At 44.5% G+C, this 72,089-nt stretch overlaps 1 protein-coding gene across 2 annotated transcripts; it reads left to right on the top strand.

Moving 5' to 3' along the window:
* The first annotated feature begins 53,274 nt into the window (after positions 1 to 53,274).
* Positions 53,275 to 61,063, top strand: LOC119317008 (telomere length regulation protein TEL2 homolog). Of its 2 annotated transcripts, none has more exons than XM_037591391.1 (13): positions 53,275 to 53,628; positions 53,730 to 53,758; positions 54,360 to 54,462; positions 54,744 to 54,963; positions 55,992 to 56,180; positions 56,378 to 56,538; positions 57,098 to 57,374; positions 58,426 to 58,640; positions 58,726 to 58,824; positions 58,914 to 59,416; positions 59,500 to 60,251; positions 60,335 to 60,533; positions 60,823 to 61,063. In XM_037591391.1, the coding sequence occupies exons 1-13, from the start codon at positions 53,421 to 53,423 to the stop codon at positions 60,991 to 60,993; spliced, it is 3,126 nt and encodes a 1,041-aa protein (XP_037447288.1). In that variant the 5' UTR covers positions 53,275 to 53,420; the 3' UTR covers positions 60,994 to 61,063. The 2 variants fall into 2 exon arrangements, with proteins under 2 accessions (XP_037447288.1, XP_037447289.1); XM_037591392.1 differs by having other exon boundaries at positions 53,276 to 53,628; positions 54,792 to 54,963.
* Positions 61,064 to 72,089: the final 11,026 nt, after the last annotated feature.

Raw genomic sequence — 72,089 nt, 5'->3', positions numbered from 1 at the left:
GTTTGGTAGCACACAAAGTGTTCCTTCGGTATTTGGGAGTTGCATAATCTCATAGTCATAGGAACATGTATAAGTCATGAAGAAAGCAATAGCAATATACTAAACGATCAAATGCTAAGCTAACGGAATGGGTCAAGTCAATCACATCATTCTCTAATGATGTGATCCCGTTAATCAAATGATAACTCATGTCTATGGCTAGGAAACTTAACCATCTTTGATTCAACGAGCTAGTCAAGTAGAGGCATGCTAGTAACACTCTGTTTGTCTATGTATTCACACATCTACTAAGTTTCCAGTTAATACAATTCTAGCATGAATAATAAACATTTATCATGATATAAGGAAATATAAATAACAACTTTATTATTGTGTCTAGGTCATATTTCCTTCAGTATCCCACTTGCACTAGAGTCAATAATCTAGATTACACAGTAATGATTCTAACACCCATGGAGTCTTGGTGCTGATCATGTTTTGCTCGTGAGAGAGGCTTAGTCAACGGGTCTGCACCATTCATATCCGTATGTATCTTGCAAATCTCTATGTCTCCCTCCTTGACTTGGTCGATGATGGAATTGAAGCGTCTCTTGATGTGCTTGGTTCTCTTGTGAAATCTGGATTCCTTTGCCAAGGCAATTGCACCAGTATTGTCACAAAAGATTTTCATTGGACCCGATGCACTAGGTATGACACCTAGATCGGATATGAACTCCTTCATCCAGACTCCTTCATTTGCTGCTTCCGAAGCAGCTATGTACTCCGCTTCACACGTAGATCCCGCCACTACGCTTTGCTAAGAACATCACCAACTGGCAGCTCCACCATTCAATATAAATACGTATCCGGTTTGTGACTTAGAGTCATCCAGATCAGTGTCAAAGCTTGCATCAACATAACCATTTACGACGAGTTCTTTGTCACCTCCATAAACGAGAAACATATCCTTAATCCTTTTCAGGTATTTCAGGATGTTCTTGACTGCTATCCAATGATCCATTCCTGGATTACTTTGGTACCTCCCTGCTAAGCTAATATCAAGGCACACATCAGGTCTGGTACACAGCATTGCATACATGATAGAGCCTATGGCTGAAGCATAGGGAACATCTTTCATTTTCTCTCTATCTTCTGTAGTGGTCGGGCATTGAGTCTGACTCAACTTCACACCTTGTAACACAGGCAAGAACCCTTTCTTTGCTTGATCCATTTTGAACTTCTTCAAAACTTTATCAAGGTATGTGCTTTGTGAAAGTCCAATTAAGCGTCTTGGTCTATCTCTATAGATCTTGATGCCCAATATATAAGCAGCTTCACCGAGGTCTTTCATTGAAAAACTCTTATTCAAGTATCCTTTTATGCTATCCAGAAATTCTATATCATTTCCAATCAACAATATGTCATCCACATATAATATTAGAAATGCTACAGAGCTCCCACTCACTTTCTTGTAAATGCAGGCTTCTCCAAAAGTATGTATAAAACTATATGCTTTGATCACACTATCAAAACGTTTATTCCAACTCCGAGATGCTTGCACCAATCCATAGATGGATCGCTGGAGCTTGCATACTTTGTTAGCATCCTTTGGATCGATAAAACCTTCAGGTTGCATCATATACAACTCTTCTTCCAGAAATCCATTCAGGAATGCAGTCTTTACATCCATTTGCCAAATTTCATAATCATAAAATGCGGTAATTGCTAACATGATTTGGGCGGACTTAAGCATCGCTACGGGTGAGAAGGTCTCATCATAGTCAACTCCTTGAACTTGTCGAAAACCTTTTGCAACAAGTCGAGCTTTGTAGACAGTAACATTACCGTCAGCGTCAGTCTTCTTCTTGAAGATCTATTTATTCTCGATGGCTTGTCGATCAACGGGAAAGCCAACCAAAGTCCACACTTTGTTCTCATACATGGATCCTATCTCAGATTTCATGGCCTCAAGCCATTTTGCGGAATCTGGGCTGATCATCGCGTCCTCATAGTTCGTAGGTTCGTCATGGTCAAGTAACATGACTTCCAGAATAGGATTATCGTACCACTCTGGTGCGGATCTTACTCTGGTTGACCTACGAGGTTCGGTAGTAACTTGATCTGAAGTTACATGATCATCATCATTAGCTTCCTCACTAATTGGTGTAGGAGTCAGAGGAACAGATTTCTGTGATGAACTACTTTCCAATAAGGGAGCGGGTATAGTTACGTCATCAAGTTCTACTTTCCTCCCACTCACTTCTTTTGAGAGAAACTCCTTCTTTAGAAAGGATCCATTCTTAGCAATGAATGTCTTGCCTTCGGATTCGTGATAGAAGGTGTACCCAATAGTCTCCTTTGGGTATCCTATGAAGACACATTTCTCCGATTTGGGTTTGAGCTTATCAGGTTGAAGCTTTTTCACATAAGTATCGCAGCCCCAAACTTTAAGAAACGACAACTTTGGTTTCTTGCCAAACCACAGTTCTTAAGGTCGTCTCAACGGATTTAGATGGTGCCCTATTTAACGTGAATGCAACTGTCTCTAAAGTATAACCCCAAAATGATAGCGGTAAATCAGTAAGAGACATCATAGATCGCACCATATCTAGTAAAGTACGATTACGACATTCGGACACACCATTACGTTGTGGTGTTCCAGGTGGCATGAGTTGTGAAACTATTCCGCATTGTTTCAAATGAAGACCAAACTCGTAACTCAAATATTCTCCTCCATGATCTGATCGTAGAAACTTTATTTTCTTGTTACGATGATTTTCCACTTCACTCTGAAATTCTTTGAACTTTTCAAATGTTTCAGACTTATGTTTCATTAAGTAGATATACCCATATCTGCTCAAATCATATGTGAAGGTGAGAAAATAACGATACCCGCCGTGAACCTCAACATTCATTGGACCACATACATCAGTATGTATTATTTCCAATAAACCTGTTGCTCGCTCCATTGTTCCGGAGAACGGCGTTTTAGTCATCTTGCCCATGAGGCATGGTTCGCAAGTACCAAGTGATTCATAATCAAGTGATTCCAAAAGTCCATCAGAATGGAGTTTCTTCATGCGCTTTACACCAATATGACCTAAACGGCAGTGCCACAAATAAGTTGCACTATTAATATCAACTCTGCATCTTTTGGCTTCAATATTATGAATATGTGTATCACTACTATCGAGATTCAAAAAGAATAGACCACTCTTCAAGGGTGCATGACCATAGAAGATATTACTCATATAAATAGAACAACCATTATTCTCTGATTTAAATGTATAACCGTCTCGCATCAAACAAGATCCAAATATAATGTTCATGCTTAACGCTGGCACCAAATAACAATTATTCAGGTCTAAAACTAATCCAAAGGTAGATGTAGAGGTAGTGTGCCGACCGCGATCACATCGACTTTGGAACCATTTCCCACGCGCATCGTCACCTCGTCCTTAGCCAATCTTCGCTTAATCTGTAGTCCCTGTTTCGAGTTGCAAATATTAGCAACAGAACCAATATCAAATACCCAGGCACTACTACAAGCATTTGTAAGGTACACATCAATAACATGTATATCACATATACCTTTGTTCACCTTGCCATCCTTCTTATCCGCCAAATACTTGGGGCAGTTCCGTTTCCAGTGACCAGTCCCTTTGCAGTAGAAGCACTCAGTCTCAGGCTTAGGTCCAGACTTGGGCTTCTTCACTTGAGCAACAACTTGCTTGTCGTTCTTCTTGAAGTTCCCCTTCTTCCCTTTACCCTTTTTCTTGAAACTGGTGGTCTTGTTGACCATCAACACTTGATGCTCCTTCTTGATTTCTACATTCGCAGCCTTTAGCATTGCGAAGAGCTCGGGAATTGTCTTATCCATCCCTTGCATGTTATAGTTCATCACGAAGCTCTTGTAGCTTGGTGGCAGTGATTGAAGAATTCTGTCAATGACACTATCATCTGGAAGATTAACTCCTAGTTGAATCAAGTGATTGTTATACCCAGACATTTTGAATATATGTTCACTAACAGAACTATTCTCCTCCATCTTGCAGCTATAGAACTTATTGGAGACTTCATATCTCTCAATCGAGGCATTTGCTTGAAATATTAACTTCAACTCCTGGAACATCTCATATGCTCCATGATGTTCAAAACGTCGTTGAAGTCCCGGTTCTAAGCCGTAAAGCATGGCACACTAAACTATCGAGTAGTCATCAGCTTTGCTCTGCCAGACGTTCATAACATCTGGTGTTGCTCCTGCAGCGGGTTTGGCACCTAGCGGTGCTTCCACGACGTAATTCTTCTGTGCAACAATGAGGATAATCCTCAAGTTACGGACCCAGTCCATAGTTGCTACGATCATCTTTCTACTTAGCTTTCTCAAGGAACGTATTAAAATTCAACGGAACAATAGCACGGGCCATCTATCTACAACAACATAGACATGCAAAATACTATCAGGTACTAAGTTCATGATAAATTAAAGTTCAATTAATCAAATTACTTAAGAACTTCCACTTAGATAGACATCCCTCTAATAATCTAAGTGATCACGTGATCCATATCAACTAAACCATGTGCAATCATCACGTGAGATGGAGTAGTTTTCAATGGTGAACATCACTATGTTGATCATATCTTCTATATGATTCACGCTCGACCTTTCGGTATCAGTGTTCCGAGGCCATATCTGCATATGCTAGGCTCGTCAAGTTTAACCCGAGTATTTTGCGTGTGCAAAACTGGCTTGCACCTGTTGTATGTGAACGTAGAGCTTATCACACCCAATCATCACTTGGTGTCTCGGCACGACGAACTTTCACAACGGTGCATACTCAGGGAGAACACTTATACCTTGAAATTTAGTGAGAGATCATCTTATAATGCTACCGTCGATCTAAGCAAAATAAGATGCATAAAAGATAAACATCACCTGCAATCAATATAAGTGATATGATATGGCCATCATCATCATGTGCCTTTGATCTTCATCTCCAAAGCACCATCATGATCACCATCGTCACCGGCGCGACACCTTGATCTCCATCGTAGCATTGTTGTTGTCTCGCCAACTATTGCTTCTACGACTATCGCTACCGCTTAGTGATAAGGTAAAGCAATTACATGGCGATTGCATTTCATACAATAAAGCGACAATCATATGGCTCCTGCCATTTGCCGATAACTCGGTTACAAAACATGATCATCTCATACAATAAAATTTAGCATCATGTCTTGACCATATCACATCACAGCATGCCCTGCAAAAACAAGTTAGACGTCCTCTACTTTGTTGTTGCAAGTTTTACGTGGCTGCTATGGGCTGACAAGAACCGTTCTTACCTACACATCAAAACCACAACGATATTTCGTCAAGTATGTGATGTTTTAACCTTCACAAGGACCGGGCGAAGACACACTCGATTCAACTAAAGTTGGAGAAACTGACACCCGCCAGCCACCTGTGTGCGAAGCACGTCGGTAGAACCAGTCTCGCGTAAGCGTACGCGTAATGTCGGTCCGGGCCGCTTCATCCAACAATACCGCCGAATCAAAGTGTGACATGCTGGTAAGCAGTGTGACTAGTATCTCCCACGACTCAATTGTGTTCCACTCATGCATATAACATCTACGCATAAACCTGGCTCGGATGCCACTGTTGGGGAATGTAGTAATATCAAAAAAACATCCTACGCACACGCAAGATCATGGTGATGCATAGCAACGATAGGGGAGAGTGTGGTCTACATACCCTCATAGACCGTAAGCGGAAGAGTTATGACAACGCGGTGGATGTAGTCGTACGTCTTCACGATCCGACCGATCCAAGTACCGAACACACGACACCTCTGAGTTCAGCACATGTTCAACTCGGTGACGTCCCACGAACTCATGATCCAGCAGAGCTTCGAGGGAGAGTTCCATCAGCACGACGGTGTGATGACGGTGATGATGATGCTACCGACGCAGGGCTTCTCCTAAGCACCACTACGATATGACCGAGGTGGATTACGATGGAGGGGGGCATCGCACACGGCTAAAAAGATCAACTGATCAACTTGTGTGTCTTTGGGGTGCCCCCTGGCCACGTATATAAAAGAGTGGAGGAGGGGGGAGGGCCGGCCCTCTATGGCGCGCCCTGGAGGAGTTCTACTCCCACCAGGAGTAGGATTCCCCCCCCCCCTTCCCTAGTTGGACTAGGAGAGAAGGAAGGGGAAGAGAGGGAGGAAGGAAAGGGGGGCGCCGCCCCCCTCCTAGTCCAATTCGGACCAGAGGGAGAGGGAGCGCACAGCCTGCCCTGGTCTCCTCTCTCTCTCCACTATGGCCCAATAAGGCCCATACACATACCGGGGGGTTCCGGTAACCTCCCGGTACTCCGGTAAAATCCCGATTTCACCCGAAACTATTCCGATGTCCAAATATAGGCTTCCAATATATCGATCTTAATGTCTCGACCATTTTGAGACTACTCGTCATGTCCTTGATCATATCCGGGACTCCAAACTACCTTCGGTACATCAAAACACATAAACTCATAATACCGATCATCACCGAACATTAAGCGTGCGGACCCTACGGGTTCGAGAACTATGTAGACATGGCCGAGACACGTCTCCAGTCAATAAACAATAGCGGAACCTGGATGCTCATATTGGCTCCCACATATTCTATGAAGATTTTTATCGGTCAAACCGCATAACAACATACGTTGTTCCCTTTGTCATCGGTATGTTACTTGCCCGAGATTCGATCGTCAGTATCTCAATACCTAGTTCAATCTCGTTATTGGCAAGTCTCTTTACTTGTTCTATAATGCATCATCCCGCAACTAACTCATTAGTTGCATTGCTTGCAAGGCTTATGGTGATGTGCATTACCGAGAGGGCCCAAAGATACCTCTCCGACAATCGGAGTGACAAATCCTAATCTCGATCTATGCCAACTCAACAAGTACCATTGGAGACACCTATAGAGCATGTTTATAATCACCCAGTTACGTTGTGACGTTTGGTAGCACACAAAGTGTTCCTCTGGTATTCAGGAGTTGCATAATCTCATAGTCATAGGAACATGTATAAGTCATGAAGAAAGCAATAGCAATATACTAAATGATCAAATGCTAAGCTAACGGAATGGGTCAAGTCAATCACATCATTCTCTAATGATGTGATCCCGTTAATCAAATGACAACTTGTAAAGGCATATTTATCCCTTAAGTAGTTTTGGTGATTGTTGACAATACATTTGCGGACGAATCGTGTGCACTAAGTGTTTCAGGTGATCTAATATAAGGGCACTTTGCGATTGTTACCCCTCGAGGTCTTCTCTTTGGACGGATTATTTTCCTTCGTTTCTTTTCGGTGGAATTGAGTCGTAGGGATAACCGTACTATCAAGAGGGGATCCGTTTCGAAAGAGCTTTGGTGGAATCATCATGTACACATTTTCCTTGCACCCACGCTGTCTTCCTGCTTATTGGAGTTTCCGTGTTGTGCAAAACAAGGGGTGCCTTGTGCTAAGCGGTAGTACCGCGGCCAGGGCGGTAGTACCACCTATTGGCGGTAGTATCGCTTGTTAGTGCCGCTGGTACTACCGCTCTTGCTGTGGTCTTGAATTTTTTGTGTCGGGTTTTCGTATAGGAGCACGCATGGGGCGGTAGTAGGGACGGCAGTAAGGTGCAGTACTACCGCCCTGACCTACTTTCGCTCCATTGTCGCTCTGCTCGCTGCCCTCCCCTGTTTTCCAGCGGCTGTAGGAAGCGGCAGTACTGCCTATAGGCGGTAGTACCGCTCTCAGGGTGGTAGTATCGCCCTAGTGCGTGTACTTCTTCCTCCTAAGTCCTGTTTGCCCGTCTGCCTGCTTGCCACAGCGGTAGTGCCACCGTGGCAGCGGTACTACCGCTCCAGCAATGGTAGTACCGCCCAGATGCGGGTTGCGGGCTGCATAACGGTTGGATGTGTCCCCCACAATATAAAGGGGTCTTCTTCTCCAAGAAGATTCACCTCTTCCATCCCCAAACTCCATTGTTGCTCCAAGCTCCATTTTCGCCCGATCTCTCTCCCTAGCCAATCAAACTAGTTGATTTTCTAGGGATTGGTTGAGAAGGCCCGGATCTACACTTCCACCAAGAGAAATTTGATTCCCCTCACTAATCCCTTGCGGATCTTGTTACTCTTGGGTGTTTGAGCACCCTAGACGGTTGAGGTCACCTCGGATCCATAGTCCATTGTGGTGAAGCTTCATGGTGTCGTTGGGAGCCTCCAATTAAGTTGTGAAGATTGCCCCAACATTGTTGGTAAAGGTTCGGTCGCCGCCTCCAAGGGCACCAATAGTGGAATCATGGCATCTCGCATTGTGTGAGGGCGTGAGGAGAATACGATGGCCCTAGTGGCTTCTTGGGGAGCATTGTCCCTCCACACCGCTCCAACGGAGACGTACTTCCTCTTAAAGGGAAGGAACTTCGGTGACACACCCTCGTCTTCACCGGCTCCACTCTTGGTTACTTCTTACCTTTACTTGTGCAAGCTTATATTGTGTTGCATCTCTTGCTTGCTTGTGTGCTTGTTGTTGTTGCATCATATAGGTTGCTCACCTAGTTGCATATCTAGACAACCTACTTTGATGCAAAGTTTAATTTGAGAAAGAAAAGGCTAAAAATTGTTAGTTGCCTATTCACCCCCCCCCCTCTAGTCAACTATATCGATCCTTTCACAACTCATGTACATGGCTAGGAAACTTAACCATCTTTGATTCAACGAGCTAGTCAAGTAGAGGCATACTAGTGACACTCTGTTTGTCTATGCATTCACACATGTACTAAGTTTCCGGTTAATACAATTCTAGCATGAATAATAACATTTATCATGATATAAGGAAATATAAATAACAACTTTATTATTGCCTCTAGGGCATATTTCCTTCAGGCACAAGGGCTCAAACTTTCTCGTACATGGTTGTTGTTGATGAGTCGTTGTACTTGTCGTTGGATCTCCTTAGTTTCCTCAGGGTTGACGCGGTAGGGAGCCTTGTTAGGAAGGGGTGCGCCGGGGATGAGGTCGATTCGGTGCTCGATCCTCGTAGTGGTGGTAGACCTAGAGGTAGCTCGTCGGGGAATACGTCTTGGAATTCCTGCAATAGAGAAGATAAAACTAAACGTAGATTGTGAGAGGTGTTAGCTTTTGGTGCCTCGTCCTTGCACAAAAGTACATAATGCATGACACTTGATGGGTTCTCACACACTTCTCTCATCTTGCGTTTGGTGGCAAATAGGACTAAGTACTTCTTGTTGCTCATCGTGGAGGCACTCAATTTGGGCTTGTGGCGCTCACTCTCTTTTTGGTGGCTCACTCTCTCACTATTCTCTCCACGATGGGTGGCTTGCTTGTCGGCGATCACTTGGCTTGGAGACATAGGTCGTAGCACATACTCCTTTCCTTTCATCTTGAAGCCATAGTGGTTTGTACGCCCGTTGTCGATGACGCCTCGGTCAAATTGCCATGGTCGTCCAAGGAGGTGGAAAACAGACATCGGAACGACATCACACTCCAAGTTGTCTTCGTAAGCTCCGATCTTGAAGGAAACTTGTACCATATGATCGACTTGGATAGTGCTAGAGTCGCTTAGCCATTGAACTTTGTATGGGTGCAGGTGCTTCATCTTGACCAATTGGAGCTTGGAACATAGTTCTTCACTTGCTAGGTTATGGCAACTCCCTCCATCGACGATGACCTTTACGGACCTTCCATTGATGCCGGCCTTGGTGAGGAAGATATGGCATCTTTGGTCTTCTTCTTGTTGATGTTGAAGAGTCAAGACCTTGGAAACAATGAGAGTGGGGCTCGAATCTTCGTCACAAAAGACTTGATCATCTTCATCCTCGTTCACTTGCCGGTGCATGGCCACTTGCTCAAGGGCTTCCATTTCTCCTTCACTCATGGAGTCATAGGTTCCATTGTCATTGAGGATCATGGTGCGCTTGTTTGTACACTTGAAAGACTTGTGGCCTCGGTCACCGCATGTGAAGCATTTGAAGGAACTTGTCTTGATGGTCTCATCAGTTGGGGGTAGATGATGATGAAGCTTAAAAGTGCGTTATATCGACTAGAGGGCGGGTGAATAGGCGATTTTTATGGAAGTCTTCAAAACGTGGAAGTTATGAAGACAAATGATAGAAATAAACCTATTACCCTGCAGCGGAAGGTAGACTACACTAGGCAAGCCATAGTCAAGTATTCAATAGAGTGAAAGCACAATGACTAATAGCAGCAATGTAGTAAGGATCGGGTAGGAAGATATTGTGAAGCCACAGAGAACACGCAGTCACTCAATGAAGACAAAAGATAGTGCGAACATACAATGACTTCACAAGGAGTAACAGTAAGTAAAGGGAAGGGAAGATGAAACCAGTGACTCGCTGAAGACAATGATTTGTTGGACCAGTTCCAGTTGCTGTGACAACTGTATGTCTGGTTAGGGCGGCTAGGTATTTAAACCTTAGGACACACAGTCCCGGACACCCAGTCCTGAACACGCAGCTCAGGACACCCAGTCCTCACCGTATTCCCCTTGAGCTAAGGTCACACAGACCTCGCCCAATCACTCTGGTAAGTCTTCAAGGTAGACTCCCAAACCTTCACAGACTTCGTTCACCGGCAATCCACAATGTCTCTTGGATGCTCAGAACGCGACGCCTAACCGGCTGGAGGATGCACAGTCCTCAAGTGTAATAAGTCTTCAGATCACACAGACAAGAAGACTTAAGTGATGCCTAATTCTCTTTGGCTCTGGGTGGTTAGGGCTTTATCCTCGCAAGGAATTCTCTCTCAAAGGCTTCAAGGTGGGTTGCTCTCAAACGACAAAAGCCGTACTCTGAATCTGAGTAGCCAACCATTTATGGTTGTAGGGGGTGGGATATTTATAGCCACTTGGCAACCCGACCTGATTTGTCCGAAATGACCCTGGGTCACTAAGGAACTGACACGTGTTCCAACGGTCAGATTTCAAACTCACACGACAACTTTACTTGGGCTTCAAGCAAAGCTGACTTGCCCGACTCTGGACAAGATTCGCTCTCAAAGTCTTCATTCGAAGACATAGGTTTTGTTTAAGCATCACTTCAGTCATTCTGACTGGTTCACTTGGACCCCACTTAACAGTACGGTGGTTCCTATGACTCAACATAGAAGAAAAAGAACTACAAAAGATCTAAGTCTTCGAGCTCCATAGACTTCATGTGGTGCCTTCTCTTGTCATAGTCTTCAATGTGAATATCTTCATATACCACCTTTGACTTCAATGTCTTCATACAATTTTAGGGGTCATCTCTGGTAGGAAAACCGAATCAATGAGGGACTTCTACCTGTGTTATCCTGCAATTCCCACAAACACATTAGTCCCTCAACTAGGTTTGCCGTCAATACTCCAAAACCAGCTAGGGGTGGCACTAGATGCACTTACAATCTCCCCCTTTTTGGTGATTGATGAGAAACTAGTTGAAGTTTTCAACGGGGAATATAATCTGTGAAATTGTAAAGGATAAGGAATTGTCTTCATAAGTTGCAAGGGCTCCCCCTGAAGATGTGCATATAAGTAATTTGCTTTTGGAATGCAAATGCACATGGCAGGTTGTACTTGTGGAGATCCACTTCAACTTATGATGACAACCCACTATGCATGTGAAAGTATATGAAGATAATGACATGCATAATGGAAAATGGACGTCTGCAGAATGATCTAAGTGTGGATTTTATCGTCGCACATGCGGAATTTATCATCGCAACACAAGGTGGCAGATAAGTAGCAGACGACCATCGAGTTTAAGTGTTACAACTCAAAGAACCAAATGTAGCAAAACGAGAGTTGTAAGCACGAAGCAAAATATAAAGCACCCGCCCATATGGACCCGCTTAAAGACTATCAACCTCATATGCTTCTCCCCCTTTTGTCAGTAAGGACCAAAAAGGTTTGAATACATAGAGCATCTACTCGTTCCCATGAGGAGTAGGTGAAGCAGCAGGGTCGTTGGTGGTGTTTGGCGGTGCTGAAGAGCTTGGAGCAGAGTCGAAGCATGCTGAGAGAGGTGGCGGTGAAGTAGCATCGTCTTCATCCTAGATCACTCTGGCATTCACAGTTGCAGCAGAGGAAGAGAACTCAGAGTCTTCAAGGGATGGAGTTCGTCACAGCACTGCCCTTCGAGGAGGTGTGGAGTCAAACTTGAATCGCTCAGTGAAGCCATCCTCTTGAAGATCATCTTCAGAACACATCAGCGTTAGCCCTTTCCATGTGCGGCGAGAGGTTTCATGGGAAACAAAAGCATTCTTGGTGGCAAGATTGCGAATGCGATTAACATCCACCAAGAGGCTTTGCATCTAACACTTCAGCCAGTCATGATGCCTATCCTGTTTCTGATGAAGAGCCACAAGAAGCTCTCGGTCGTTGAGAACACGAGTGCGCTTCTTGAGTCGTGGAGCAGTTGTACTGTCAGTGGCTTCAGTGAGAGCAGGATGCGGTGCACGTGTAGTGCCAGCCAAAGGATACACACGAGTTTCGGCTTCCACGCCTTCAATGTTCTGAGTGAAACTTTGATGCTCTGCATTCTGAAGACTGAGAGGTTCCTTGGCAGGCTCAGGATAGATGGCTTCAATAGACATATCCACATTAGGCAAAAAGATCCGATGGTTGCGGGCCGAGGGCTGATATGAGATAGCGGAGTGAAGTTTGATCAGCCGCATCACCCAAGGGGCGTAGAACTTCAAACCAAACAGATCAGAGCCAGATGCAGCAAGTTGGCGAATGAAGAAATCTTGTGTATTGAAGCATTTTCCATGAAGAATGTAGAAGACCAAAGTCTTCATTGCACCTTCCAGCTTGGCATGGGGAGAATGTCCTTTGATTGGCCAGAGAGTTCGCCTTATGATGTGATAAATGGTTCTTGGCAGATACTCAAGGTCTTGAACGAAGAACTCCATGGGATAAGCAGCATCTTGGGGCAATGGCTTCATCATACTGAGCATCTGACTCATATTAGGTTCAGTCTTCTGAAAGATGCTCTCAATAGCTTCACTATGAAGCTGACAGCCATGCTCGTAGAGATCGCCAGGTGTGGGCAAACCAGTGAGCTCAATGATGTCAAGGGCTTTGGCTTCATGATGAACGTTTCCTGTCATCCACTCCAGGACCAAAGTCTTCGGATCTCTGCTATACCCGCGGATGTGAAGTGTGGCATAGAATTGGAGCAGCAACTCTTCATTCCAATGCTCTTGGTCAGTGATGAACAGCAGCAGTCCAACCTCTTTGAAGCAATCCAGAGCTTCTTCCAGACAGGGCAGACCAGCTATTGCTTCAATGTCAAGGCGCTTGTGTGGGAAGATGCGACCTTGGTTGTAAAGAACGCATGAGTAATAGCTTCACTGCGGATAACTCCAGAACCAATCAGATGATATTCTTTCCCTGGAGTAGGGGTTCCTGGAGCTGTTGAAGAATGTGTTGTCTGCTCTGAAGCCATTGATATTGAAGGAGCCAGGTGCTGATGCAGGACCTGGGAACCTTGGCAATCTTGGGATTGGCTTCTGTACCTGAGGCCTGTGCTCAACATGATAGTCGAACTGGGGACCAGCAGCAGACTCAGGAACAGAAGTGGCGGGATTAGTGGCTTCGCTGACTTCTGGTGCTTTTGTTGGTGAGGGCTCCACATTAGCTTCAGCCATGACAGCGTCAGTGGCTTCAGTGGTGTTGGTGGTGGCAGCCTCAAGATGTTCAACCTCCACTTGACAAGCAGAAGGATCGGTCACGATCATGTTCTCCTCGAGAACTACTTCTTGGTGTGACAGGGGAGTGGCAATTTGTGGGACTTCTTCTTCCACGGCTGATGCAACCGGATTGTCTTTAGCAGAGACTTGAGGCCTTGGACCTTTGCGAAGCCTGCGCAATGCGGGTGACGCCTGTGGAGTTGGAGTTGGCTGGGCCTCAAAGTCTTCTTCCTCTTGTGGGCGATCAGCCCATGAAGCATCCTGAGCGATTAGCGTCAGAGGACGACCAATGCTGATGAGTTCGCTGTTCTCGAGCTGAGGAAGGACTGCACCATCTTCTACATGGTCATATTGACCAATGTCTTTAGCAGCGATGGGATCAGCTGCTGGAAAGTCTTCAGCTTCATGAGCCTCTGTGAAAGCAGGCTCATGGATAGTCAGTTGACGTTCTTGTGGATCGGTGTCGGGGTGAACCATGGAAATGGGTTCAACAATCAAGGGCTCTGTGGGAGCAGCCCGATCTTTCTTGGTCTTCCTCTTCTTCTTGGAGGGGGCAATAGGAGAAGCTTCAGGATGTTTCCTCTTCCTGGCTTCAGCCTTAGCAGTCCTCGTCTTCTTGATCTCTGAAGCGGTTAAACGGCTTTTTGGCTTCGAGCCAGTCATTCTAGTTGGGAAGACAATGGGATCTGCTTCCTGCCTTGGTGCGTCAGGTTCAGCCGTAGCGGGCTTCTTCATCTTCTTTGCTGCCATCCTGGGGTCGATGCCAGGACGCCCAAGGGCCTTGCACTTCTCAGCCTCATTGTAGGCCTGCACACATTTGTCAGTCAGAACCTTCATGCGCTCACGAGAACCTTGAGCTTCTGCAAGTTTCTTGAGAAAGGCTTCCTTGAGCTCGTGCAGCATAATCTTGAAGTTCTTCACCTCTTGCACACTGAGCTTGGCCATATGCTTCTTGAACTGAGCCTTTTCATAGTCAATCTTTTGCTTCAGTTCAACAATGCGCTGGGCGATAGCTAACTCTGAAGCAATGGCGCCATGGAAGGCGACACTGAGGCCAATGGGTAGTTGCAGATCTTCGAAGCTGATGTTTGGCGTGTCAAACCATTCATCAATGAAGTTGTGGATGATTGTTACATCAAAGAGAGGCAGATCATTGAAGATTTCTGCTTCTTCTTTGCTCTTTATGAGTTGCTCAAGAGCGTCATCTGCAAGATCTTCATCACTTGACAGATCAATGGCATCATTGCGCAGAATGGCAGCAGCTGTTAGCTCTTGGCCGGTGTGTGGCAGAGGCATCTTGACCTTCTGGGGCTTGGAGATGCGTGATAAATCTTCGGACTGCACACTGTCTTCAGGAGGTGCAGTTGCCAGTGGCTTCGCCCGTGAGATTTTTGGTGAAGGGGCAGGCTTTGAAGCTTTAGGCTTCTTCAACTTCTTTGGCTTCTGCGCTGCAGGCGCTTCATCTGATTCAGCGTCAGCTGCAGGCTCATTCACTGCAGTCCCTTGAACCAAGATATGGGTGATGAGGCCTTCAAGGTTGTAGAAAGGACCGACGACATTGGGTTCTGCATCTCGTGTGCCATCAACCCTTGGAGCTGAGGGACTAGGGTTGAAGTCTAGTCCCAATGTCTTCTTGTTTTGCTTCACTGAGTTCTGGGCAAACTGGAAGTTGCGCTTGAATAGAATGTCGTCACGACACCATAGTAGTGACGATGGGTGTGCATCAACAGGCTGTGGCCCACGGACCATGCAGGGATAGAAGCCTTGTTCAATGGCTTCATCTCTGGACCTGGGTTGAAGATTCTTGTATAGGATGTCTCCCCACGGTCTCTTGATGGCATTTTTCTCAGCATATTCCTAGGTTACAAATCGGTATTTGAACCATTGTTCTGCCCAATATCTTTGAATCCATTGGATTCGGGTCTTGCGCTGATTGTAATCCTCTTGAGGATCTGTCTTGTACAGTTCTGAGAGGTCATCTGGCAGATCGCTAGATGTTTCTCCATGATGCTTTCTGCCACCCTTCCTTGCTGATTTCTCTGAAGCCATGAACTTTAAACTGAAAGGCTTCAACACGTTCAAAGGCTTCAAAGATTTTCGCTTGCTGGACAAACAAGAACTTGCTTCGGGAGAATTTATATGATGCTGTAAGAATTCACACTAAGAACTGCTAGACGGAGTGGAACATGAGGCCGAGCAGTTCGATCTTCCGTGCCCTAACTTGGCGACGGAGGACACCTACGGCGACGGCGGAGAGGACGATGTCCACGGTCAGCGTGAAGACGGCATCAGAGAGGTTGCGGCAGCAAAGCGCTTCGTCGCCGGCGTCGTCAAGGGCTAGTGGTGGTGCTAGGGTTCGTGCGAGAGTGGAAGAAGAGATAATGACCGCCGTGAAGTGTGTATTTATAGGTACAGGGGCGGCACTGCGTTATTACACAGGTGCCCCTGGCGATTCGCATCTGAGGAACACATGGCCATTATGCAGAATTTTGGGGTTTGTTCCACGTCCCACGCACGCCTGGATTGTCGGGTGGTCATTCCTACTTCTCCGGGTTTCATGTGGAGGAATGAGCATTGAAAGTGGACTTAAGGTTTGTCTTTGTATCTTCTGCTGACAAGGACGCAGAGAAGACATTCGACAGTTTCGATAGAATGCATATGATTTGGAGAGGTAGAGTTTGAGATAGATAGCATAGAGAGGTTAGGGTCCGATCACATTCACTTAGTTCAAAAGATTCAACAAGAAGACATAGCTATAAGTGAATGCTGTAGAGGACAGAACACTAGTATATATATATATAATCAACATAGTGAAGATAATCATGAAGACATGTTGAGATTGAAGCCAAACCAAATGTGAAGACATAGCAAGGTAACACCATGAGTGAAACACTTCAAAATAGAACATTTGGTGGTGGCGTTACCCACCGTATAGGAAGTATTAGACCCAGACACGGCGCACAATTATCGTGGCGCTCCGAAGTCAAATTCCACATTAATGTATTCACACTTAGAATGTATGTCTTCATTGATTGAAGATATACTTTACTTCGTGTGTTGCACATCTAAGTCATCAATATGCATAAGGGTTAGGATGTGTGCCTGATCACAGGACATTTGAGGATTCCAGGATATTTAGCTCACACCGTAACTTGCAAAATCTCTTCTCATCTAAGGGCTTGGTGAAGATATCTGCCAATTGCTATTCAGTGTTGACGTGTATGATATCAATATCTTCCTTCACAACATGATCTCTGAGAAAGTGATGACGAATTTCAATGTGCTTTGTCTTCGAGTGCTGAACTGGGTTGTTGGCAATCTTGATGGCGCTTTCGTTGTCGCAGTAGAGTGGAACTTACTTCAGATGAATGCCATAGTCTTTGAGTGTTTGCTTCATCCACAGAAGCTGAGCGCAGCAAGATCCAGCAGCAATGTATTCAGATTCAGCAGTGGAGAGAGATACACAGTTCTGCTTCTTTGAAGACCAACATACAAGTGATCGTCCCAGAAAGTGACATGTGCCTGATGTAGACTTGCGATCAACTTTGTCACCAGCATAATCAGCATCCAAGAATCCAACCAGATCAAACTCTGAGCCCTTTGGATACCATAATCCTAGAGTTGGGGTGTGAGCCAAATATCGAAGAATTCGCTTCACAGCTAAGTGATGCGACTCCTTTGGTGCCGCTTGAAATCGAGCACACATGTAAACACTAAGCATAATATCTGGCCTAGATGCACATAGATAAAGTAAAGAACCAATCATGGAGCAGTATACCTTTTGATCGAACTCTTTACCATTGTCGTCAGGACCCAGATGATGCTTGGCTGGCATTGGCGTCGTGAAGCCTTTGCAGTCTTGCATACCGAACTTCTTCAGGCAATCTTTGAGATACTTCTCTTGAGATATGAAGATGCCGTTGCGTTGCTATCATATTTGAAGACCGAGAAAGAACTTCAGCTCTCCCATCATAGACATTTGATATTGCTCTTGCATCATATATCTAAACTCTTCACTGTACTTCTGATTGGTGCAGCCGAAGATAATGTCATCCACATATATTTGGCACACAAACAGTTCACCATCATATGTCTTCGTGAAGAGAGTGGGGTCGAGACAACCAGGTATGAAGCCTTTGCTCTTCAGGAAGTATTTGAGTGTGTCATACCAGGCCCGAGGGGCTTGTTTGAGGCCATACAGTGCCTTGTTGAGCTTGTATACCATGTCAGGATGTTTTGGATCTTCAAAGCCAGGAGGTTGTGCAACATACACTTCTTCTTCAATCTTTCCATTGAGAAAGGCGCTCTTCACATCCATTTGATAAAGAAGTATGTTGTGATGATTTGCATAGGCCAGCAGTATGCGTATGGCTTCAAGTCTAGCCACAGGAGCAAATGTTTCATCGAAGTCAATGCCTTCCACTTGAGTATATCCTTGAGCAACGAGACAAGCTTTGTTTCTGACAACTTGACCATGCTCATCTTGCTTGTTGCGGTATATCCATTTGGTGCCTATTATGTTGTGCTTCCGAGGATCGGGACGCTTGACCAGTTCCCATACATTATTCATCTCAAACTGCTGAAGCTCGTCTTGCATAGCTTGAATCCATTCAGGTTCCATGAAGGCTTCTTCAACTTTCTTGGGTTCTGTTATTGAGACGAATGCGAAGTGCCCACAGAAATTTGCTAGCTGAGTTGCCCTTGAACGAGTGAGTGGACCGGGTGCATTGATGCTATCAATTATTCTTTCAATCTGCACTTCATTGGCAACGCGAGGATGTACAGGGTGAAGATTTTGCTCTTGCTGATCATTATCGTTGTTAGAAGGAATGTCTTCAGGCTGAGCGTTGTCTTCATGTTGATCAGGTGCTGAGATGATAAGTTCTTCTTCAGGATGAGCTTCAGAAGGTATAATTTCTCCAGTTCCCATTAGCTTGATTGATTCACTGGATGGAACTTCATCTAGCACATTTGGCAGTTGCTCTCTTTGTGAACCGTTGGTCTCATCGAACCGCACATCCACTGTTTCAACCACTTTGTAATGAAAGAGATTGAAGACTCTGTAGGAGTGCAATCCTTTCCATATCCAAGCATAAAACCCTCATGTGCTTTTGGTGCAAACTTTGAGGTGTGATGTGGGTCCTTGATCCAGCACCTGGCGCCAAATACTCTGAAGTAACTGACATTTGGCTTCTTGCCAATAAGGAGATCATAAGATGTCTTGTTCAGAAGCTTGTGAAGATAAACACGATTGATTGTATGGCATGCAGTATCAATGGCTTCAGGCCAGAATTTTCTTGGAGTCTTGTATTCATCTAGCATCATTCTGGCCATCTCAATGAGTGTTCTGTTCTTGCGTTCGACGACCCCATTCTGCTGTGGCGTGTACGGGGCTGAGAATTCATGTGTGATGCCCAAGGTATCAAGATATGTATCAAGGCCAGTGTTCTTGAATTCGGTGCCATTGTCACTTCTGATATGCTTTATCTTGGCGCCATAGTTGTTCATTGCTCGATTGGCGAAGCGTCTAAAGACATCCTGCACTTCAGTCTTGTAAAGGATTATGTGCACCCAAGTATATCTAGAATAATCATCAACAATGAAAAAGGCATAGAGACAAGCAGTAGCAGTAAGACTTGAGTAATGAGTGGGACCGAAAAGATCCATGTGAAGCAGTTCGAAGGGTCGAGTAGTGGTCATGATTGTCTTCGAGGGATGTTTGGCTCTCGTCATCTTTCCTGCCTCACAGGCACCGCATAAGTGATCTTTCTTGAACTTGACGCCCTTGATGCCTATGACATGCTTCTTCTTTGCCAGGGTGTGGGGGTTCCTCATGCCAGCATGCCCAAGCCTCCGATGCCAGAGCCAGTATTCTGAAGCTTTTGCTAGAAGACATACGGCAAGTTGTGGTCCTGCTGAGAAATCTACCACGTACAAATCATCTTTTCGATACCCTTCAAATACTAGAGACTTGTCAGATTCCATTAGAACAAGGCAACGATATTTTCCAAATATTACGATCATGTTTAAATCACAAAGCATTGAGACCGACATTAAGTTGAAGCCAAGGGATTCAACAAGCATGACTTTATCCATGTGTTGATCCCTTGAGATTGCAACTCTACCTAGACCCAATACCTTACTTTTACCAGTGTCAGCAAATGTAATGTAGCTCTTGTCGGATGGACGTAAGGTTGAGTCCATAAGAAGGCTTCTTTTGCCAGTCATGTGATTTGTACACCCACTATCAATAATCCATTCTGAAGACGCCGGTGTCGTACCCTACAGTGCAGTTAGGGGGATAGGCTTCACGAAGAGCATTGTGAAGCAAAAACATTTGACGAACCAGTGGGTTATGAAAGCTTAGATCCAGATTAGGACTAATAGGGAGAGTAGCAAGCGATTCAGGAACAAAGTACATAGTAAGACCATTCGGGCAATTGGTCTTGCGCCCTACAAGATGTTTAAGGCCCCCAGCAATAGCGTCAGACGATTTTGGTTTTCTGCTGGAGACCTTTCCCTGCAAAAGAGAGTTAAGCTTTCTTAGCCACCCACATCTTCAAGGGTGGCTTAGAAGCAATAAGTCTAAGTGCAGCATCTGAGAACTTTGGCTTTGGAGCCCTAGCAAACAGTCTTGCAGGCGGACAATAGTACTCATAAGAATAAGCAGAATAGTTCTTGGTCTTATGAACATGGCGGTTTGATGAACCGCTCTCATATTCATATGCCTGAGTATGGTTTCCCTGCAAAACATTTGCGTTAGTGCGACTCAGGTGAGTCCTCTGTCTATATGAAGCCTTTGGACCGTATGAAGCCCTTGGTCTGAGGTTTGTCTTCTTCACGTGAGGTGTCATGATGACGTTCACAGGAAGATTCTCCAGACACCTTTTCAGAACCCGGATCTTCTTCATAGGCGGTCCATTCCTGCAGTTAGTACCAATGTACCTGGCAAACACTTCACCATTCTGATTCTTAAACAGTTTATAGTTTGCATCAAGGGATTCATCAATGATAATGGGGTTAGCACAAGTGAAGCCAGATAGATTGGATGGATCTGCTGAAGGTTCCTTTGCAGCAACCCACGTGGTTTTGGGGTACTGCTCAGGTTTCTAGTAAGAGCCATCAGCATTCATTTTCCTTACGAACCCAACACCCTCTTTCCTCGGGTTTCGGTTCAGAATCTGCTTTCTGAGGACATCACATAGTGTCTGATGCCCTTTAAGACTTTTGTACATCCCTGATTCAAGCAATGTCTTCAACCTAGCATTCTCATCAGCAATAGCAGTGGTATCCTCAGCAGAGGGGTTAGTTACCACATCAACAGTTGAAGATATTGCAACAGTAGTAGCAGTAGAACATTCAGCAACAGAAGTAGCATTATCACGCTCAATGCATTTAAGACATGGTGGTTCAAATCCTTCCTGAGCGGAACTGATCTGTTTGGCGTGAAGTGACTCGTTTTCCTTTTGAAGATCTTCATGGGCCGCTCTCAATTTCTCAAGATCTTGCTTCCTTTGAAGATAATCATAGGAAAGCTTTTCATGAGTTGTTGAGAGAGTTTCATGACGACTTTCAAGTTCCTCATACTTAACGTGAAGATTTTTTATGTCTTCAATTAAGGATTCAGATCGAGTCATTTCAGCACCTAACAGATCATCGCTTCTGTCTAACAGTTTTTGAATATGTTCCATAGCTTTCTGTTGTTCAGTTGCAATTTTAGAAAGTGTTTTGTAGCTGGGTTTTGAACCACAATCAGAGTCATCGTCACTAGATGTTTGATAATGAGTAGTGCGTGTGTTTACCTTGGCACCGTGTGCCATGAAGCAGTAGGTAGAAGCGGAGTAGTCCTTGTCATTTGCATCGGTGTCAGTGATGAAGTCATTGTCTTCAGTGTTGAAGATGGACTTGGCAACGTATGTTGTAGCCAGACTTGCGACGCCTGAATCGGACTCCTCCTCAGACTCCACCTCCGCCTCCTCAGAAGCGGACTCCTCCTCTGAATCTATTTCCTTGCCAACAAATGCATGTGCCTTGCCAGATGAGCTCTTCTTGTGTGATGAAGACTTTGAGGAAGACTTGGAAGAAGACTTTGAGTATTTCTTCTTCTTCTTGTCGTCAGAGTCATATTCCTTGCTCTTCTTCTTCTTTTTGTTCTCATTGTCCCACTGTGGACACTCAGAGATGAAGTGGCCAGGTTTCTTGCACTTGTGACATGTTTTCTTCTTGTAGTCGTGAGCAGAACCTTCATCATTCCTTGAGCTTGATCGGGAAGAATTTCCTAAACCTTTCTTCTTGGTGAATTTTTGGAACTTCTTCACAAGCATGGCAAGTTCCCTTCCAATGTCTTCAGGATCTTCCGAACTGCTGTCAGATTCTTCTTCAGATGAGGAGACAGCTTTTGCCTTCAAGGCATGAGGTCGCCCATAGTTTGGACCGTAGATATCTCTTTTCTCAGAAAGCTAAAACTCATGTGTGTTGAGCCTCTCAAGTATGTCAGACGGATCGAGTGTCTTGAAATCAGGACGTTCTTGAATCATCAGGGCTAGGGTGTCAAACGAACTATTAAGTGATCTCAGTAGTGTCTTGACGACTTCATGTTTGGTGATCTCAGTAGCGCCGAGGGCTTGAAGCTCATTTGTGATGTCAGTGAGTCGGTCAAATGTGAGCTGGGCATTCTCATTGTCATTTCGCTTGAAGCGGTTGAAGAGGTTGCGAAGGACACTGATTCTCTGATCTCTCTGGGTTGAGACGCCTTCATTGACCTTGGAGAGCCAGTCCCACACCAGCTTAGATGTTTCCAAAGCACTCACACAGCCATACTGTGTTGGAAATATGCCCTAGAGGCAATAATAAAAGTATTATTATTATATTTCCTTGTTCATGATAATTGTCTTTTATTCATGCTATAACTGTATTATCCGGAAATCGTAATACACGTGTGAATACATAGACCACAATATGTCCCTAGTGAGCCTCTAGTTGACTAGCTCGTTGTGATCAACAGATAGTCATGGTTTCCTGGCTATGGACATTGGATGTTGTTGATAACGGGATCACATCATTAGGAGAATGATGTGATGGACAAGACCCAATCCTAAGACTAGCACAAAAGATCGTGTAGTTCATTTGCTAGAGCTTTGCCAATGTCAAGTATCTCTTCCTTTGACCATGAGATCGTGTAACTCCTGGATACCGTAGGAGTGCTTTGGGTGTATCAAACGTCACAACGTAACTGGGTGACTATAAAGGTGCACTACAGGTATCTCTGAAAGTATCTATTGTTTTATGCGGATCGAGACTGGGATTTGTCACTCCGTGTAAACGGAGAGGTATCTCTGGGCCCACTCGGTAGGACATCATCATATGCGCAATGTGACCAAGGAGTTGATCACGGGATGATGTGTTACGGAACGAGTAAAGTGACTTGCCGGTAACGAGATTGAACAAGGTATCGGTATACCGACGATCGAATCTCGGGCAAGTAAAATACCGCTAGACAAAGGGAATTGAATACGGGATTGATTAAGTCCTTGACATCGTGGTTCATCCGATGAGAACATCATGGAACATGTGGGAGCCAACATGGGTATCCAGATCCCGCTGTTGGTTATTGACTGGAGAACGTCTCGGTCATGTCTGCATGTCTCCCGAACCCGTAGGGTCTACACACTTAAGGTTCGATGATGCTAGGGTTATAAAGGAAGCTTGTATGTGGTTACCGAATGTTGTTCGGAGTCCCGGATGAGATCCCGGACGTCACGAGGAGTTCCGGAATGGTCCGGAGGTAAAGATTTATATATAGGAAGTCCTGTTTCGGCCATCGGGACAAGTTTCGGGGTCATCGGTATTGTACCGGGACCACCGGAAGGGTCCCGGGGGCCCACCGGGTGGGGCCACCTGCCCCGGGGGGCCACATGGGCTGTAGGGGGTGCGCCTTGGCCTACATGGGCCAAGGGCACCAGCCCCAAGAGGCCCATGCGCAAGGAAACTTGGAGAGGGAAGAGTCCTAAAGGGGGAAGGCACCTCCGAGGTGCCTTGGGGAGGATGTACTCCTCCCCATCCTTAGCCGCACCCCTTCCTTGGAGGAGGGGGCAAGGCTGCGCCCTCCCCCTCTCCCTTGGCCCTATATATAGTGGGGAAAAGGAGGAGCAATCATACCTAAGGCCTTTGGTTGCCTCCCTCTCCCTCCCGTGACACATCTCCTCTCCCGTAGGTGCTCGGCGAAGCCCTGCAGGATTGCCACGCTCCTCCACCACCACCACGCCGTTGTGCTGCTATTGGATGGGGTCTTCCTCAACCTCTCCCTCTCTCCTTGCTGGATCAAGGCGTGGGAGACATCGTCGAGCTGTACGTGTGTTGAACGCGGAGGTGCCGTCCGTTCGGCACTTGATCATCGGTGATCTGAATCACGACGAGTACGACTCCATCAACCCCGTTCACTTGAACGCTTCCGCTTAGCGATCTACAAGGGTATGTAGATGCAAACTCTCCTCTCTTTCTACTCGTTGCTGGTCTCTCCATAGATAGATCTTGGTGATTCGTAGGAAAATTTTTGAATTTCTGCTACATTCCCCAACAGTGGCATCATGAGCTAGGTCTATTGCGTAGATTCTTTGCACGAGTAGAACACAAAGTAGTTGTGGGCGTTGATGTTGTTCAATATGCTTACCGTTACTAGTCCAATCTTGTTTCGACGGTATAGTGGGATGAAGCGGCCCGGACTGACCTTACACGTACTCTTACGTGAGACAGGTTCCACCGATTGACATGCACTTGGTGCATAAGGTGGCTAGCGGGTGCCAGTCTCTCCCACTTTAGTCGGAACGGATTTGATGAAAAGGGTCCTTATGAAGGGATAAATAGCAATTGGCATATCACGTTGTGGTCTTGCGTAGGTAAGAAACGTTCTTGCTAGAAACCCATAGCAGCCACGTAAAACATGCAACAACAATTAGAGGACGTCTAACTTGTTTTTGCAGGGTATGCTATGTGATGTGATATGGCCAAGAAGAATGTGATGAATGTTATGTGATGTATGAGATTGATCATGTTCTTGTAATAGGATTCACGACTTGCATGTCGATGAGTATGACAACCGGCAGGAGCCATAGGAGTTGTCTTTATTTTTTGTATGACCTGCGTGTCATTGAAGAACGCCATGTAACTTACTTTACTTTATTGCTAAACGCGTTAGCCATAGAAGTAGAAGTAGTCGTTGGCGTGACAACTTCATGAAGACACGATGATGGAGATCATGGTGTCATGCCGGTGACGATGATGATCATGGAGCCCCGAAGATGAAGATCAAAAGGAGCAAAATGATATTGGCCATATCATGTCACTATTTGATTGCATGTGATGTTTATCATGTTTATGCATCTTGTTTACTTAGGACGACGGTAGTAAATAAGATGATCCCTTACAACAATTTCAAGAAGTGTTCTCCCCTAACTGTGCACCGTTGCTACAGTTCGTCGCTTCTAAGCACCACGTGATGATCGGGTGTGATGGATTCTTACGTTCACATACAACGGGTGTAAGACAGATTTACACAGCAATACACTTAGGGTTAACTTGACGAGCCTAGCATGTGCAGACATGGCCTCGGAACACGGAGACCGAAAGGTCGAGCATGAGTCGTATAGTAGATACGATCAACATGAAGATGTTCACCGACGTTAACTAGTCCGTCTCACGTGATGATCGGACACGGCCTAGTTGACTCGGATCATGTGATCACTTAGATGACCAGAGGGATGTCTATCTGAGTGGGAGTTCATAAGATGAACTTAATTATCCTGAACATAGTCAAAAGGATTTTGCAAATTATGTCGTAGCTCGCGCTTTAGTTCTACTGTTTTAGATATGTTCCTAGAGAAAATATAGTTGAAAGTTGAAAGTAGCGATTATGCAGACAGTAGATAGCTTATGTCCTTAATGCACCGCTTAGTGTGCTGAACCCCAAATGTCGTTTGTGGATGTTGCGAACATCGGACATACACGTTTTGATAACTACGTGATAGTTCAGTTAAATGGTTTAAGTAGAGGCACCAAAGACGTTTTCGAAACGTCACGGAACATATGAGATGTTTCGAGGGCTGAAATTGGGATTTCAGGCTCGTGCCCACGTCAAGAGGTATGAGACCTCCGACGATTTTCTTAGCCTGCAAACTAAGGGATAAAAGCTCAATCGTTGAGCTTGTGCTCAGATTGTCTGAGTGCAACAATCACTTGAATCGAGTGGGAGTTGATCTTCCAGATGAGATAGTGATGTTTTCCCAAAGTCATTGCCACCGAGCTGCTAGAGCTTCGTGATGAACTATAACATATCAGGGATAAATAAGATGATCCTTGAGGTATTCACGATGTTTGACACCGCGAAAGTAGAAATCAAGAAGGAGCATCAATTGTTGATGGTTGGTGAAACCACTAGTTTCCAGAAGGGCAAGGGAACAAAGGTATACTTCATGAAACGGCAATTCAGCTGCTGCTCAAGTGAAGAAACCCAAGGTTGAACCCAAACCCGAGACTAAGTGCTTCTGTAATAAGGGGAACAACCACTGGAGCAGCATTACCCTAGATACTTGGTAGATGAGAAGGCTGGCAAGGTCGATAGAAGTATATTGGATATACATTATGTTAATGTGTACTTTACTAGTACTCCTAGTAGCACCAGGGTATTGGATACCGGTTCGGTTGCTAAGTGTTAGTAACTCGAAATAAAAGCTACGGAATAAACGGAGACTAGCTAAAGGTGAGCTGACGATATATGTTGGAAGTGTTTCCAAGGTTGATATGATCAAGCATCGCACGCTCCCTCTACCATCAAGATTAGTATTAAACCTGAATGGTTTATTGAATCTCGATCGTAGTGATACACATTTTCATGCCAAAAGATATAAGATAGTAATGATAGTACCACTTACTTGTGGCGCTGCCATGTAAGTCATAATGGTATAAAACGCATGAAGAAGCTCCATGTTGATGGATCTTTGGACTCACTCATTTTTGAAAAGTTTGAGACATGCGAACCATGTCTATTGGTATATATGCATGAAGAAACTCCATGCAAATGGATCGTTTGGACTCACTTGATTTTGAATCACTTGAGATATGCAAATCATACCACATGGACAAGATGACTGAAAAGCCTCACTTTCAGTAAAATGGAACAAGATAGCAACTTGTTGGAAGCAACACATTTTGATGTGTGCAGTCCAATGAGTGCTGAGGCATGCAGTGAATATCGTTATGTTCTTACTTCACAGATGATTCGAGTAGATGTTGAGAATATTTACTTGATGAAACACAAGTCTGAATTATTGAATGGTTCAAGTAATTTCAGAGTGAAGTAGGAGATCATTGTGACAAGAGGATAAAATGTCTATGATATGATCATAGAGATGAATATCTGAGTTACGAGTTTTGGCACACAATTAAGACATTGTGGAAATTGTTTCATAATTAATACCGCCTGGAACACCATAGTGTGATGGTGTGTCCGAACATCATAGTTGCACCCTATTGGATATGGTGCGTACCATGATGTCTCTTATCGAATTACCACTATCGTTCATGGGTTAGGCATTAGAGACAACCACATTCACTTTAAATAGGGCACCACATAATTCCGATGAGATGACACCGTATGAATTATGGTTTAGAGAAACCTAAGTTGTCGTTTCTTAAAGGTTTGGGGCTGCGACGCTTATGTGAAAAAGTTTCAGGATTAAGCTCGAACCCAAAGCGGATAAAATGCATCTTCATAGGACACCCAAAACAGTTGGGTATACCTCCTAATTCAGATCCGAAAGCAATATGGATTGTTTCTAGAATCGGGTCCTTTCTCGAGGAAAAGTTTCTCTCGAAAGAATTGAGTGGGAGGATGGTGGAGACTTGATGAGGTTATTGAACCGTCTCTTCAACTAGTGTGTGACAGGGCACAGGGAGTTGTTCCTGTGGCACCTACACCAATTGAAGTGGAAGCTTATGATATTGATCATGAAACTTCGGATCAAGTCACTACCAAACCTCGTAGGACGACAAGGACACGTACTACTTCGGAGTGGTACGTAATCCTGTCTTGAAGGTCATGTTGCTAGACAACAATGAACCTACGAGCTATGGAGAAGCGATGGTGGGCCCGGATTCCGATAAATGGCTTGAGGCCATAAAATCCGAGAGAGGATCCATGTATGAAAACAAAGTGTAGACTTTGGCAGAACGGCTCGATGGTCGTAAGGCTAATGAGTACAGATGGATTTCAAAAGGAAGACGGACAATGATGGTAAATGTCACCATTAAGAAAGCTCGACTTGTCGTTAAGATGTTTTCCGACAAGTTCAAGGAGTTGACTACGATGAGATTTTCTCACTCGTAGCGATGCTAAGAGTCTGTTGGAATTATATTAGCGATTACTGCATTATTTATGAAATCTTGCAGATAGGATGTCAAAACACTGTTTCCTCGACGATTTTCTTGAGGAAAGGTTGTATGTGATACAACCGGAAGGTTTTGTCAATCCCATAAGATGCTAATAAGTATGCAAAGCTCCAGCAATCCTTCTAAGGACTGGAGTGAGCATCTCGGAGTTGGAATGTATGCTTTGATGATGATCAAAGATTTTGGGTTTGTACAAAGTTTATGAGAAACTTGTATTTCCAAAGAAGTGAGTGGGAGCACTATAGAATTTCTGATGAGTATATGTTGTTGACATATTGTTGATCAGAAATGACGTAGAATTTCTAGAAAGCATATAGGGTTATTTGAAAGGTGTTTTTCAATAGAAAACCTGGATTAAGCTACTTGAACATTGAGCATCAAGATCTATAAGGATAGATCAAAATGCTTAATAGTACTTTCAAATGAGCACATACCTTGACATGATCTTGAAGGTGTTCAAGATGGACCAGTCAAAGAAGGAGTTCTTGCCTGAGTTGTAAGGTACGAAGTTAGGACTTAAAGCTCGACCACGGCAGAATAGAGAGAAAGGACGAAGGTCGTCCCCTATGTTTATGACGTAGGCTCTTCAGTATGCTATGCTGTGTACCGCACCTGAAGTGTGCCTTGCCATGAGTCAGTCAAGGGGTACAAGAGTGATCCAAGAATGGCTCACAGGACAGCGGTCAAAGTTATCTTTAGTAACTAGTGGACTAAGGAATTTTCTCGATTATGGAGGTGGTAAAAGAGTTCGTCGTAAAGAGTTACGACGATGCAAGCTTAACACCTATCCGGATAGCTCTGAGTAGAGAGACCGGATACATATAATGGAGCAACAATTTTGAATAGCTCCAAGTAGAACAGTTATTTGGAACAGCTCCAAATAGAGCGTGGTAGCTGCATCTAGGAGATGACATAGAGATTTGTAAAGCACACACGGATCTGAAAGGTTCAGACCCGTTGACTAAAACCTCTCTCACAAGCAACATGATCAAACATAAAACTCATTGAGTGTTAATCACATAGTGATGTGAACTAGACTACTGACTCTAGTAAACTCTTGGGTATTAGTCACATGGCGATGTGACCTGTGAGTGTTAATCACATGGCGATGTGAACTAGATTATTGACTCTAATGCAAGTGGGAGACTGTTGGAAATATGCCCTAGAGGCAATAATAAAAGTATTATTATTATATTTCCTTGTTCATGATAATTGTCTTTTATTCATGCTATAACTGTATTATCCGGAAATCGTAATACACGTGTGAATACATAGACCACAATATGTCCCTAGTGAGCCTCTAGTTGACTAGCTCGTTGTGATCAACAGATAGTCATGGTTTCCTGGCTATGGACATTGGATGTCGTTGATAACGGGATCACATCATTAGGAGAATGATGTGATGGACAAGACCCAATCCTAAGACTAGCACAAAAGATCGTGTAGTTCATTTGCTAGAGCTTTGCCAATGTCAAGTATCTCTTCCTTGACCATGAGATCGTGTAACTCCTGGATACCGTAGGAGTGCTTTGGGTGTATCAAACGTCACAACGTAACTGGGTGACTATAAAGGTGCACTACAGGTATCTCCGAAAGTATCTATTGTTTTATGCGGATCGAGACTGGGATTTGTCACTCCGTGTAAACGGAGAGGTATCTCTGGGCCCACTCGGTAGGACATCATCATATGCGCAATGTGACCAAGGAGTTGATCACGGGATGATGTGTTACGGAACGAGTAAAGTGACTTGCCGGTAACGAGATTGAACAAGGTATCGGTATACCGACGATCGAATCTCGGGCAAGTAAAATACCGCTAGACAAAGGGAATTGAATACGGGATTGATTAAGTCCTTGACATCGTGGTTCATCCGATGAGAACATCGTGGAACATGTGGGAGCCAACATGGGTATCCAGATCCCGCTGTTGGTTATCGACTGGAGAACGTCTCGGTCATGTCTGCATGTCTCCCGAACCCGTAGGGTCTACACACTTAAGGTTCGATGATGCTAGGGTTATAAAGGAAGCTTGTATGTGGTTACCGAATGTTGTTCGGAGTCCCGGATGAGATCCCGGACGTCACGAGGAGTTCCGGAATGGTCCGGAGGTAAAGATTTATATATAAGAAGTCCTGTTTCGGCCATCGGGACAAGTTTCGGGGTCATCGGTATTGTACCGGGACCACCGGAAGGGTCCCGGGGGCCCACCGGGTGGGGCCACCTGCCCCGGGGGGCCACATGGGCTGTAGGGGGTGCGCCTTGGCCTACATGGGCCAAGGGCACCAGCCCCAAGAGGCCCATGCGCAAGGAAACTTGGAGAGGGAAGAGTCCTAAAGGGGGAAGGCACCTCCGAGGTGCCTTGGGGAGGATGGACTCCTCCCCATCCTTAGCCGCACCCCTTCCTTGGAGGAGGGGGCAAGGCTGCGCCCTCCCCCTCTCCCTTGGCCCTATATATAGTGGGGAAAAGGAGGAGCAATCATACCTAAGGCCTTTGGTTGCCTCCCTCTCCCTCCCGTGACACATCTCCTCTCCCGTAGGTGCTCGGCGAAGCCCTGCAGGATTGCCACGCTCCTCCACCACCACCACGCCGTTGTGCTGCTGTTGGATGGGGTCTTCCTCAACCTCTCCCTCTCTCCTTGCTGGATCAAGGCGTGGGAGACATCGTCGAGCTGTACGTGTGTTGAACGCGGAGGTGCCGTCCGTTCGGCACTTGATCATCGGTGATCTGAATCACGACGAGTACGACTCCATCAACCCCGTTCACTTGAACGCTTCCGCTTAGCGATCTACAAGGGTATGTAGATGCAAACTCTCCTCTCTTTCTACTCGTTGCTGGTCTCTCCATAGATAGATCTTGGTGATTCGTAGGAATTTTTTTGAATTTCTGCTACGTTCCCCAACATACTGTCCTTTGGTCAGATGACCACAGATGATATTCTTGGCAGTAGAGTCTAGTTGAACGAACTTCTTGACATCAGCAGCAGTGACACCTTCTCCAGCCTTGGGAACGCCGTTCTTGACGACATACCATAGGTCGACGTCAATGGCTTCAAGATGCATGCGCATCTTATTCTTCCAGTAGGGATATTCAGTTCCATCGAAGACGGGGCACGCAGTGGAGACTCTAATTATCCCTGCAGTCAACATAGCTAAAACTCCAGGTGGTTAAACCGAATCACACAGAACAAGGGAGCACCTCGCTCTGATACCAATTGAAAGTGCGTTATATCGACTAGAGGGGGGTGAATAGGCGATTTTTATGAAAGTCTTCAAAACGTGGAAGTTATGAAGACAAACGGTAGAAATAAACCTATTACCCTGCAGCGGAAGGTAGACTACACTAGGCAAGCCATAGTCAAGTATTCAATAGAGTGAAAGCACAATGACTAATAGCAGCAATGTAGTAAGGAACGGGTAGGAAGATATTGTGAAGCCACACAGAACACGCAGTCACTCAGTGAAGATAAAAGATAGTGCAAACATACAATGACTTCACAAGGAGTAACAGTAAGTAAAGGGAAGGGAAGATGAAACCAGTGACTCGCTGAAGACAATGATTTGTTGGACCAGTTCCAGTTGCTGTGACAACTGTATGTATGGTTAGGGCGGCTAGGTATTTAAACCTTAGGACACACAGTCCCTGACACCCAGTCCTGAACACGCAGCTCAGGACACCCAGTCCTCACCGTATTCCCCTTGAGCTAAGGTCACACAGACCTCGCCCAATCACTCTGGTAAGTCTTCAAGGTAGACTCCCAAACCTTCACAGACTTCGTTCACCGGCAATCCACAATGTCTCTTGGATGCTCAGAACGCGACGCCTAACCGGCTGGAGGATGCACAGTCCTCAAGTGTAATAAGTCTTCAGATCACACAGACAAGAAGACTTAAGTGATGCCTAATTCTCTTTGGCTCTGGGTGGTTAGGGCTTTATCCTCGCAAGGAATTCTCTCTCAAAGGCTTCGAGGTGGGTTGCTCTCAAACGACAAAAGCCGTACTCTGAATCTGAGCAGCCAACCATTTATGGTTGTAGGGGGTGGGCTATTTATAGCCACTTGGCAACCCGACCTGATTTGTCCGAAATGACCCTGGGTCACTAAGGAACTGACACGTGTTCCAACGGTCAGATTTCAAACTCACATGGCAACTTTACTTGGGCTTCAAGCAAAGCTGACTTGCCGGACTCTGGACAAGATTCTCTCTCAAAGTCTTCACTCGAAGACATAGGTTTTGTTTAAGCATCACTTCAGTCATTCTGACTGGTTCTCTTGGACCCCACTTAACAGTACGGTGGTTCCTATGACTCAACACAAAAGAAAAAGAACTACGAAAGATCTAAGTCTTCGAGCTCCATAGGCTTCATGTGGTGTCTTCTCTTGTCATAGTCTTCAATGTGAATATCTTCATATACCACCTTTGACTTCAATGTCTTCATACAATTTTAGGGGTCATCTCTGGTAGGAAAACCGAATCAATGAGGGACTCCTACCTGTGTTATCCTGCAATTCTCACAAACACATTAGTCCCTCAACTAGGTTTGTCGTCAATACTCCAAAACCAACTAGGGGTGGCACTAGATGCACTTACAAAGCTCTCGGCTTGAAGTTGCTTGTAGTAGGAGGACTACTTGAGGCTGTCGAAGTTTTCTTGTAACTTGACTTGTCCCCGTTGCTTGTAGATGGCTTGGTTGAGGTAGAAGGTGTTGGAGTCGTTGAAGCTTGGTTGTTGGAGAAGCCATAGGACTTGGATGAGAACTTGGCATACTTGAAGTAATCTTGCACTTAACGTTCCGCTTTGGTAGCTTGATGCACTAGCTGATGAGGTTCGAGTATGGTTGGAAGTCGACGATCTTCTTGATAGGATGATTGAGTTCATTCAAGAAACGTGCCATAGTTTGCTCATCATCTTCCATGACATTGGCTCATATCATGTTAATCTCCATTTCCTTGTAGTACTCTTCAACGCTCTTGGTTCCTTGCTTGAGGAGTTGGAGTTTCTTGAAGAGTTCGCGGTTGTAGTAGGTCGGTACGAAATGTGCTCTCATGACATCCTTCATTTTCGCCCAAGTTGTGATGGGTGGTTCACCTCTTGCCGCTCTGCGCTCAATGACTTGTTCCCACCAAATGAGAACGTAGTCTGGGAACTCAAGGGATGCCATCGTGATCTTCTTCTCTTCCTCATAGTTGTGCAAGCGAAAGATTTTATCAACCTTCAATGCCCATGAAAGGTACTCTTCTGGATCATTGCTTCTGGAAAACTTGGGCATGGTGAACTTTAGCTTGCCGTAAAGTTGTTCTTCATTGTGTTGGGGTCGGGGATGATGACATCCTTGACGAGGAGGATTGTCTCCCTCAACTTGCTCTTGTCTTGGAGGATTTCCATTATCTTCTTGCTCGTGTTGAACTTGATGTTCTTCTTGACCTTGTCGAGCTTGACGATTCACGCGAGCTTGGTATATTCGTTCTTGAACTTCATCACAAAGCGCTTCTTGTTGCTCATGAGCTTGTTGTTTGCGCGTGGCTACGGCTCGACTTGAATCTCGGAGGGCACGTTGCGCCTCAAGTGCTTGAGCTTCATGTAGTTGTTGTTCTTGGCATTGTGCCTCGGCATCTTGTGCATCTTGGTGTTGTCACACATGCTCTTCCTCTTGTTGTTGGCGTTGACGCTGTCATTCTTGTGCTTGCGCGAAGGTAGCTTGGTTTTGACGGTGTCGATGTTCTTGCGCGCGAGCTTTCTCTTGAGAGTCGTTGTCGTGTAGAGGCTTGCGGGTTGCTTGACGTTCTTGACGTGCGGCATGACGAAGAGTGTTCGATGTTGGGGTACTTGAGCCGGAGATAGTGTTGTCGGAGTGTCGACTCGATCGACTCCGTCTTGAGTAGGACGAAGTGGTAGAAGAGCGGTTGACCAACAAAGCACGAATCTCATCCATTCTTGCGTCATTCTCTTCTTTGTGGTCGTCGAGCTTGTTGTCAAAGTAGTCTCTTGTATGTTGCTCGAATAGTCGCAAGTTGGTGGCGAGGTTGTCGATGCATTCGTTCATTGCTTGTTGCTCTTGATGCAAAGCTCGTTGTACACCAAAGAGGTGGCTCTTTGTGACGTAGGAGGACATGTCGTCATCTTGCTCGATGAAGAGTGGGTTGGTAGAAGTACTTGGCCTATCCATCATTCCAAGCAAAATATGTGAGTGGTAGAAAGATAAGAACTTATACCAAATGTACCTTGACCGATGTTGAAGATGGATCAATGATCACTCAAATGTGTAACAAGGAAATATCACAATTGGTACCAATTCTTGTTGGTTTCTCACACCTACACAAATAAAAGCTTATGGTGGAGCTTGGTTAGGATGGTGGCACAAAATTTGATGCAATTGTTAGTGAGCCTCAATAATGTTGGAAAAGATTCACAAATTTGCAAATGCAACAAGTAGACCAATAGCAAGATATGGTACACGGAAACACACACGCAAATAGATAAGTGGGGTCGTGCAACCAAAGAATGAGCCAAAATGTGGAATCCATGAAAATGCTCTTGTTGCACAACACTAGAGAGATGCTAGCACGATTGCACAATAGGAGGATACAAAACTTGTGCACAACCTACTAAGCAAAAATGCAATGACTTCTATCCCAAGTATGCTATATGTATGGTATTCCGATGATATGATCCAAGATGATCGAGTATGACAATCTTAATGTAGTATGATGCTATGGTTCTTGCTTATAAGCTCTTTGCTTATCTTTCCCTCTTGCTTAAAAGCTTGTTTGGCTCTTTGTCTTTCGAGCTCTTTTCTCATGCAAAACTTCAGAAACCAAAATAGCAATTGTGTATGCGATGACAACTTTGTGACACAAAATATGATACCAAGATATGTACCAAGATGATATGGCAAGTATGCAATGTAAAGTATGACCACTAATGTGCACAAGTGAATTGCCGGCAATACTCAAAGGCTAGTCTCGATGGGTAAGATACGAAAAATTGGGCTATGGTGGTTATCAATGCAATGGCAAGAATGTATGATGATATCACGATACAAAGATGAGGTTACCGTTGATGTTGGTTGTAAGTAAGCAAGAGCGGTAATGGTGTTGATGACGATTCCATTGCGAAGATGAGCGGTGGTGATGTTGATGTCGAACCGTACCTAAATAGCCTAAACACAATAGGACACGGGAACCACAACTCAAATTTCTCAAAGCAAAAACGTGCCAAAATTGTCAGAATTGGTAGTGGGTAAGCGATGGTGGTGCTATGCGGAAAGAGGTGGTGCCATGCGGAAATGATGGTGGTATGCGAAAGTGTACGTGGGCGCCGGAGCAAAATTTGGCGAGAGTTAGGCGGGAAACGGGGTGGTGGATGGAAGAGATGTTGTCAGGGGCTGGATGTCCGAGGGTCAGGCCAGATGTCTGGGCGCTGGATTCGTGGATGAACTTGAAGAATTGTGCATGGAAGAGGCAAAATTCGAGGGATTTTGTGGATGGAAATTGGGGAAAAGATGGGGGAAAGCTAGATCTACCTGCAACACACGAAATCCGCGGATCAAATCCAACAAATTTTCATCACACCGACAAATCACAAAAAAAATTGGGGGGCTATTTTTGTGGGGAATTTTTGAATTTGGGACAAAATCAACAAAACTAGGCTAGAAAACAAAGAGGGGGGCTCCGAAATCATGATCAACCTTGCTCTGATCCAAGATGATGTAGGGTGGAACCCTATACGGCCGATCTTTCATGAAAGGAGCGGATACCAACTATGAACACGAAGAACACGAGGGGAAGCACAAGGGAAAACACGAGAGAATCACTCAAACGAACAAGATTAGGTCACACATATGCTAGATCCAAGTACACATAGAGATCACACGGTCCAAATCCAACAAGATACGATACATAGGGTAACCGGTTCTTCTCTATGAGGAGGTCTTGAGGTCTTCCCATTAGGGGTCTTGAATCCAAGTGGATCTTCTCCGAAGACGTGTCGGTCCCTCACGGTGGAGTAGATCCGGATGGATGAGCGAGGCTCTATCTCACATATGAGCTATCACAACGCTGACCCTAGAAAGAGGGAGGAGGAGGAGTATATATAGTCTAGGTGGGCGAAGGGGTACATGGGCCTTGGCCCTTACACTATGCGTAGACAGGGAAGGCCGGATGTTCGGGCGTCGGGCCGGATGTCCGGGCCTTCACAAGGTGCTGGATGTTCGGGTTGGCGCCGGATGTCCGGGCGATCGTGGCTGGCCTTGACACTCTCTAGATAGGCGGGGTCCGGATGTCCGGGCTGGGAGCCGGATGTCCGACGGCTCGGGAAGAGCCGGATGTTCGAGCTGACGTGGTTCAGCTTCAGGTGCGTTCGGTGATGGGCGCCGAATTTCCAGGAGGGGGCCCGATGTCCAGGCTATCGGGCCAGATGTCTGGGCTGAGGCCGGATGTTCGGGCCCTATAGACTTGGCCGCTGGTCCGTTGCTGCAAGCGACACCTCCAGGGGCCGGATGCCCGGGACCTGGGAGCTATTCTTGACTCCTTCCATCGGTTCTCCTCTTCCGTGAACTTGGGGACTTGTCCATCTTCACGTGCATCTTCAGGAGGGTCCTCTTGGTACCTGATCATCCACAACATTCCAGACTTAGGTAGTAGCCATGTCTCGAGTGGATCATATGTGATATCGCTAAGGAAGGAAGTCACCTCGGTCTCGAGAGCTCTAGCTCTAGCTCGTGCATATGCCCTTGTGGCACTTGGTGAGACGATGGTAGGTCCATGGGGATGACCATAGGATGCTCTGCATCAACTTCCCTTCCTTATCCGTGTACCAAGCCCAAAAGTCCTCGGTGTTATTAGTGCATGTGGGTATTGATACGTCCCCAACGTATCTATAATTTTTGCTTGTTCCATGTTGTTATATTATCAATCTTGGATGTTTTATAATCATTTTATATCATTTTTTGGTATTAACCTATTGACATAGTGCCAAGTGCCAGTTGCTATTTTCTGCATGTTTTTTACATCCCAGGAAATCAATATCATATGGAGTCCAAATGCAACGAAACTTTACGGAGATTTTTTCGCACCAAAAGGAACGTAATGGGCCCTGGCTGCGCCTAGGGGTTCCCCGAGGGAGGCACAACCCACCAGGGCGCGCCAGGAGGCCCAGGCGCCCCCTGGTGGGTTGTGCCCACCTCGGGTGCCCCTGGACCGCCTCTTTGCTCTATAAATACCCCAATATTTCCAGAACCCTAGGGGCACCGACAAAATATTCATCCAGCCGCCGCAGAGTCCAGAACCACCAGATCCAATCTAGACACCATCTCGGATGGGGTTCACCACCTCCATTGGTGCCTCTCCGATGATGCGTGAGTAGTTCTTTGTAGACCTTCAGGTCCGTAGTTAGTAGCTAGATGGCTTCATCTCTCTCTCTCTCTGAATTCTCAATACAATAGTCTCTTGGTGATCCATATGATGTATCTCTTTTGCGGTGTGTTTGTTGGGATCGATGAACTTTGAGTTTATGATCAGATCTATCTTTTTATATCCATGAAAGTATTTGAGTTGATTTGATCTCTTTTATGCATGATCTCTTATAGCCTCGTATTTCTTCTCCGATATTTGGGTTTTGTTTGTCCAACTTGATCTATTTATCTTGCAATGGGAAGAGGTGCTTTGTAGTGGGTTCAATCTTACGGTGCTTGAACCCAGTGACAGAAAGGGAACCGACACGTATGTATCGTTGCTACTAAGGATAAAATGATGGGGGTCTATCTCTACATAGATAGATCTTGTCTACATCATGTCATCGTTCTTATTGCATTACTCTATTTCTCCATGAACTTAATACACTAGATGCGTGCTGGATAGCGGTCGATGTGTGGAGTAATAGTAGTAGATGCAGGCAGGAGTCGGTCTAATAATCTTGGACGTGATGCCTATATAATGATCATTACCTTGATATCGTCATGAGTATTTGAAGTTTTGTCAGTTACCCAACAGTAATTTGTTCACCCACCGTTTGCTATTTTTCTCGAGAGAAGCCACTAGTGAAACCTACGGCCCCGGGTCTCTTTCTCATATATTTGCCTTTGCGATCTACTTTTTCCTTGCATTTATTTTCAGATCTATTAAACCAAAAATACAAAAATACCTTGCTGTAATTTATTCTTATTTATTTTATTTGGCGTTCGATCTATCAATCTCCTACAAATTTATCTCATGTATGTTTGCCTACTTGAGGCGTCGTACCCCGGAAGGGATTGACAACCCCTTTAACACGTCGGGTTGCGAGGGTTTGTTATCTATGTGCAGGGGCTGTTTACGTTGTGTTGCTTGGTTCTCCTACTGGTTCGATAACCTTGGTTTCATATCTGAGGGAAATACCTACCGCCGTTGTGTTGCATCATCCCTTCATCTTTGGGGAAATACCGACGTAGCTTCAAGCGACATCAAAAGGAGTTTCTGGCGCCGTTGCCGGGGAGGATCTTCAACATATACCAGGTTCCTAATCACAAATCTCATCTCCTTGCAATTTACATTATTTGCCATTTGCCTCTCGTTTTCCTCTCCCCCACTTCCCAAAAGTTTGTCATTTTATTCGCCTCTCTTTTTCGTTCGTCATTTTCTTGCCAGATCTGTTCTTGTGTGCGTTCTTGTTTGCATAGTCATGATGCCTCAAAGAAAATATTATGATGTTCCCTACCCTAATATTTTGCTTGAAATTGAGAAAAGTACTAAGGAATATATGACTACACAATTTGAGCATAATAAATATTTTACTGAAGAACTTTAGGAGCACTCCGTTGTGCTAGATGCTATTACAAAACAACTTGATGATATTAGTAGAGAAGTTTGCAATCTCCAATCTAAGTATGCTTTTGCCGAAAGTTTGCTAGGAAAAAATATCCGATGCACAAGCTACCTTAGTAAATTAAATGGCCGCTAAACCAATCTCGTTAGAGGACAAAAGTGATGAAGATCTTAAAATGATTGGTGTTTCTTCTATTTATTCCTTGTTTAGTAAAGTTAAGATTGATGAAAAAGGAACCGGGGAAGAGTCAACTTTAGGTAGAAGGCGTCCCAATATTTCGGAGGGTGAAAATCTTGTTGAGAAAATTGATGAAAGTGGGTTTGAAGAGGTCAAAACTTTAACTAGTGATGTGCCCACTCTTTTGGATTACAAAGACTTTAAGTATGATAGTTGCTCTTTGATTGATTGTATTTCTTTGTTGCAATCTATTATAAATTCACCCCATGCTTATGAACAAAATAAAGCTTTTACTAAACATATTGTTGATGCCATGATGAAAGCTTTTGAAGAAAAGTTGGAATTAGAAGTTTCAATTCCTAGAAAATTGCATGATGAATGGGAACCTACTATCAAAGTCAAGATTAAAAATTATGAGTGTTTTGCTTTATGTGACTTGGGTGCTAGTGTTTCTACAATTCCGAAATCTTTATGTGATGTGCTTGGTCTTACCGATCGTGAAGAATGCTCTTTAAATTTGCACTTGGCGGATTCTACTATTAAAAAGCCTATGGGAAGAATTAATGATGTTCATATTCTTTCAAATAGGAATTATGTGCCCATAGATTTTATTGTTCTTGATATTCATTGCAATCCGTCTTGTCCAATTATTCTTGGTAGACCGTTTTTACGCACTATCGGTGTCGTGATTGATATGAAAGAAGGCAATATTAAGTTCTAATTTCCTTTGAGGAAGTGTATGTAACACTTCCCTAGAACAAGAATTAGGCCACCATATGAATCAATCATGAGGGCATCTTATGGATCTCGAAACAAAGATGACAAAACTTAGCTCCTCGCTTTATGCCTAGCTAAGGGTGTAAAACTGTAACACTTGTTGGGAGGCAACCCAATGAATAAAATTTGTTTTTTCTTTTTGCTTTCTATTCTTGAGTGTTAACTCAGTTATGCTATTGTTATGATTGTGCTTTTGTGTTTTAATTAGTGTTTGTGCCAAGTAAAGCCTTTAGGATCTTCTTGGGTGATAGTTGTTTGATCTTGCTGAAAAACAGAAACTTTTGTGCTCACGAAAACAATTCTTATTTTTTAGCAGAGCGTGATAAAATGCCAATTCTTTCTGTAGAAGATTAATATACTAATTGCTCAGGTCTTCCTAATTTTTTAGAATTTTTGGAGTTCCAGAAGTTTTCGAAATAGTCAGATTGCTACAGACTGTTATGTTTTGACAGATTCTGTTTTTCTTTGCGTTGTGTGCTTATTTTGATGGCTCTATGGTTTTCTTTGATGAGTTTTTGCCATAAAAAGTTGAAATACAGTAGATATAATGCAAAAACAAAATATGAATTGGTTTGGTACAGTACTTATAGTAGTGATTTGCTCTCTTTTACTAACGGTTCTCACGAAGGTTTTGTTGAGTTTTGTGTGATTGAAGTTTTCAAGTTTTGGGTTATCTTACGATGGATGAAGGAATAAAAGATAGAAGAGCCTAAGCTTGGGGATGCCCTGACATCCCAAGCTATTATCCAAAAATGAGCAACCAACTAAGCTTGGGGATGGCCCCGAGTGGCATCCCCTCTTTCTTCTAATGACCACTCGAAACAATATTTTTATTCGTCACATAATATGTGTTTTGCTTGGAGCGTCTTGTATGATATGAGTCTTTGCTTGTTTTATTTTGTGTTTTAAGTCTTGATCATTTGCTGGACACACTTATTTGAGACAACCAAAATTATGTCATGACTTGTTAGAATTGCTCTCTATGCTTCACTTAAATTTTTATGAGCAATGGACTTGATCTAGTGCTTCACTTATATCTTTTTGAGCATGGTGTGCTTAGTATTTTTTGAAGAAATGCTCTCTTTGCTTCACTTAGATTTATTTGAGAGTTAGTAAAATTTTCAAGAAATTCTCTCTTGCTTCACTTAAATTAATTTGAGAGAAAGAAAAATTATGCTCATGATCTTCACTTATATTTGTTTGAGCTTATGAAAAGCAACACATGAAAATTAGTCCCAAAGTGATAGATATCGAGGAATGATATAATAAAAACTTTCATGAAGATCATTGGACAAAATAAACTTGATTCTTAGTAATAGTTTTGAGATATGATGATGTGATATGTGAGTTATGTTGATGAGTAATTATGCTTTAGTAAGAATATTGGTGTTAAGGTTTGTGATTCCCTATGCTACGAAAGTCAATAGTCATGCAATGAAATTATATCCTACTTGTGGTGCATTATTCGGTGTTATTTATGCTTAATGCTTGCTTATGAGATTATCCGTTTCTTGGTTGGTCGCTTCTCAATCTTTTGCTAGCCTTCATTTTGCACTAAGTATGATCTCTACTTGTGTATACAAAAACCTTTAAACCAGTTTTGCTACATGATTCCACTATATCTATCTATATGCGGCATTCTTTTGCCGTTCTACGCAAATTTGCATGTGCCATCTCTAATTTTCAAAATAAACTTTTCTTTTGTGTGTTTGCTTCGCTCGCGGAGCGGTGAAGGGTGGCTAATATTTTCCATGCTAGATGTGTTATTCTCAAGATGAGTGTTTATTCACTTGTCATTGCACGAGAGTAAGGCAAAGGTATTAGGGATGCCTAGTCCCGAAATGAAAAATGAATTTACTTTACGTTGTCAAATAATAAATTCCTTGGAAAGTGTTGGTATGGAGGGCAACCGTGGATACGGCTAGCCATGGAAAGCGAAAGTATGGTTGAAAAAGGAATAAACTTCATTTTCTGTTTGGGAACCGCCTATGATATATCTAGCATGGAAAGTGTTGGGAACTCTAAGTCGTTTTCGTTGGTGGGATGGATACACCTCCCAAAACGTTTTTATTCAAAGTTTTTCGCTTTGAGCTCTGGCACCTCTACAAAACCCTACTTCCCTCTGCGAAGGGCCTTTCTTTTACTTTATGCAATTTTTATTTTTGAATTTGAGTCTCCATCTTCTCTTACAAAAGCACCAACTAGGAGGCAATGTGATCGTACTTAAGTATTGGGTGTAACTAATATGCGAGTGTGTTTCATGAATGGATCAATGTTTGAGCATGATGGGCTAGGGATAACTTATTTTAGCGTTGATATTTTGAAAGACATGGTTGCTTGTTGATATGCTTGAGTATTTAAATTATCATGTCAAAACTAGTCTATTGCTTTGAACAATATAAAAGTCCAAATGTCTATGCTATAAAGAAAAGAATATGATATGACATGTTAGGCAACATTCCACATCAAAAAAATCTGTTTTTATCACCTCCCTACTCGAGGACAAGTAGGAGTTAAGCTTGGGGATGCTGATACGTCTCCAACGTATCTATAATTTTTGCTTGTTCCATGATGTTATATTATCAATCTTGGATGTTTTATAATCATTTTATAGTCATTTCATATCATTTTTTGGTACTAACCTATTGACATAGTGCGAGTTGTTGTTTTCTGCATGTTTTTTACATTGCAGGAAATCAATATCAGACGGAGTCCAAACACAATGAGACTTTATGGAGATTCTTTTGGACCAGAAGGAACGTAATTGTCCCTGGCTGCGCCCGGGGGTGCCCCGAGGGAGGCACAACCCACCAGGGCACGCCAGGAGGCCCAGGCGTGCCCTGGTGGGTTGTGCCCACCTCGGGTGCCCCCCGGACCGGCTCTTTGCTCTATAAATACCCCAATATTTCCAAAACCCTAGGGGCATCGACGAAATATTCATCCAGCCACCACAGAGTCCAGAACCACCAGATCCAATCTAGACACCATCTCGGATGAGGTTCACCACCTCCATTGGTGCCTCTCCGATGATGTGTGAGTAGTTCTTTGTAGACCTTCGGGTCCGTAGTTAGTAGCTAGATGGCTTCATCTCTCTCTCTCTATCTCTGAATTCTCCATACAATAGTCTCTTGGAGATCCATATGATGTATCTCTTTTGCGGTGTGTTTGTCGGGATCGATGAACTTTGAGTTTGTGATCAAATCTATCTTTTTATATCCATGAAACTATTTGAGTTTCTTTGATCTCTTTTATGCATGATATCTTATAGCCTCGTATTTCTTCTCCGATATTTGGGTTTTGTTTGGCCAACTTGATCTATTTATCTTGCAATGGAAAGTGGTGCTTTATAGTGGGTTCGATCTTACGGTGCTTGATCCCAGTGACAAAAAGGGAACCGACACGTATGTATCGTTGCTACTAAGGATAAAACGATGGGCTCTATCTCTACATAGATAGATCTTGTCTACATCATGTCATCGTTCTTCTTGCATTACTCCGTTTCTCCATGAACTTAATACACTAGATGCATGTTGGATAGGGGTCGATGTGTGGAGTAATAGTAGTAGATGCAGGTAGGAGTCGGTCTACTAATCTTGGACATGATGCCTATATAATGATTATTGACTGGATATCATCATGAGTATTTGAAGTTTTGTCAATTGCCCAACAGTAATTTGTTCACCCACTGTTTGCTATTTTTCTCGAGAGAAGCCACTAGTGAAACCTACGGCCCCCGGGTCTCTTTCTCATATATTTGCCTTTGCGATATACTTTTTCCTTGCATTTATTTTTAGATCTATTAAACCAAAAATACAAAAATACCTTGCTGTAATTTATTCGTATTTATTTTATTTGGTGTTCGATCTATCAATCTCCTACAAATTTATCTCATGTCTGTTTGCCTACTTGAGGCGTCGTACCCCGGAAGGGATCGACAACCCCTTTAACACGTCGGGTTGTGAGGATTTGTTATCTATGTGCAAGGGTTGTTTACGTTGTGTTGCTTGGTTCTCCTACTGGATCGATAACCTTGGTTTCATATCTGAGGGAAATACCTACCGCCGCTGTGCTGCATCATCCCTTCCTCTTTGGGGAAATACCGACGTAGCTTCAAGCGACATCAAAATGAATTTCTGGCAGCGTTGCCGGGGTGGATCTTCAACATATACCAGGTTCCTAATCACAAATCTCATCTCCTTGCAATTTACATTATTTGCCATTTGCCTCTCATTTTCCTCTCCCCCACTTCACAAAAATTTGCCGTTTTATTCGCCTCTCTTTTTCGTTCGCCGTTTTCTTGCCGGATATGTTCTTGTGTGCGTTCTTGTTTGCGTAGTCTCTATTAAATATTGAGGACTTATCTCTGTTAATCCGTTGCTCCGAGGCCATGCAATATCTATCCAATAGGTTTGAAACCTCTTCCGCTCCATTAACACTCGCCCTGAAAAACAATAGGCCATCGTTCGCGAATAAAAGGTGGTTCACTGCCGGGGCCGATGGTGCCACCCTAATGCCGCTGAGCTGGGACGACTGGTTCTGAGATTTTAAGAGGCACGAAAGGCCCTCCGCTGCTAACAGGAAAAGGTATGGAGAGATAGGATCTCCCTGTCGGATACCTCGTGTTGGGTGAAACACTTCTGACTTAACTCCATTAAACATAACTAAAAAGGATACTGAGCTCACCATATTCATGATTACCGGAACCCACATTGCAGCAAAGCCCAACTTCTCCATGACTGATCTAAGATAACTCCATTCCACACGATCATATTCCTTCATCATATCTAGTTTTAGTCCAGCGAAACTGTTGCTTTTGGCTCTGTTTCGCTTCATAAAATGCAGGCATTCATACACTGAAATTATGTTGTCGGTGATTAACCTCCCTGGTACGAACGCTGATTGCTCCCCAGAGATGATGTCCGGAAGAATCTTCTTTAGACGGTTTGAAAGTACCTTCGAGGCAATCTTGTAGAACACGTTACATAAACTAATAGGGGAAATTAAGAAATCAAAGTGGGGTTGGATACCTTAGGAATAAGTACCAACAACGTGTCATTTATGCAAGCTGGATTCTCATCACCCTTCACAATACCTAGTACTGCCAACTGCATCTTCGCAAATGTCCCAATGCCTCTGAAAAAAATGTGCGCGGAACCCATCTGGGCCCGGAGCTTTAGTTGGGAACATCTGGAAGAGTGTCGTTTTTACCTCCTTGGCATCATAAGGGGCCAAGAGTATGTCATTCATTGCCGGTGTTACCTTGACAGGAACATGTTCTAACACTTCTGCCATGCCTTGGACTCCCTCCGATGTATATAAGTTCTCATAATACTCCAGTGCGAGCTGTTGCATCTCGGTCAAGTCTTCCGTTAGATGCCCATCTGCACGTTGTAGGGCCTTGATCAATTTTTTACGGCGTCTCATCGAGGCTCTCATATGGAAGAAGTGTGAATTGCGATCGCCCCCAGCGAGCCATTGTACACAAGATCATTGCCTTCACATTAGTTCCTCGCACAAATATAGCTCGATTAGGCGATCATTGATTTTTGTTTCTGCATGGGATTGACCCACTCTCGCTGGATCACCTCGCATGCGATCCAGTTCTTTCTTCAAACTCCGTATCTCGCCTCTGACACTCCCAAAAGTAGACTTTGACCACTCGCCAAGATTATTTGCTAGAGCATCTAGCTTGGCTCGGACTTCAGTAGCTGACAAATTATGGCCCTCGGCTTCCCAAGAATTCTGAATGGTGCCTTTGAGATCTTGATGTGTATCCCACATAACCTCATAACGAAATAGCTTCTCATGCCTCTTCCTAGTTGGTGGCTGGGTTAGCTGTAGCAGTAATGGGGAATGATCCGAGGTTACCGCTGTGACGTGCTCGATAATCGCGGCAGGGAATCTTGCACACCACTCAGCCGTACCAAGTGCTCTGTCTAGCCAGACTCGGGTAAAAGTACCTCCAGTGACTTTCTTTTCAAAGGTCCACCATGTTCCCTTAAAATTGAGATCAACCAAATCACAGACATCGGCTGCATCTCTAAAACCTTGAATTTGAGCTTGGCTTCTAGTGCCAATGTCGTCATGCTCGTCATGCCTCAAAACTTCATTGAAGTCTCCCATGCACAACCACGGTTAGTTACTCAACGTGGATAACTTTTTCATTGTATCCCAAGTATGATGAAGAAGGTGAGTTTGAGCCTCACCATAAAAACAGGAAAAATGCCACGGGTCACCACCCAGATCACTGATTTTCGCATCGATGTGATACTTCAAGTAACCCAAAATCTCGATCTTTATTTCATTATTCCAAAACTAAACTAAACCTCCACTCCTACCGGAGGAATCAACAGCAAAATAATTATCATATCCTAGAGTACTTTTCAGATTTTCAGCTCTAACACTACCAACCTGTGTTTCAACTATGCCAAGTACTCTAGGGGCAAATTTTTTTCGCGAGTTTGCGTAGCTCTTGAATTGTCAGGGCGTTGCCAATCCCATGACAATTCCAGCACATCAGATTCATTGCGCCCGGCAGTCCTCCCCCGAGGAGGCCGCCGATTTTGCGTCTAAGCTTTTCCCCCTGGTGGGGTCTTCCTGAGTCCCCCATTGCCATTCTTCTCATTTTGTAGAGCAAATTTTGACCTTCTTGGGGTCCTGCTTTGGTGGGGGGCTGAGGGGAACAACACCGCCACTTGACTTTGGTACTAGAGCGAGCTCCTGCCCGGTTACAGCTATGTGTTTTGGTGCCTCCAACACCTGATCAAAAGACCTCTTGTGGTTGGCGTCAGCAGCTTTCATGTCCATGTCGTCATCCTTGTGTTTTGAATGGCTTGCAACAGCCGATCCCCCAACTCCCTTCTCATTAGCCTGCCATTCTTGCTTTTCCCATTTCCGATTGCTATTGCGACGACGGGGACCCCAAGCAGTAGTTGCCGGTGCACGGAGGTTTTTGAAAGTCAGAGCAGAAGGAGGACGCACCCCATCCCCGTGCTCCTTGAACTCGTGTCCAATCATTTCGTAGTCTTGGCACCAGTCTGGCAAGCGCTCGTATTTTCATGACGAAGATTTCCCTCTCACCTCCTCGTATCAGTGCTATAGCTTTTTTGAGAGGATTGGGCACATCCAGATGCACTCTGACCCGGTAGAAGTTTCCCTTGAAATCGAAGGAAGAAGGCTCCGAGTCCACAAACTCTCCCATTTTTTAGGCCAAGGCCTTAACCTTGCCATGGTAAGCTATAGAGAGATCAATTATGCGTGCCCAAATCTCAAACTTGTAGAGCTCTATGAACGACGGCTTGGAATATCCATCATAGGGTGTGATGATCACCGAGTTGCCCTGGAAGTGCCATGGGCCACCCTGGAGAAGGGAGCATTTGAGGAGAGAGCTCGGGGAGAAATGGGGATCCGACTCAACCTCGTTCATGCCTTTGACCCAGACTTCCACAACTACTTAAGTAGTACTGGCCCAAGGCCACACTTGCACACACACGCTTACATGGCCGCAGCCCAACACTACAATTGGACCGAGTGCCTGGCTGTATGCTTCAGGGTTCAGTTAACTGTTGCATAGTTCAGTAGGAAGAACTTAGCGTCGTAGAGATAGGATTCCCTCTCGCTAGGGTGCTTCTCCTCCCGGGGTGATTTCCGCCGCCATCGAGACCATTGTTCCCTACCTCCATCTCTACCCCTTGCCCATCGTTCCTTGGACGGGGGGCACGCTTTGCAGCACCTACTGTTCCCTGGTGTGGCGGGGCAAGACTGAGGGTTAGGGTTTCGTCTACAAAAGACCCAATCTAGTTTCATTCGAGTTAGGGTTTGAAGATGTCGTCAAACAAAGCTTCGGGGTCTGCTTCGGCTGGACCAACAGAGATCGATGACGTGCAGCTGCTGATGAAGGAACTCGGTCTGCGAGAGGAAAACCTGGATGATGTGGTTTTTGATGAAAAGGAAGCGCCGGCGAAGGCGGCTCGGTGGATCACGCTAGCAAGGGTGCACACTACCCAAACCTACTCTCAATATTGTTTCTTTCGGAATATGAGATCAATTTGGGATCTTGCCGGTGAGGTGATTTTTAAGCCACTTGAGGAAAACCTATACATGGTGCAATTCTCCTGTTTAGGAGATTGGGAGAGAGTTACTCAAGAAGGGCATTGGCACTTTAGGGGTGACGCCATCAATACTCAAGCCATACGATGGTTTGGCGAAATCCTTGACTGTTCAGCTGGATACTGTTGAGATTTGGGCTCAAATTCATGATGTTCCACCCCTATATGCTCATCTCGTTCCATCTCTGGCTGCAAAGGTGGGCGGAATTCTTTTCACGGAACCGCAATCTCAGGACTTTGTGGGAAATTTTCACCGTGTCTGGGTCAGGATTAACGTCACAAAACCCCTGAAGAATGTAGTATCTATGATTCGAGAAGGCAAGCGCCAGATATACAGGGTTAGATATGAGAAACTCCCGGACTGGTGCGCCATTTGTGGTATGCTTGGACATCTTTTCAAAGAGCATGGCAATGGAATCCATCCTTCGTCGGCCCTGATTTTCAAAAACCTAAGGGCATCATGGACCATGCATACTGGACATGGACCAGGAGGTGGGCGCGGTAGAAGAGGAGGACGATGGGGAGGCCGAACTGGAGATCGTACAAGAGGAGTTGAACCGGACATTAACGAACAAATGGACAATCTGGCAGCAGATCATGACGCTGTGATGGAGGACGCTGACAGCAGGATGAGGGCGTCGGAGCAAACCACTCTGCTCCTTCGGTAGTTCCATCAATCACAGGGAAGGGCAATCTTCTAGCCCTTCCTCCACCTTCAATTCCAGCGAGCCCGAGTGCCAAGCAGGAAACCAAAAGAGCTAAGGTGGGAAGCGAAGCTGATAATATTTTGGGCAAGAGTGGGAATCAGAGGAAGACTGATGCAACTTTGGCGGGCTCCGGCGAGGGGCGCTGCCGGGCCCAATGAGTGCTTTCTGCTGGAATTGCCGTGGTGCGGGTAAAGCCGCGGCAGTTCGCGAACTTCGCAATTTCGCGAGGAAGTTTACCCCTACCCTACTTTGCATTGTTGAAACTAAAATTGAAGGTGCTAGGGTAGAATCTTTGGCTAGTTCTATTGGCTTTGATAAGTCTTATGCAGTTGATAGTAATGGTAGAAGTGGTGGAATCGGTCTTTTTGGAACAATTCAATAAAGGTTGAAATTCTTGGTGATTCTGTATATCACCTAGATGTCTCTGTTGAGGAGCAGGGGCAAGATAAGTGGAGGATGACTTGTGTGTATGGAGAAGCCCAGACACACTTGCACCATCAAACTTGGACGATCTTAAAAACATCAGTACTTTGAGCAGCTTGCCATGGTTATGCATAGGGGATTTTAATGAAGTTCTACGTCCAGAAGAACACGAGGGAGTTGGGAAATGCAGCAACGCCCAAATTCAAGCGTTTCGAGATGCCACTGATATTTGCATGTTGCTAGACATTGGCTATAAAGGTTGGTTCTGGACTTTTGAAAGGAAGATAGTCGGCGGAAGTTACACAAGGTGTAGGCTTGATAGAGCGCTGGTTAGCGCGGATTGGTTAACAAGGTTTCCATCTGCTTCCTTAACACACCTCACGGCGGCCTGTTCTGACCACGCCCCGCTGCTGCTGGAACTTGGAACCCACCAAGAGCCAAAAATAAAACGTACTTTTAAGTACGAGCTAATGTGGGAAACACATGATGGGCTCAAGGAAATTATCATGGCGGGATGGGACCTGGGTGCGCCCTGTACTACGGTGGAAGAGATGAGAACGAAGCTCCAGAACTTGTCCCAAAATCTGAGTAGATGGGGTAATGACACTTTTGGAAGTGTTCGTAAGGAGATTAAGAACTTGAAACAAATGCTAGAAGAGCTCTGAAGTGATCCTTTGCGGTCGGCGTCGTCCCATGTTGAACTGAAAATCAACGAGAAATTAATAGAAATGTATCATCACGAAGAGATCATGTGGGAACAAAGGGCTCAATTGGAATGGCTCTCAGCGGGGGATAAAAACACAAAAATTTTCCATCTCCGTGCCAGCCTTAGGAGAAAAAAGAACATGATAAAAGCTCTCCAGAATTCTCTGGGTGTCGAGATAACTGATCCAGGAGAGTTGAGGGCGTTCGCAAATGCTTTTTACCAGAATCTTTATGAGTCAGAGGGAGTCCAGAACATGGAGGATGTGCTTGTTCACGTACCAAGAAAGGTAACAGAGGAGATGAATGCGTCGCTTTGTGCGCCTTACACAAGAGATGAAGTTAAAACTACCTTGTTCCAGATGTTTCCCACAAAGGCACCGGGACCGGACAGATTTCCATCTCACTTTTATCAGCGCCACTGGGACATTTGTGGAGAGGAAGTCACACAGATAGTATTGAGGATTATCAGAGGGGAGAAGAGCCATGAATGCATAAATGGTACGATTCTTGTTCTTATTCCCAAGGTAATGAATCCCACAAATTTATCTCAGTTCAGACCTATCAGTTTGTGCAATGTCTTATATAAGATTGCATCTAAAGTGGTTCCAAATAGACTAAAAATTATCTTGCCTGACATCATTTCGGAGGAGCAATCTGCGTTTGTTCCAGGAAGAATGATTATGGATAATATCATCTCTTCTTATGAATGTTTGCATTTCATGAAACAGACCAAATCAAAAACTAATAGTTTCTGTGCTCTGAAGCTACACATGATGAAAGCCTATGATAGGCTAGAGTGGCCCTACCTGAGGGCTATAATGGCAAAGCTTGATTTTTCCAAACAGTGGATTGATATAGTTATGAGCATGGTTGCCTCAATCTCTTTTTCGGTGTTGTTCAATGGTGAGAAACTCGAATCTTTTAAACCACCCAGAGGGATCCGACAGGGAGACCCAATATCCCCTTACTTGTTCTTGATTGCAGCAGAGGGCCTTTCATGCCTCCTGAAATCCAGTTCTCAGTCATCAACCTTAACAGGTATTAAGGTGGCCCCATCGGCGCCCACCATTAATCACCTTTTATTTGCAGATGACAGCATGTTGCTTTTTAAGGCCAGTGTGGAGGGGGCAGTTGCGGTGTCAAACCTATTGGACATATATTGTAGTGCATCAGGGCAGAGAGTTAATCATGATAAATCTTCAATTTTCTTCAGCAAGGGATGCCCAGTCCCGGTGAGAGAAGCGGTGAAAAACTCTTTATAGGTCCATAATGAAACTCTTAGTGATCGCTATTTGGGGATGCCTACTGATGTTGGACACTCCAAGAATGGAACTTTTAAATACCTCAGAGATCGTGTGTGGGAGAAGATCAAAGGGTGGATGGAGAAGCTTTTGTCCGCGACAGGGAATGAAATCTTGATTAAGTCAGTGGCACAAGCTAAACCAGTTTTATCTATGTCTTGCTTCAAGCTCCCAAGGGGTTTATGTGAGAATATTAGTTAGATCATTCGACAGTTTTGGTGGGGTTCCAAGCAAGGCAGAAGGAAGCCCCGTTGGGTTGCACGGGACATAATGATGAGGCCAAAGCACCTTGGGGGTTTGGGATTTCGGAACCTGGAGATCTTCAATTTAGCTCTATTGGCAAGACAAGCTTGGCGCGTAATGCTGAATGATACATCGCTGAGCGCCCGGATGCTAAAAGCAATTTATTTTCCTAGCTGTAATTTGCTAGAGGCGGAGCTGGGATCCCATCCTTCTCAGATTTGGCGGGCAATTTTGGATGGTCGAGATATTTCGTCGCAAGGGATTATTCGAAGGATTGGGGACGGGGCAAGTACAGGTATTTGGACACATAACTGGATACCACGGGACAAATTCAAACGGCCTATCACCTCCCTGGTATCTAACCCTCCAAACACGGTTGCTCAACTCATAGATACCACGAATGCCTCCTGGAATAAGAACTTGGTCAGGACGGTCTTTACACATTTTGATGCAGAGGAGATCCTCAAGATACCGCTGTGTACGCGTACAGTATCAGATTTTTGGGCTTGGCACGAGGAAAGCAAGGGGACCTTCACTGTCCGATCGACATATCACATGATCTTGCGCACAAAAATTAGTAGAGAGAGTTGGATCGATGAGGAGGCTGACACGTCGGTGAACCAGTCGGAGAACAATCAGTGGACATCTATTTGGAACATCAAGGTTCCCTCAAAACTTCGGGTGTTCGTCTGGAGACTGGCAAGACAATCCATCCCATGCAGTGTTCTGCTACAACACCAGAATATGGTGACAACCGAGACCTGTGCTCTCTGCGGGGCTCAGGATACATGGCGACACGCACTACTATCGTGCCCAATGGCAGGTAGTGTTTGGGTGCTTGCACCTAGTCATATAGTGGAGATAATGAGTGATCACATGGAGGATAGTGCCAAGGATTGGATCTTTGCTTTACATGAAACAATGGCTGAGGATGACTTTGTACGACTTGTAGTAACTCTGTGGGCAATCTGGGGAGCAAGGAGGAAGGCCATTCATGAGGATATTTTTTAGTCGCCGGCAACAGTACACGGTTTCATCAATTCATACCTAATGGAATTGCAGGAGATCAAGGTAAAAGCTACTACTGTTCCTCCTAGTACTACGCCACAAAACATATCACGTTGGATCCCACCAGTCCCAGGTTATGCGAAGTACAATTCTGATGGAGCGGTCTCCAGGCATGGAATTGGGTCTATTGGTGTGATTTGTAGGGACCAGGGAGGCACATTCCTGGGAGCCTCGGCACTTGTTTTCAGATTTATTTCAGATCCACCTACATTGGAGGCATTGGCAATACGGGAAGCTATGTCGTTGGCGAAGGATTTATACACCCAACGGATACAGGTTGCCTCGGATTGCAAGGTAGTGGTGGACGACATACAGAGGCGTTGTTTGGCCAGCTATGGTGCGATAGTTCAAGGAATCATAGACATTTCTGGTTTTTTTATTTCATGTAATATAGTTCATAAACATAGGAGCTCAAACTTTGAAGCTCACAATTTAGCGATGCTATTACCCTGGGTGATGGCCGCCATGTTTGGTTAGGTCATCTGGGAAATCTTCCATCCGCCTCTCTAAACATTGTGACGAATTAATAAAGCTTTGTGGAATTGTCTCAAAAAAAAGTTAACTGCTGGACTTTCTTAAAAGAAGAAGAAAAGAAGTTAACTGCTGGACTGAACCCGAAGGCGTTACAATCACTCACCTGGGCGATATAAATCTTCTCAAGATCAGCTGCTTGACACGGATGGGCTGTGATCGGACGGTGGCCGACCCGGCTGATCCTGGAGTGGGATCAGCCGGATGACACCTAGCGCGTCCCCCCTAGCCAAAACGCAACCTCTATTCACGCTGCGATTTTTTTTTGGCGAGTAATTCACACTGCCATCGGGAGTACAAGGGTTTCCGGCTCCATCCTCTCCGGCGGCTCGTCCCGGCCAGCCGCGCACCGTTTCATCTCTCCACGCCCCATCCCACCCAGCTATTTCTGTGTAGCTCCTCTACTGCTCCCATGCCGAGCAAGCCAAGCAGCGCCATGGCAGTGGCCGCGGCCTCTCCGGCGGGTGGCGGCGGAGTCGCACGCCTGGAAGCCCTGGCCATGGACAAGGTGGCGGAGGCGGCCGACGCAGTCGCCATAGCGTCGAGCGCCGGCGAGGTGGTCCGCGCGATCCACGCCGTTGCTGTCCTCCTCTTCCCCGTGGACTCCGCCACTGTCGCTGGTGAGGCTCTGAATCCTAGCCCCACTCACCCCCACCCTCATCTCTCCTTCGCGTCCTTGGAGGTCTCTGACGCGCTCTCCTCTGTGTGCGCTCTCCTGCAGGCACCTTGGACGAGCCCATCAAAAGCCAGGTGAGAGTTGAAGCCTTATTTCCATGCATTCGATCATAACAATGAGGTTTCCATGCCTAGAATACTCCAGGAGGCTACTGCAAGTCAAAACACAAACTGGAGTAATTGCAAGTCCCATTTCTGCACAGTCCAGATTCTCCAGGAGGCTAGAATAATTATCTCAAATTTACAACCTAGATTGGACTTTGGGGAAATTACTCAAGAATTGCCCCCTAACTATACTACAGTTATTCATAAGCTGTTTCAATAAATAAGCATAAACAAACCTTGGAGCATGAACGATCACATAAAACGCCAGCAGATTGCAATACCTCGGAGCGCTGAGGTCCTAGTTTTATGCGCTATATGTTTAGCAACCTTGTTCTTTCTATTTGTTGTCGATGTATTTTGGGTCGTGCAGGTTTTTGGTGTGTATAACTTTTCATTGAAGTACAGTAATCCACTTTAAATCATACACCTTTAATCCTTTATAGACCTGAGTCCTTGGTAATGCACTCGTTACAGAAGACCAAGTTGCACATTTGAGAGATATAAAGTTGGAGTTCTAGCCCTTTTGGCCAATACAGAGCAGGGATGATGCATGTATTTCCTCTGTTTTCAGATTATCAGTGTTCTGAGCCTCAGCCATGATGAAAGGGAGTCTTGGAGGCGTGCCTTTTATCATGGTCCAGCATTTCCTACCATGTCTAAGATATTACTTGGCAGTAAGTGCACTTGCCAAACTTCTCACTCCGCGCATGCATAATATTGCTGGGGTATTTGATCACCATCTGCACATAAGTATTCATTACACATACACCATCAACATGATCTGGGAACGGCAATGCCATACAATCATTCTTCTGTTGCATCACTCATTAATCTCATGGATTTATGCAGTCCTTGTATTGAATAGGGGTTTCTGTATATTTTGCTCCCATGAACAATTAGAGTGCTCAGTACACTTAGTTCATTTACTAAGCTTGTTGCACTTTGCTAATACCAGGTATATGGTTTCTGTTTACGATCCCACTTTCATGCTTTGGTTGTCCAGATATTGCTTTGAAGTGGCTACGGCAGATTCACAACACTGTGAGGAAGGAAGTCTATGATTCCTTTTTTGTCAGAGGACCTCCTACTGAAGTGATTCAGGCTCTTGTTCCAGCTTTATCTCAAAATGAAAACTCTAAGGAGGATCATAACATTTTTTGTTTGAACATTGAAAGGTGTTATTCTGAAGCAGCCCTCTACTTAGGCTATGCCATCACACTTGAGTCTTTGTGTCAGTTCAACTTTTTCGATCTCGAATCAATTAAGTCTCTTGTTTCTTAGGCAATTGACAACCCCCAAAACTTATATTTTAGCACACACAAATCTTGTATGACAGTTCAACACTTGAACTATGCAAGTCTTAACTAGTGTCATGCCCTTTTCCCCTGATAGGTTATTTTTTCACTGCATGCTATACTTGAGCCACGTGGTGCCAAACAATTAAGCACGTGGATTTTTGTGCAGATCCTAGCACGTACTTCTGGGTATCTTATTTATCTAGCAGTAGCAGAAGCAACGTGGACACATTTTCTGATAACCATCGCTGATGGTTGCTGAAGAAACAGGAGATAGTACAATATAACGAAAATAATGAGTATGCAGATGCAGATCACTTGATACTCTTCTACTTGTCATTTCGGAACCACTGCAACTACAGATGGACATAAAGTATTTGGACTTGTGAGATGAAAAATATTCTGTTAGATTTTTTCATCAGAAGCATGTTATGTTGATATTGGTTAATTTTGCTAGCAATAATTGGAAAAACAATGGTCACAGATGTGTGTTGGAGACTATTGATGTCCAGCATTGACAAATAAAAAAGAAAGGCGGAAGTAGTTGATACAATCTCATAACATATTTAGTTAGCCTTTTCTGGATTGTTGGTGAAAGGCTGAAAGCTATTGAATGATTTAGTGGAATTAACGCATATGTGGAAAGGGTGGTCGCATTGTGCAACATCTGGCATGGAAGCAATATAGCATTATGAGGAGCAATTGATTTGCACAATTCAACAATTTGTTCCTATGGTATTTCTTATCATTTTAAGCAAAGAAAATAATTTAAAAGTAGAAACCGAGGCCACTTGAAATCTCTTTGACTACCCATGTAGGCGTCTACTCCATCAGCTCATACTCTGATGCATTACCGTTAGTTATTTTTTCTTGTTATTAATAATTTTATGTTCTTTCCTTCGCTGTAGGCTATTAATATTATGCTTGCTTGAGAATAAGGGGGTGGGCCAGATTGTTGCAGAGTTTATGTTTCTCAATAAGCATAATGATCGCGTTCTCAACCCAGATAGAACAACTTTCATCTCAAGGCTTGCACAACTACTTGCATCTGTTCCAGATAAAGCAAGAATGGGAGCCTCATCTGCGCTTACAGCGTCGTATCCTTTTTCTGTACAGTATATCTTCCATCCCAAATTATTCAGAATACATCTTTGTGGCCTGTTGTGGTGTGAGTGGGCCGCAGTTTAAACAGTGGGTTTGGTAGGGAGAGAGTGGAGATTGCTCACTTAATTATTTTCCCCATTATTTGCACAATATTTACCACTTGGATTTTAAGTCCTTAACATAAGACAAGGTCATTCTTCAAGAGTGTTGTCAGCCAACTTCTTGTTCGAGCGGAAGAAGCAGCTATCGAGTCGTCTGCTAACAAAGAGTTTAACGAACAGGATGCACTAAGTTCTGTGTTGCTCTTTGTGGGTGAAGTGTTATCCCGTGTTAGCCGTCGTGGATCTACTGGTAAGTTTTAATATCTCAGAATGCAAGTTTATGTGTGCTGTTGACTTGCTTGTTCTGAAATATACATTTACGAATGACAAAATCAATTAAGAAACTGTGTGCCCGATTCTAGTTGGTGCAGTATGATATCGTGCTGTAGTTATGTTTGGTAGGACACAATAATTGCAGTACATTCAACCCTTTATGCTTCAGTTTGGCATGCTGATTTTCCTTTTGTATTATCTGCTACTATAGCTTGGGTGACGTAGCAGTTTCCTTCCCCCCTTTCTAATCCTTTTGGTATGGATATGATAACCAGCACAAAAAAATAAATAGTACCCCCTCTGTCCCATAATATAAGAGCGTTTTGACACTACACTAGTATAAAAAACGCTCTTATATTATGGGACGGAGGGAGTAAAACGTATCCGTATTGGCACTTTTTCAAAATGATGAATTTACGTATCCGTATTGACCCGATACTGATACCCATATCCGTATCGGTGCATTCGAGCTGTTTAGGCATCAAATCATTTCTTTCATTCTTTGTATGTATGGTAAGATGCATTGGTCTTTTCAGGCATTTTAGTTGCTGAATTGATCCCTATGATCCGCAATCACTTACAAAGATGTGTAGCACCAGACTGTAAGACGATAATTCCTGACATGATCAAGCATGTTCCTCAGTCTCGGTTTTGGTTCAATGTGGTTGAAGCATTGAGAGATCAGCATTCTATTGAAAGATTGACTGAAGAGATGTTGCGCCAACTTGCATCACACCATTTAAATGATGAAGAAGCGTACTGGATTTTGTGGACTCTGTTTAATCAGAGTATCATGCATATTGCTGTTATGAGGTGAGATAGTACCTATGCGCACTTTAATTCTGCTAAACATTGTATGTGCTTGTTCTTGCTTAGCTACTTCCTTATTTCACTTTGTATTTGGCATGCTACATTACTTTGCATAGGAAACTTATACGTGAAAGGCTTCCTTGGCCAGGATTTAGTTCAAAATATCCAATTTGACAACTATGCAAAACAGTATTTCAATGATTACCTTTTTCTTTCTGTAAAGATTGTTCTGGGGATGTTGACTACTACCACCTCTGTTCCAAAATACTTGAAGTTTTATGTTTGTCCTAAGTCATATAAGTTTGACCAAGTCTATAGAAAAATATCCAATATCTACAACATCATATTAGTTTCACCATAAAATATATTTTGAAATTATATATTGTATGATGCTGTAGGTATTAATATATTTTTCTGTAGAGTCGGTCAAACATAAAGATGTTTTACTTAGGACAAACCTAAAACTTAAGTATTTTGGAATGGAGGAAGTACATGTTAATCTGCCTGCTGTGTGTTCATTAAATCTTTGGCTGTTTTTTGTGTGTCTTAGTTATTAATGGATAGCGATTATTTTGTGGTGGCATATTATGCATGCCATCATTATTATATAGTTCTGTGTTGCCATGTTCAGAAACATCCAATAAGCTTGTCCCTTGTCTGTTTGATGATGGCCTTGACGGTCCTTCATGGAATAGTGAATCTATAAGACATTGACACAGAAGACAGATATCTGGGCAAAACATGATGCATAAGCATAAAGTAGTACTGTATTTGCTCATGGACCTAATATTTTCTGGGATTGAAAAGCTAGGTTTTGTTAATACAGTCATGTCTAAGGCTTTTAAGCTCTTTTTTTTCTTAGTCAGCATGTTAGGTGATAAGGTAAGAAATATCGTTCAGGCCCTTTTCTTGGACAATTTGCTGTTTCTATTTAACTATGAAGGACAAATGCATGGATTGGAGGGAGTATGTTCAACTATATTCAGTATGTCCTAACTAGCAATTTATTAAATAGCTTCTTTCTTATATGTTTTCTTTACAATGCTTTCTCCAGGGCAATGTTTATTGACAAATTTTTGCTTTGGAAAACATTTCCATTATGCTGCCTGAGATGGATTCTTCATTATGCTGTCTTTGAATTCCCACCAAATTCAGTCGCAGAAGCTCAAATGCGAAGGCCATCAAACTTCCTGGTTACATTGCAAAGTTTAGTTACTGTTTGGTCCAAGAAAGAGTTTGTTCAGTCATATTCAGTGGAGCAACAAGCTTGTATCCTTCGATGCACTTAAAACTATATTGTTCATTTCTCAATGCAAGTTATCATTTGGCATTGTTCTTCTTAATCAGTATGTAGATATCACTGCAGCAATAGGGTTATGTTTGGAGAACATGTCAAAAGAAGAATTAGAAATGAATAGAGATGTATTAAATTGTATTCTTCAAGGAGTAAGCTGTAAGTACTTCTCTTCCCTTGTGTTTGTTTACCAGGATACGGTAAGCACAATCATAATATCTACTCACCGAATATTGTTTTGACTATAGGTAGGTTAGAGAGCCCAATTGATTTAGTCCGGAAGATGGCAAGTGCTGTTGCATTGACATTTTCTAAAGTTGTTGATCCAAAAAATCCTCTTTACCTTGATGATGACTGTTCTGAGAATGTTGACTGGGAGTTCGGGGTTCTCTCTCCAAAGGAGATCACAGCTCCTTCACATGATGTAGAGTTTGGAAGCAAATCAAAACCATGTCCACGTAAGAACAGGAAACATGCTGGTGACAAAAAGGGAAAGACCATCAAGCATGATATTTCAGATAACAGAGTAAAAATCGTAGAGATCAAGTCAAAACTAGATTCTGATGAAATGTCTGGCGCTGCTATAAATTTTGAGGAACATTATGACGAGGAAAGCATTAACATTGATGCTTCCAGTGATTCATCCCTGGAGCCGTATGATCTGTTAGATGATGATACTGATTTGCAGAAGAATTTCACACATCTAAGTGATCTTGCAGCTGCACTGCGAAAACCTGACGATCTAGATGGTGTAAGTTTCCATTTAGTGTTTTGAATACCTTCCAGACAAAACTACTGCATGATCCTGACCTTTCTTTCTTTTGTCTTCACAAGGTTGAAAGCGCTCTTAGTTCTGCTGAAAAGCTTGTGAGAGCATCACCTGATGAGCTGCGCCACTGCTCGGGTGATCTTGTTCAAGCACTGGTACATGTTCGTTGTTCTGATGTTGCGATGGAAGGCGAGGAAGATTCTGCTGAAGAAAAGCGACAGAAGGCATTAGTCGCTTTGCTGGTAACCAGCCCATTTGAATCATTAGATGTTCTTACCAAATTGCTATATTCATCGAGTGTGGATACAAGTCAGCGTATTTTAGTTATTGATGTTATGACTGAGGCAGCACAGGAGCTTGCTGAAACTAAAATTGTAAAGAGTGAACAGCGGCATGGGAACTTGATATCTGATACTTCTCCGTCTTGGCTGGTTCCTAGGGACAGCGGACCTGTTGGGGCAAGCCCTTGGAGAGAGGTATCAGAAGCAGGATCACTTCTGAAAAATTGGTCACACCGGTATGAAAGAGAAGTTCCATCTAGGGTTAAATCAGGAAAATCTCGCAAATGGGGTCTTGGGAAAGCAAAAGATTCGCAGGTGGAGCGGTCAAAAAACAGATTTCCTTTGTATGCTGCTGCATTTATGCTCCCGGTTATGGAAGGATATGACAAGAGAAGACATGGGGTGGACTTGCTCAATCGGGATTTTGTTGTCCTAGGTAAATTGATATACATGCTTGGTGTCTGTATGAAGTGCATGGCAATGCATCCGGAAGCATCAGCCATTGCCCCAGCTTTTTTGGATATGATAAGAGCCAGGTATTCTGTGTCAGGATAAACATTTCATATATTCTTATTTGGCAACCAAATGGCGTGATTTGACATGAAATTTTATTCTACAGGGAGGTCTCGCAACATGCTGAAGCATATGTGCGAAGGTCTGTGTTATTTGCAGCTTCTTGTGTATTGATAGCCTTGCACCCGTCATATGTTGCATCAGTTCTTATAGAAGGCAACCAGGACATTTCTACTGGTTTAGAATGGATACGTACATGGGCCTTGCGTATTGCTGAAGCTGATCCTGATACAGAGTGCACATCGGTGAGTAGAACAATCATTTTTATTTTTCGGTCATAAATATCAGCTCTCAGTACCTATTGTACGCCTTCTATACAGCCTAAGGAGTTAATATGAAATAGTTTATCGTCAGTGGGTAGGATGTATGGTTTTATCGTCAGTAAAATTCACAGTTCTTAGTTGCTAAGTAGCTAACCATCTTTTATGTTCATTGGGCGACTGTAAAGAGAAACGAATTACTAAGATGTTGGATATGCAGTCTCTCTATCCACATTTTACTAAATAATATCTATGCCCCATGTTTGTTTCCTAGATGGCCATGAACTGCCTGCGGCTCCATTCAGAGATGGTGCTCCAGACATCCCGCGCCCTGGAATCTGCGGAACATTCCAAGGCCGGCACCAGGGCACTACCTTCTAAGCTCGACAACATTATAATACCATTTGCAAACATGATGTTATCTGATGTAGTCTTGAAGTTGTAAAGGGTATTTTCTTTCTCATTTGTGTTCCTGTATTATAGATTCTTTTTAGTTGTGCTATAGAATTGCTTTAGTGTGTACTCCCTCCGTCCGGAATTACTTGTCGCACAAATGGATAAAAGTCGCTGTATCTAGGACTAAAATATGTCTAGATACATCCATTTCTCCAACAAGTATTTCCGGACTAAAATATGTCTAGATACATCCATTTCTCCGACAAGTATTTCCGGACGGAGGGAGTACTTTTTTGAAATAATGATTTAGTGTATACTGCAGTAGCTAATTCAGCTACTAATTGTTTTAGTGTAATTGTTGTCCTATTGCTCCGGGCTGAGGCCCATGTGTGGATTTACAAGTTAAAAGGACGTTAGGGCTGCCTGCCTCGTTGCCCTGCCCTCGCCCGACATCCTCCTTCACGGCCTTGCCGCGCTTGTCGCGGTGGCGACGCAGGTTCGTCCTTGACGTGACACCTGATTTGGACGCCACGGTTGCGTTGGGGGGACGCTGGCTGCGCTTTCATGTGGTGGAGAGGCGGCAAGGGCTGATCCCACTTCACACGGTAGTGCGCCATTGAGGGCGGCTCCTACACGAGGGCTGGCGGGGGCGAGGGTGACAACGGATCACGGTTGCGGAGCGGCCACTCCGTCAAGGACTCAATCTGCTGCATGAACGCATCGTTCCTGATTGTCGCGGAGGCATGGTTGCTGCGGGTGATTGTGGCCTCCGCGAGAAGGCACGGTTGCTGCGGGCGCCTCGTGCGGCGAGGAAGATCTCCTTCTTGGAGAAGCTGAGGCCGTGAAGGACGAGGGCCTTGGAGAGTGACGGCGCCAGCGCCAAGATCTGAACCCCGAAGATTCGGAGTTGCTGCCGCCTGTCGCTGCGGCCACGACTTTGGCATGGAGATGATGGTCTGGCCGGCACCGAAGAGAGGGGCGGAGAGGGTGGGGGTGGAGAGGATCAGAGAATGGTATGGTGTGGACGGCGGAGCCCTGCTTATATAGGCGCGGCCAGACCATGCGAAGGGACGAGAAGCTGAGCCATGTCTGTTCTGGAGTAGCACTGATCGGCATGAATGCGCGACAACCACTTCATGCAGAAAGGGTTTTTTGGGCGAAAGGGTTTTGGGTGGGTCCAGGGTGGCAGACACGTACCTGACAGTGGTCTGGGAAACGGACGCCCGGACCGCTCCGCGGACCAATGGTGTACCACGTTAATGGCAAAATGGGTTTGGACCGTTCGGCCCGAACAGTTGCGGGCAATTCGAGGTTTCGGTTGAAGATGCCCTTATACTTATTTCATGGCAAATGAAGTTCATATATGACACGCATATGGAAATTGTGTGGATCACTGATTTAATATGAAAATGAGCTTCATATACAATGCATAAACCCGGCTTATTTTTATTCATTTCATTAACACGCAAATGCACAAAAATTTAGCGAGACCTCCTTTTGTCCATACTATGTATTTGTGTATGGTCGTGTGTGGACACGTCCTCTTTACTGAAATAAGGCATCTCCAATCACGGATCACCAACCGAACAATGATTTGGACTATGCAAACACGTTCGGACATATCCGCGGATAGCTCGGTCCTTCGACTATATGCCTCATTTCTAGGACTATGGGCTATGGTTGACAGTATGCCAGAGAGACCAAGAGGATCTTGGACATCCGGACCGGTCCGGTTTGATTTGGTGAGCCATGTTGGATGCCTAAAAGTGTTCGGGCTGTCAGCTCCTGTCAATTGAGGCCAATTTGGTGAGCCGCTCAAGGTGTCCTAATGAAGCAAACATCACGTCCTAATGGAGCAAACATCACGGAACTCGTAAGACATAGCTTGCTAATAAACCATGTATCTGCCCGCAAGAGCGGCCGCGTCTCCAACAGTGGCGAGCGTGTCGCTAATTGGGCGGCGCGGCGCGCTGCGGCCAGGGATCTGCCCCCTTCAGGTATGCCTCCATGTTCCCCTTCCCCCTGTATTCCTGCACTTTCCCCTGTTCGTCTAGTGCTTCCTTCACAGTCCAATGATCATCTTTTACATATCTTAGAGGACGTAGGCATTACTTGTGATCCTAGTTTCGGTTCCCCCTCCTCATTGCTAGATATTATCAGGGCAAATGAAATTGCTCAGGCGGACATCGCTAAAGCCAAGGAGGCTGTGTCTGGGTCTGTCGCCCCACTCGTTGTGGCCGGTGGGGGCGTGGAGGGACCTGATAGGGTTCAGGTGCCCTCGGCTGTGCCTAGGCGTGGGGTTGGTAAACGATCCAAATCCTGCTTGGCCCCAAGCAGGTCAAGTCTTCGCATTAAAAACCTATCTCATAGATGAAGGCTTTATTCTGGAACATTAGGGGTTTCGGCGCTAGGGGGCGACGGGACCAGCTAAAAGACATGGTTCGTTATGAGAATATTGATATTATTGGTCTTGTTGAAACTCTGAAACCTTCCTTCTCCCTGAATGAACTATCCGTTGTCGCTGGGATCGATAGGTTTGACTGGAATTATGTGGCTTCGTCCGGTCATTCGGGTGGCATCCTTATTGGAACAAAAAAAGATTTGTTTGATTTCGTTGCTTTTGACCATGGGATTTTCTAGGCTAGTATGGTGGTATCTCATCGCTCCCTCAATTCTTTATTGGAAATCATGGTGGTATATGGTTCGGCTGATCATTCCCTTTCTTATTTTTTTGGATGAACTGCGAAATAAAATTGAGTCCTGTGATCTACCTGTACTTATTGGTGGGGATTTCAACCTGTTGCCCTCACCTACGGACAAAAGTTCGTCTAATTTCTCGTGGACGCTTGCCGACGCGTTTAATGCTTTCATTCGGGACACTGCTATTCGTGAAATTCCTAGGGTCGGTGCCCGGTACACTTGGACGAATCGCCAATCTAACCCCATTCGGTCTGTCCTGGATCGTATCTTCTTTTGTTCTAGGTGGGATACTTTGTTTCCCCGAGCCGCCCTCAGGGCTCTGTCCATCATGGGTTCTGATCACCCCCCCTGATTCTTGATGACGGGACTCATTCTGTCTCCTTCCCTCGGTTCCAGTTCGACGCGTCTTGGATCATGGTAGAGGGTTTTGTTGACTTGATAGCGCAAAAGATTTCTACCTTCCTATCTTCTAATCGTCGTTCCTTTGGCCCGATGAACGACTGGCATCAGTGCTCCTATTTTCTTCGTAGATTCCTTCGTGGGTGGGCCAAGAATCATTCGGCTGAGTCAAGGCGTGACAAAGTTCGGCTGGTTGCCCAAATCGGCTCCCTAGATGCTCGTGCTGACGGTCCGGGCCTTTCCCTCGCTGAATGGCAGGTGCGTTATGATTTAGAAGAGGCCCTTTTGGCTCTGCATCGTCAGGAGGAACTGTACTGGAGGCAAAGAGGCACCATCAATTGGACTTTAAAAGGCGATTCGCCCACTTCGTACTTCTTCGCCATTGCTAATGGCAGGCGTCATCGCTGTCTGATCGACAACCTTCTTATCAATGGTGTCAGGGTCTCTGACCAGTCTGAGATTATGCGGCATGTGGTTAATTTTTTCTCCTCTCTCCTCTCCGCTAAACCTGAGGTGGGATTTAGACTGGCTAGTGCTTTTTGGACCTCCCATGACCAGATTTCGAGTGTTGAGAACGAGGACTTGCTGATTCCCCTCTCTGAAGATGAGATTTTCGATACGATCCGATCAGCCAACTCTAATCCGGCTTCTGGGCCTGATGGCTTCTCCATTCCCTTCTTTAGGCAGTTTTGGCCTCAGCTAAGGGGCCTTGTCCAGGCGATAATCCAAGGTTTCTGGCTGGGGACCATCGACATTTCTAGGCTGAATTACGCGGTGCTCACTCTCATTCCTAAAGTTAAAGGGGCAGACTTGTTTTCTCAACTTAGGCCTATTGCCTTGATCAACAACTTTGCGAAGCTGCCGGCTAAAGGCTTTGCCTCTAGGCTCTCTCCGATCGCTCATCATGCCATTAGCCCTTTTCAATCTGCGTTCATAAAGGGCAGGTTTATTTTGGATGGCGTTCTCTGTCTGCATGAGATTGTCCATGATTTGCGGATAAGGGGACTAAAATTGTGGTTCTCAAGCTCGATTTCGAAAGCATACGACTCGGTTAGCTGGAATTTCCTTCGTCAAGTCCTTCTTGCTAAGGGTTTTGATGGTGCGGTGGTTCACCGGCTGATGCAGCTGGTCATGGGTGGACACACAGCTGTTTCGGTCAACGGGCATATTAGTAATTTTTTCGCTAACGGCAGGGGCCTAAGACAAGGTGACTCGGCTTCCCCCTTCTCTTCAATTTTGTCACGGACGCCCTCTCCCATATTCTGTCTCGGGCAGCTCTTGCCGGCCACATCACCCCTGTCAGCTCTCACCTTATCCCCAATGGCATCACTCATCTTCAATATGCGGATGATACCATCATTATGGTTGAGCTTAACGAGGCCAGTAGTACTCATTTGAAATTCCTGCTTCTCTGCTTCGAAGCACTCTCTGGTCTTAAAATCATTTTTTCTAAGAGCGAAGTCATTGTTACTGGGGTCGCTGATACCGAGGCTCAGAGAGTTGCGCATCTCCTTAACTGTTCTCTAGGATCCTTCCCTTTCAAATATTTGGGCCTTTCGATCTCTCCCCGTAAACTATTGGCTAAGGATTTCGCTCCGGCTGTTACCAAGGTGGGCAATAGGGTCTTACCATGGAGAGGTCGCTACAATACCAAGCGGGCAAGGTTGCTCTCACCAATGCCTGTTTGTCTTCTCTCCCAATGTTCTTAATGGGCTTCTACCTTCTTTCTGGAGGGATCCACGCGGGCTTTGACAAACACAGGGGGTGCATTTTACTGGAATTCTTCTGACAACAAGCGCAAATATAGGCTGGTGAAATGGAAATTCATATGTAGGCCAAAGAACATGGGGGGTTTAGGGATCATTAATACGTCGGTTATGAACAAGTGCCTCATTCTAAAATGGTGGTGGAAAATCATGTTCCTCGAGGAGCACCTCCTCTGGCTATCCTTTCTCAAGGCTAAATACTTTCCGGACTCGAGCCCCATGTTTGCTTCTTCTACTGGTGGTTCTCAGTTCTGGCTTCATCTCATTAAAGTTCGTCCGATTTTTCAGTCTTTGGTCAAGTTTGTAGTTAGGAATGGTAAGTCCACTCGTTTTTGGTTAGACTGGTGGGTTGGGGATTCCACCCTCGTGGTGGCGTTCCCGGCATTATTTTCTTACTGCTCTGATCCGGAGATCTCTATCTTTGAGCTCTCGGTTAATAATTGGGACCTAGCCCTTCGTTGATCCCTCTCTCCTGTAGAGTTGGAAGACTGGCATCATCTTATTGCCTGCTTCCCTGTGCTCCCGGATGAAGAAGACACGGTTGTCTGGCCTCACTCCTCTTCTGGTCGCTTCTCGGTTAAATCTGCCTACGCTAAGCTTATATCCGGCTCCCATACGTCAAAATTCAAGTGCATTTAGAAGGCCCGTATCCCTCCTAAGATCAAAATCTTCATGTGGCAAACTTTCCATGGGAATCTCCCCGCAGCTGATCAAATCCGGAAAAGGAACGACCCGGGCTATGATAGATGCGTTTTATGTGGGGCCATTGAAAATACTGAGCATATTTTCTTTCACTGCTCTTTGGCCAAGTTTCTTTGGAGCTGTATTCGGCATTGGCTTCACGTTGATTGGAATCCCTCCTCCTTCGAGGACCTGCGGCGTTACGCTAGTGGTTTATCTGGGTTGGCTAAAAGGGTGTTCTGGGTTGGTTTTGCAGCGATTTGTTGGTCATTGTGGACTACTAGGAACAAGTTTACTATTGAACATATCTTTCCGGCTAACCTTGTGAGCTTCTTATTTAAATCTAGTGTCTTCTTGTAGCAGTGGAGATTATTGAGTAAGGAGGCGGACCTCGAGGCTTTTGATGTTATATTATCCAAGATGCGGTCTACGGCTTCCTCCCTGTTGCAATGATCCCAAATGATGGCTTAGTCTCCCCTCCCTTATGGTTTCGTTGCTGGCCTGCATGCCATGATTGGCTAGGTAGCCATGTATCCATACTATGTTAGCTGTCAGCTGTTGCTGTGATTCTTGTTGGCTTGGTGCTTGCTCTGTGACTCTGCCTGGTGGCTTTATTTATAAAGTCGGGCGTATGCCTTTTATCTAAAAAAATAAACCATGTATTTAGCTGCTTTTTAGCGGAAAGCCTTCTTGATGGACTATATTACGTTTGAGAATAGAGATACACCATCTATGATTACATAACCTTGAAAATCCGGATCATCCACATTCCAAAAATATTTTGTGCATCCACCTATTTGCTAGCTAGAACACAAGCTACCCTATTAGACTCTCTAGGACAATGATTGATCATTACCTAATCAAAATTTGTGACATAAAAAAGAATACTCCTCGTAAATCATGCCATGGAGCTGTTGGGAAACGTTGCATGGAAAACAAAAAAAATTCTATGCACACGCGATGATCTATCCATGGAGATGCATAGCAATGAGGGGGAGAGTGTGTCTACGTACCCTCGTAGACCATAAGCGGAAGCGTTTCACAACGCGGTTGATGTAGTCGAACTTCTTTGCGCTTCAACCGATCAAGTATCGAACACACGGCACCTCTGCGTTCTGCAGACGTTCAGCTCAGTGACGTCCCTCGCCTTCTTGATCCAGCAAGACATCGAGGTAGTAGATGAGTTCCGTCAGCACGACGGCCTGGTGACGATGATGGTGAAGTGGTCTCCGTAGGGCTTCGCCTAAGCACTACAAAAATATGACCGGGGGTGTAAACGGTGGAGGGGGGCACCGCACACAGTTAGGCAATTGTCTGGTGTGTGCTAGACGCCCCCTCCCACATATATATAGGTGGGAGGGGGAAGGAAGAGGCCAGGGCGCGCCCTAGGGCTGGCCGCGGCCCCCCTAGGGGTTTGCCTTGCCCTGCGCCCCCCTGCCATGTTTGTTGGAGGGGGAAGGAAAGAGGGGGGGGGGAAGGAAGGGGAATCCTATTCCACTCTTTCCTTTCCCTTCTCCTCCTAGGTCGGCCCATATGGGGGGCGCACCAGCCCCTTGTGGCTGGTGTGTTTCACCTCTTGACATATCACCTTGAAACAAAGCAGAGATATGATAGGTTTTGCACGTGTATAAACAAAGATGATAACTGTGCTATCAATTCCATCCAATTTCAAATTAGAAAATAAAGAGTAAGTTCAAAATATCAATGGCATAATTTGGCATTGTTCATAATGCGGGGAGCTTCACCACACTACTGGATTACCATGTCAACATAACAAGCATAGATGAAGGGCAAAGAAAATCATTGTATCTATTTTGGTTAATGTGCATGGCATGTTGTTCATATCATCAGCCACATCAGTAAGATAAAATAGGAGATGACAAGGTGCAAACGTGGGCTGCTTCACCACACACTAGATTATAGATCCACAAAAACAAGCATACATATAGGGAGTATTGAGTAATGTGCATGATATGAATAAGGAATTTGGTTTTACAAGTAAAACTTAGAACTTACGGTTCTTGCGAACATGCATTTTGGTAGAAACAACAAACCAAACAGCAGTAAACGATAGGGAGTATGAGCAAATTAAACAGCAGTTGAGGATAAAGGCTTTAGAAGGACTGACTTACATTAACAGTTAACATCGGCTTTATAATGCCCTTCTCCATGTCAAGGGAAGGATAACTCAAGAATTTCAGCACAGAATCTTCTTCATAAGCATCACCTGTACTCTACATTTTGTAGAGAGTAATTATAGATATGATAATACTGGAAGGGATAGAAGATAATGAAGATAAGATGCAGATTGATGCTACATAATCAACTACCAATCCCTGGAAGTACAAGCATTACAGGACAAAATGTAATGACAAGAGCAATGGGCTACACTTCTGCACTGGCATTGTCTGTGTATTCTACTTTTTGGTAAGATTAAATATAGATCTGATCTTTTTTAGTAAATGGTGGGCGAGGGAGATAAGATGCAGAATGCTACACAATGAACCAATCCCTCTTCCCATAATACAAGAGTGTTTTGAACACTGGTGTACTGTACAAAACATTCTTATATTATGGGACGGAGGGAGTAGCTATTAATGTAAGTACAGTGATAGATGACGTCCAGTCCTTACAAGAGGATTGCAGAGCTAAACCTCTTCAAAAGCATTGGGTTGATTCTAAATTTATGTAAGAGTCCATACGGATCTTATAATGTCCACCAAATGGACGATAACGAGGCTAACATGTGCAGTTATGCTACATAATCAAACAACTATGAAAGTAAGTATGGTCATACAGGGAAAGAGGTACTCACAAGAGCAATGCAGTGTGCAGTATAGTTGTGAGATTCTTGGTCCCTTGAGAACGAATGTTCTTCTGCTAACAGTTTTCGTACAAGTGAGACGTTAAGGCAAATGCAGAAATGTAGTTCAAATTGTGATGTGATATCATAGATAGTACCTTACGCTGCAGCTGAGACCAGTCACCGTCGGATAAATGTAGCACCGGAGACTTTACAGAAATTTTGTTTAGAGGCTTGCCATCGAAGTGCGCTTGCCTCAGGGGGTTTTGCGTCCTAGAGCTGGTGCTATGTCAACTGGCATAATCATAATGTTTGCTGCAGTTGGGGTCTGCTGAGTTGGGGCATCAGAAATGACCAGTGTAGTAGGGCTAGAGTCTGCTAGAGTTGGGGTGTTTTGTGGGTCAGGTGATATTGCAACTACACCTAATGGGCTATTTGATTTATCAGGTGCCACTACCTTTTCCAAATACTTTGCTTGTGCTCCTCCACGATCAGCAATCACCCTCTTCCTTTTAAACGTCTGATACACAAGAACAACATTTGAATGGATAAATATGGTATGATGACAGATGGAATATGTACTAAAAATGGATAGGCAAGACGTATTCACATACATGATGTGTAAACTAAGCTAATGGCAGTTCAACAAATTAGAAGCAATGCAAGGCATCAGTTGCAAGATATGTGCGACAAATATAACCTTGGAATGTTAGAGCAAGCACCTTGATGGGTGAATAAGATAGGGCATCTTCCTCTGACTCCTCCACTAGGGAGCTACATTGACTTAGGTCTCCCTCTAGCTCAGAATCACTGTTAGGATCATATTCCGAGCATGAATCTGTAGGTGGAGAGCGTTTGCATTGCATTGCATCCAGACTTGATTTCAGTCCCTTAATGCCAAGTTTGATAGCCATGGCATTGTTCTACTTTATTCTTTTCATGTGCGCAAGCTCATAATCATTATGATGCTATTCAGAATCTGAGATTCATGAAAACATAAAAAGTAGTCAGATTATCTATGGAATGCATTGCGGATTCAACTCGAAGAGTGTCTATCTATAAACCCCTACATATGCAAAGTTCACCCCCAATCGTGCTGAACAGACCACACACAGAAATACAAACCCCTTATGTCTCTATAACAGGCAGACACACATTTCAAAACTGAAGTAGGAACATTAGAATTGTATGAAATTCGTATTTGAACAAATAAACTAAGGAATTATGAGTGGCATAATGTTTAGCTTCAAGGGTGGAGTGTTGGTAGTGCGACACAAAGCAAGTAGGCAGATTGTATTCCTTGTAAAAGATCGAAGCCTATGTAAAAGCTGGAAATGACACTTTCTTTCTATACAATGCAGTGTTCGTTGCCCACACATGATGGAAGAGATCACATAGAGAAATACTATTCACTCATGTCTAGGGTTGCAGTATTTAGAAACAGGGTGGTCCACCCGAAAAGAATATTGACAACAAATATGACAAGGCAAGCATAGATGTAGTGAATCAATCATTTACTTGTGAGCTCACTAGGACAAGTATGCAGAATTGTAACTGCAGTAAGAGACCGTCCAAAATCCAAATCAAGAAGTTTGTCTAGCACTTATTGTTTGCAACTAAGCGACATGAATAATTGGATATTATATCGAATGAGTAAGCAAGACAAGTAAAATTTTCAACAAACCTGGCTTGCAGTAGTAATCGGGGTCAATGTCACTACGACCAACAATCCAAAATGACTAGTGTCTGTTCCTAGGGACGGAATTTTGAAAACCCTGTGAACTTTACAAGTACTAAAGATTACCGAAATACATCTGAACCATTAAGAAGGTAGCACTGAGCACACGGCAAACCCTAATGACAGTCCTGCCTAATGAGTAATGAATCAATTAGAAAATGGGTGATGAGGAGTGGCTGCTGAGTGTTGAGGACTTATCTCAGGATAAACCGGCTTGGCTTAGTGGGTGCTACACGCCTGAGCCCTGAACGGACTAGGAAGGTAGGCACAGCGGCGCGCCCGGGCAGCGGTGACGCTGTTGGGCGAGCGAGTCCTGACTTCATGTTAGTCCGGCGTCTCCTCCTAGAGTCATGCTGTCTAGGGACGGCAAGTCGCCGGCGAGGCAGGCGGCTGGGGCGAGTAGAGATCAGAAGCGCACATCAAAACAGAGGGGAATCGGGGCCTGAGACGACCCAAAATCCCAGGGTGGGCCAGCCCACCGTGGGCACCCTATAGAGATACACACTCGAGCGGCGAACATGCATTTTTGAAACTAACTTAGGAACATTTAGCTGACCAATTAAACGAATCTGTTTTAATAATATCAGATTCGTATTTGAACAACTAAGCTTGTTTAGCTTGATGGGTCGAGCAGTGCTATTATGACACGAAGCACGTATTCTGATCGTATAGTGATCATAAAAGGGGGAAACCGGAGAAATGATATTTAACAGCCATTGTTTGCTTCGAACTAAGAACTAAATTCTAAGAGCTGAAAAAAAAGTAGAGTAACCAAGTTAAGATCTATTTTCTGGTTGAGATCAAAAAGTTGAGGAGATATGAAGTACCACCTCTCTTGCGGCGCCGTGTAGGCATCGGGGGTGCGATGGCTGTCAGTGGCATTGAAGCAGATCTACGATGGTAGACGGGTGCATCGGGGGATAAGTCCCGTTGTGGTGGAATAGAAGGTCGTGTGAGCGGCCCCGACAAAGAGGACGACAACACCGATGAAGCGAGAGGACGTGATGCAAGGCTCTTGGTCCGTCGTCGTGGATGAGAAACGTCCATCTTTAGCAGTG

The sequence above is a fragment of the Triticum dicoccoides genome, chromosome 6A (assembly GCF_002162155.2).
Source record: "Triticum dicoccoides isolate Atlit2015 ecotype Zavitan chromosome 6A, WEW_v2.0, whole genome shotgun sequence".
NCBI lineage: Eukaryota > Viridiplantae > Streptophyta > Magnoliopsida > Poales > Poaceae > Triticum > Triticum dicoccoides.
This window is presented reverse-complemented; position numbering and strand designations above follow the sequence as displayed.

Bases quoted from the DNA above. Each gene is read 5' to 3' on its own strand.
- LOC119317008 (XM_037591391.1), top strand. From the start codon at position 53,421: ATGCCGAGCAAGCCAAGCAGCGCCATGGCAGTGGCCGCGGCCTCTCCG. The intron at 58,825-58,913 runs GTAAGTACTTCT...TTTTGACTATAG, and splicing joins TATTCTTCAAGGAGTAAGCT to GTAGGTTAGAGAGCCCAATT. The intron at 60,534-60,822 runs GTGAGTAGAACA...TTTGTTTCCTAG, and splicing joins CTGATACAGAGTGCACATCG to ATGGCCATGAACTGCCTGCG.